This window comes from Mytilus edulis, chromosome 1 (assembly GCF_963676685.1).
Source record: "Mytilus edulis chromosome 1, xbMytEdul2.2, whole genome shotgun sequence".
Classification (NCBI taxonomy): Eukaryota; Metazoa; Mollusca; class Bivalvia; order Mytilida; family Mytilidae; genus Mytilus; species Mytilus edulis.
Window position 1 is genome coordinate 63,599,946 of NC_092344.1, and position 51,883 is coordinate 63,651,828.

The 51,883-nt window shown below is 32.7% G+C and overlaps 3 protein-coding genes and 1 long non-coding RNA gene across 7 annotated transcripts; 3 read left to right on the forward strand and 1 right to left on the reverse strand.

The window, feature by feature from the left end:
* Positions 1 to 7,274: 7,274 nt before the first annotated feature.
* On the reverse strand, positions 7,275 to 10,175 carry LOC139486675 (uncharacterized). Its single transcript, XR_011655625.1, has 3 exons — positions 9,993 to 10,175; positions 9,501 to 9,575; positions 7,275 to 7,354 (listed from the first exon to the last, which is right to left on the reverse strand). It is a non-coding gene; the product is annotated as an uncharacterized lncRNA (long non-coding RNA).
* A 2,546-nt stretch (positions 10,176 to 12,721) lies between these two features.
* Positions 12,722 to 22,956, forward strand: LOC139486682 (sperm acrosomal protein FSA-ACR.1-like). The gene is made up of 5 exons (XM_071271605.1): positions 12,722 to 12,834; positions 14,406 to 14,501; positions 15,575 to 15,711; positions 17,504 to 17,552; positions 20,098 to 22,956. Exons 3-5 carry the CDS (start codon positions 15,602 to 15,604, stop codon positions 21,283 to 21,285), a joined length of 1,347 nt encoding a protein of 448 aa, XP_071127706.1. The 5' UTR covers positions 12,722 to 12,834; positions 14,406 to 14,501; positions 15,575 to 15,601; the 3' UTR covers positions 21,286 to 22,956.
* Positions 22,957 to 23,792: 836 nt separating this feature from the next.
* On the forward strand, positions 23,793 to 28,487 carry LOC139486690 (uncharacterized). Of its 3 annotated transcripts, none has more exons than XM_071271612.1 (3): positions 23,793 to 23,919; positions 24,918 to 27,209; positions 27,962 to 28,487. In XM_071271612.1, exons 2-3 carry the CDS (start codon positions 25,118 to 25,120, stop codon positions 28,270 to 28,272), a joined length of 2,403 nt encoding a protein of 800 aa, XP_071127713.1. In that variant the 5' UTR covers positions 23,793 to 23,919; positions 24,918 to 25,117; the 3' UTR covers positions 28,273 to 28,487. The 3 variants fall into 3 exon arrangements, with proteins under 3 accessions (XP_071127713.1, XP_071127723.1, XP_071127718.1); XM_071271622.1 differs by having other exon boundaries at positions 25,066 to 27,209; XM_071271617.1 differs by having other exon boundaries at positions 23,869 to 24,005.
* An 18,021-nt stretch (positions 28,488 to 46,508) lies between these two features.
* On the forward strand, positions 46,509 to 49,989 carry LOC139486704 (toll-like receptor 2 type-2). 2 transcript variants are annotated; one of them, XR_011655626.1, is made up of 2 exons: positions 46,509 to 48,666; positions 49,549 to 49,884. XR_011655626.1 is itself a non-coding variant. In XM_071271631.1 (2 exons), exons 1-2 carry the CDS (start codon positions 48,225 to 48,227, stop codon positions 49,857 to 49,859), a joined length of 753 nt encoding a protein of 250 aa, XP_071127732.1. In that variant the 5' UTR covers positions 46,752 to 48,224; the 3' UTR covers positions 49,860 to 49,989. The 2 variants fall into 2 exon arrangements, 1 of the variants encoding a protein (XP_071127732.1); XM_071271631.1 differs by having other exon boundaries at positions 46,752 to 48,666; positions 49,549 to 49,989.
* Positions 49,990 to 51,883: the final 1,894 nt, after the last annotated feature.

The window sequence follows — 51,883 nt, forward strand, 5'->3', positions numbered from 1 at the left end:
ACTGTTAACAAAGAAAATGTACTTATCCAATACAAAAAATTGGAAAATGGTGAGAGCAAAAAATAATTTCCTAATTTTGTCTACTTTTGACCAGTTCAAACCAGCTCGACTAGTGAAGTGTACAAATTTTCAAATAAATATTATAATTATTCTATAGAATCTTTCCCCTTTTTTGCATACAATCACAATTTTTTAATCTTTTTAATATTTTGTTGTACCACAAAAACATGAAAAAAGTTTGAGTTAATTCTGTTTTTAACGTCTACTAAAATTACTTTTTTAAAAACGTAGTATACTAAATTTGAAGATCTGTCAAATGAATGTATTCATACATGTAATATTAGAAAGATAATTAAGAAACAAATTTACATCAAGAATAAATCACCAAATATGCATAAATTCCACAGTTTACTTATTGCCTAAAATCATGTTCGGCAATAGGATGAATAATCATCATCAAATTTCAGGAAATAAGCTTAATGCCTGAAAATTTCAGGTAATAACTTAATGCCTAGGCATGAGCTTATTGCCTAGGATTTAAGCTTATTGCCGCTAACATATATATTGTGTATTTTGATATGAAAGATTTTTTTAGTTTCTCCATACATTTATACATTACCCTTACGATACCAAAAAGAACTTTTAGTCGGATTCTTACCCTTACATCTTAGCAGATGGTTTGTAACGGTTGTAGGAAGATAAATACTGATACTGCTGACAAAAGACAACCGATCAATCAGTATTACAGCAGAACCTCTTAAATTTTATTCCTAGGTGATCGTCAACTTCGTAATTTATTTGACCTTTTCAACTTTTTGAATGAGGGTCACGGATGAGTCTTTAGACGAAATGCAAGTCTGTCATACACAATTTAATTCTGATATCTATGATGAGTTTATTATTCATTACAACATTTTTTATTATTTATATGAAGTTAGTTAAACGGTTTCATATTCTTCAAGCATATTAAATTTGACTTAAAGTTTTTTCTCATCCAATTTCAATTAAATATTTTAATTTCGGAATATGAACGTACAAATAAATGAGACAGGAGTTTATTTGCTTATAATATACTATGAGTCATTATTATTGACTATACCGTACTTTTGTGGTCTGACATATTATATTATAAACAAGTGTGGACACAGATGAGTGTGGATAGTATGTTTTGATGTTTGATAGTTACTTATGACAAAAGGGAGTTCTATGTTTTCCTATATGGTGTTATTAACGGCGTTGCACGATGACAACCAACCTGAGCATTAGGAGTATTGTTTATTCAATATTTAGTTTTTATGTTCAAGATGGGCATGGAAGAGACAGTAATTACATTAGTTACCAAATGATTATGATCGAATATGTTCCACATCTTCGATTTTTGATTCACTTTGTAGCTAGGAGAGCAACACATAATAGGTTCATTTTTTCATGTGTTTTTTTCTAATTGGGAGATGATATAGAGATTTGATAACATGAGGAGCCTGTAATTCAGTGGTTGTCGTTTGTTTGTGTGTTACATAGTCGCTTTTTGTATAATTTTTGGTACATAACTAAGGCCGTTGGTTTTCTCGTTTGAATTGTTTTATATTGTCATTTCGGGGCTTTTTATAGCTGATGATGGGGTATTGGCTTTGCTCATTGTTGATGGCCATAAGGTGACTTGTAGTTGTTAATTTCTGTGTCATTTTGGTCTCTTGTGGAGAATTGTCTCATTGGCAATCATACCACATCTTTTTTTATATGTATTTGCTTACTATTTGTATGGTTGTATTTATATTATTTTGTGGTGGATCATCAGTATCATTAGTAAAAAATTGTTAAAATGTTCCTCATATTAGAATACATTTATTGGTTTTTAGTAATGACAATGCCTGACATGATGTTTGGGGCTATATGATCTAGGAAGAGAACCTTTGTGCTGATTTTTTATCAATTCTTTGATAATATCCCCTCCAAATCTGGTCGAAGCAAAGAAAAATATTGACCAATATGACAATGATTTCACATAAAGAACCTTTGAGCATGCTTCAAAGACTCACAACTGCTCCAAAAGTAATATGATAGAATTTCAAGTATGTCAAGTGGATATTATCAACAGCTTAATTAGTCTTAATATGTTTAAATATTTAAAAAGTAATAGTATTCAAAAGGTTGTGCAAAATTATTCTCTTTTCATTTTTTTCTGTTATATATGGATACTAATATAAGTGATACATGTACCAATACAGTATGTGTTGTGGTATGAAAGTGCAGTAATTAACATTTACTGTATCAATGTTAATTCACACAAATTAAGAAATTATCCAATAAACAAATGAATGAAAAATGTTCAACATGTACAATAAAATATAGTTTTAGAAATCAGGTTAAATTGAAGTTCACATGAATACGGATTTAATGAGGTCGACTTAATCACTTGCAAGTGAATACTTCATTATCAATATTATTTAACATAATTTGACAAAATTGAACCATTTTGGCTGCTAAAAGCGAATTATTATTTCACTCTTTCAGTTTTATAATTGATTAAACAAAAACGAATCATACTTTAGATTTTTATACATCTCTTAGCTAGTGCCCCTTTAAACATACCCTTACTGAAAAAATCAGCCTCCTGCAAACATTTGCTGCAAGTCTGCTGCGAACTTGCAGCGAACACAGAGTCCGTGAACCACGCTGCAAATACGCTGCAGGTCTGCTGCAAACAATTTACCATGCAAATGAGTGTTTTCTGCAGACCTGCTGCAAACATTTATATGCAAATGAGTGTTTGCCGCAGACCTGCTGCAAACATATTTATGCAAATTAATCTTTCTCCTGCGTGTTTGCTGCAGACCTGCTGCAAACATGTATATGCAAATGAGTGTTTGCTGCAGACCTGCTGCAAACATATTTATGCAAATTAATCTTTCTCCTGCGTGTTTGCTGCAGACAGTCAGCAAACATTTTTATTCAGATCAATCTGTTATACAATTAACCAATGTGATGTTGTGTACACACCATTTTATCTATATTACACAACAAATTTTAAAAAAGTTATGTTACATCCATTCATAAAAAAATTCAATTACATTATCATTTGAAAAATTATCATAGCATAAGTTTATACCTTTCAACATGTTAAATAAGTTGGATTAATTCCAAGAACGTTCTCAAATGAATTACATGCATGAATTTGAAGTTAAAAAAAGATTTATTTGAAATTTACTTTACGCATATATATATATATATATATATATATACACAGCTAGTTAAATTAAAATTGTCACAAAATTCAACTAGACTTACATATTTTGTAAGTTATAATCTCTAAGCATATGAGGGAGTATTGTACATTGCATGGTTACATATTTGAAAATGTAATTTTAGCCTTCATGCAGATATCTGTGGAGGGAATGAATTTCATAAGTTTACATTCTACGATGAATTTGTACTTACAAATAATGTCTTAAAAAACTAATCTGTTAATTGCCAAACTATAATGAATCCCTGAACACTAATATATATCATGACATATGCAAACATCACCAACATTTTCAAATTTCAAATCTTTATCTTCCAGGAAGTTACCAATAGGCATGCTCAGTCGTTTTATGTAGTTTCTTGCAATGCTCTTGCAAACATATAAAATCGTCAAAGATTCCTGCAATCTAGCTGCGAACATCCCTTATATTCTTGTTTTTCCTGCAATCTTACTGCAAACATATTTGTTTCTGCAAACTTGCCGCAAGCTTGTAGCAAAAAGCTAGCTGCAAACCTTCTGCAAACATTATTCTAAGGGTTCCTGCAAGCTTTTTGTTTGCAGCAGACCTGCAGCAAGTTTGCAGCAAATCTGCTGCAAACATTTCAGTTCTGTAAGGGTACTTTAAGGACCATTTACACTCAGGACCAAGTCATCAGTAGGCAGTACAGATGTATTAAAACAACCTAGCACCATATTGCTAGTAGTGGGAGTAGTATTGTCAGGTAAATTTGGTCAATGAACAATCGAAATAGAATGCTTTTATCTCCCTATTACTTACATTGTACATAGAGGTGATACTTCTTTGACAAATCCTTGTACATGAGAGTTGTCTGTCAAATCTTTATTTCACAAAGAATGAATTGCATAACAATGAACTGAGCTCAAAGCAAAGTACTTTAATAATACACTTAGACAAAGAGCTAAATCCAGTGATATACTTTGTACTACAGGTCCTTCACGAACATCCATCGACCAAAACCATATCCCAATAACATGCCATACTACATGGTTGGATCAGAAGTCCTGAAAAAGACATGATTTTTTTTTATCATATTTTAAGTATATATGCACAGGTTAAAACTTTTTTGTGGTATAATCATTCAGTATCTAGCAACTATCAATTTGCTTCATGCACAAATTGATATAGGTTGAGTGCCCCTCTGTTGGAAATAAGAACACACCTCTACCTAATTTTAGTCAACTGATGAAAAAACATTCAAAACTATAAAATGTTATCTAAGACTTGTCAGTGTCTATTTACCATTGCCACTGAATCAGTGATATATCGTACACATAATTATAAACATGCAATACTAAAATTTTAAAGTACATATACAAATGTTCAAATGACAAAGCAATAATAGGCAACCATACAGCCTGCAAAAATGAGGGAAACTGTCCCAACATGAAAAGTATGCATTAATAAAATTGAGAAGAGTAATGGCCTGATTCATAATTCCACTAATAAACAGGTCGGGAACATCTACCCTTCAAATAAACCAGATGCTCCACAGGGTGCAGCTTGATACTACAGCAGATGTCGAACCCTGAACAGTTGGGGCAAGTATGGACACAACATTAAAGCCTGATACAGCTCTGAATTTGGATTGTGATCATATAGTCAAAACAGAATAGGTTTCCGACACAGAATGAATGTGGTCTAAGAACTTAAAACATTTAATTTTAAATTGGACTTTTACCTATTGTGGTCCTTTATCCAAAATCTTAATACATGGTTTGAGGCACTTGTCGCAGAAAAAAATTCCTATATAGACTATGGGGTCGCCCGTTTGATATTCTGGGGGGGGGGGCAGGAGGATTTGTTTTTGACAGGTTATTTATTTTTGTAATCTAAGAGGACAAATTATTCATTTTCTGCACTTCAGAAATAAGCAGTCAATATTCAAAGCAGAATTTAAATATATGAAGAATTAAACGTTCCCATTGACTCAAATGATGTCGACCCCTATAAACACAACATTCAATGGGACATAACTCAAGTATGATTAAATTGACACTTCTCAATTTCATACTTATTATGTAGTAATCAGTATGTATTGTGTAAAGGTCTCGTAACATTTAACATTTGCAGGTTTTGGATTTATAGTGGGAAATAACTCAATAATTATTATAAAGTGACACCAAAAAAATATCAACTTGATTTGTGTTTTATGATAAAATACATTGCGTATAAGTTTCAGGACATTTGGTTGTAGCAAAATTAGTTATGTGGAAGTCTTATGCAATAATCATAAATAGTTTCTGAGAAAGTTTAAAGCGAAAACCATATATTGATTTTGAGACACAGCTGGACATGTGAACCCCCCCACCCTCACCTGGGTTTTTTTCTTCCAAAAAACTAAATATTACTTAAATAAAATTTTGAATTAAAACCAAATAGTTTACAGATCTTAAGATTAATATAAGCAAAGAAGTGTGTAAAGTTTTAAGCAACAATCATAAATTATTTTTGAGATACAGTGCGACATGTAAAAAACTCTCCCCTCTTTTACAAAATACTCAATAACTCAAAAATAAAATTTTGAATCAATCAGCAAAAAGTACACAGATCTTTAGATGAATAAAACAAAGAAGTGTGTAAAGTTTATAGCAGTAATCATAAATCATTTTTAAAATACTAATAACTCAAAATTTGAATCATCACCAAAAAGTATACAGATCTTTAGGATAATATAACAAAGACATGTGTAAAGTTTGAAGCAAAAATCATAATTTGTTTTTGAGATATGGCCGACATGGAAAAAAACCTCCCCCTTTTTTACAAAATACCCAACAATTCAAAAATGAAATTTTGAATCATCACCAAAAAGTACACAGATATTGAGATTAATATAACTAAGAAGTGTTTAAAGTTTTAAGTCATAATCAAGAATGGTTTTTGAGATACAGTGTGATAAAGACACCCCCCCCCCCCCCTGTTTAGTTATAAAGTGCAGTAACTCAACAATTTTATTTTCACCAAAAACAGATCATTTGACCATCATAAGAAACAACTATATTAAATTTCATGGCATTTGGATAAGTCGTTCTCAAGTTATGGTGAGACATGTTTACGCCAGACAGCCGGACACCAGACATTTCTGTACCATAATATGTCCTGTCAAAATTTTGACGAGCGTATAAAAACAATCCATTGATGTACCTTTCCATTATGTTCATTATTATCTTGTGTTTAAATTTCACAGATTTCTATTTACTTATACTAAAGTAAATATGCGGAAACCAAGAAAAATGCTCATTTCGGCTTTTTTTTGTAGCCCCCAATTCCAAAACTATTGAGACTATAACCCCCAAGTTCTATCCCCACCTTCCTATGGTGGTATTCAACCTCCAAGTATAAAATTTTCAGAGATCCATTCACCAGAACTAAAGTTACTGCAGCAAACTAAATAAGTCTCAGTACGAAGACGCAGATAACATGATAGCATTATATACAACGCAAAGAAATTGTTCTGGTCATATAAAAAAATGTTAAGCGTCTTAATTTTCTTCCAGTCTTAGTACCGCCTACTTAACGTTTTTTTGGTACAATTTTCAATAAGCACTGTTAAAGTGTGTGAATAACGTATAAATGTTAAGTTTAATAAAAGACACAAAAACTGTATTGCTATCAATTCTAAAATGAGTTTTGAGGGTGGTGTGAAGAAGCAAGCTTATTATAATTATATATGCCAATCTCTTATTATATTATTTATTGGCAACCCTTATTACCCTCGTGACACAAGTTCTATTTATTTTTCACTTTTAAGAGGAAAATAAATGACTTAGGGTTAGCGCTAAAATTAGGGTAGGTCATCAGGTAACGGTAAACAAACATATACTATTTTTTTGCCTAAGACTAGTCATTTTGCCACTGAGTTTTGAGGGCAGTGTGAAGAAGAAAGCGTATGCCAATCTCTTATTATATTATGCAAGTGTATTTCAAAAATTTTGAGGAAAATACAGCAAGATTAGAGTTAGTTTAGCATGGGCTTAGTTTATTTATAAACATAATGTAAACTTACCTAAATTTTCACTATTAACTACTGAACAGGATCCGGAACACTAACAATACTATGGTACGAAAATACTTCTAATCTGCAACACCTACTAAGAGACCAAGAAATAAAGAGAAATCAAAAAGTGAAATAAATAAGTTTGATTGCACCTTGAGTGAATAATTCTACATATTCCCAAGAATTCATTTTTTATTGAATCTTGGATTTCTAAATACCTAAATTGACTGGCTGATTAAACATACACATGTATCAATGAACTTTAATAGATCAGGTTTTCAATGATCTTTCACTATTTTGGTTTCCCTCTTACACCTCAATTGATATCAATAACCCCAAATAAGAGGCCCACAAACCATAAACTGAATACAATTTCATTAAATATCTGGGAATCCACCCCCTTTATAAGTAACGTACCACTCAGAAATATTAATCTTAAATTTATGTAAATGAAAAGTAAGCTCCATAAATAAAATTCAACAATGTGGCTAAAAATTGACCATAGATAGACAAACAATTCACTTACATTCGCATTTGAACTATGTTTTTGTTAATACAAATTAAAAGTAAACGTCATTCAGACAGCTAAGCTAATTTGAGGCGCATTGCAATTCAAATTACAATTGATGGTAGGATGTAAACCTTTTCAAATGTGAATTAAACTAATTCAAATTAGTTAATGTCAATCCAATTCAAATTAGGTGTGAACTCTGTATTATTATCAGGTAGTTTTAAAACTGAAAGATACTTTTAAGGGAAGGGAAAGAAACGGTTGAAACCATGTGTGTTACAAACACTGTTTATTCAAGTCAGAATCCTGGATCTCAAAAGCACTTTCGTAATGTCAAATGAAAACATGAATATGATAGTAATATACAAAACTATTTATTACTAAGTAAACGACATTTATTTTAGTGAAAAATCTGCATTCCAGGTGTAAATTGAGGCAAATAATATCATTGAGTGCATTTTCTTGTCAAGTGACCAGCAGACATTGAAATCTACCTTTTGAATGAAAGGAGAACTCATTAGTTGAAAATGAATGATGTAAATCTAGATTCTAATAATAGCAAAAGGGAGCTCACATTCACAACAGTTAAAGCATTGCTGAGTTAGTGAACAGAGCATTTTTCTCATTAACTTAAATCCACCTATTGGAATGGATAAAACCCGAATTTTAAAACATAAGTTATAAAATATCTGATAAAAAGCAGTACTAAGCGTGCATGTTACGCTAGAAACATATTCAAAGAATACAGTTTTACAACTTCTTAATGTCATATCCAATATTTATCAAAACCTAAAGGGGAGATACATGTGTACATGCACCTTACTTCCTATTTTTTTCCGTGGATGTCAATACACCTAATCGCTATTTATTCCATACCGGATAAGTTCTAACATTACACAACTTTTTCATCCAGTTGAAGCTATCTGGGGGCCGTTGAAACAATTCACCATGCACAATACTTTTTAATGAAAACCCTTTTAACTTACCGTAAATACTTAAAACAAAATAATTTTTACTTCAATTTAATTTCGAAAAAAGTGGATCATACTATATCAAAGTTTCTTGATAATCGCTTTCTTAAGTTTTTCCTCCCTCAGCTCTCTACTGAAAAACCTCTATTTTCAGCCGCATGACCCAAACAGGAAGTTATACATGTGACTGGTTTTGCCAGATTGGACTAAATAGCAATAAGGTGTATTTTCTGGGATTGTTGAAAACTTGCATATTCATCACTATCTGATTTTATGGGTATAACAATCCAGACAGACAAATAGCAATAAGGTGACCTAAAGCCTCCTTCATATAAGTCAAAAACTTGGGAACTCATACTGAATGGTCAAATGTGTTCAATATGAAAATTGCAGTTAAGATGGTAAAATCACAAATCAGCCGTTAACGAAATGGACTGAAAGTATGACTTTTGCGCAAATTTAAAAGGGAAACAGAGGCGGATTTAGAGGGGGGCCCGGCCCCCCCTTTTTGGGAAAAAATTTGGCTGCTTATATAAGGAATCACTGAAGCGTGACTGGAGCGGGCCCCCTCTTAGGTCAGTCAGTGGGCCCCCACATATGAAAATTCCTGGATCCGTCACTGGGAAATGACGGGGAAGGGGCAAATTAACATTCAAGCAGAGCAAATGCTGTTTAAATTAGTATGCGGGTTTTAAATATAGAGTGAAAGTGGAGTCATCTTTTTAAACTTAAGTTAAATATAACTTATGTAGACTTACCTTCTAATTCAATAAAAAAAAACCACACACGACTCAGAACTATGTCTAATTCACTTGGACTACTAATATGCAAACCTAAAAACAAAAAGAAATATATCATAAAATAGTGATTGAAAAATTCACAACACTTTGAAAGGATAATCCAGACACGTGTTACACGGGGAGCATGTTTGTTTACAAATAATAATGTCACGTGATCGCGCACTGACCTCGCATGTTGCATCGCCCTTACAATTCACCAATACATAACCATTTTCATGCAAACATGCAACGTGAATGTGATTGGTTATCAAATAATACAAAAATAATGCATGAACCGTTAAAGAAAAAAATATTTCATCAAATAGATGGATTTTCACTTTCGACACGAATAGGTCGAGTTGACATTTCTGTCATCGGAGATAGTATTGAGATAAATGGGATAAAACGGACCGTCAAAAAGGTCTAGAGAAGCACACCAGTAGAACCTTAACATGAATAAGTAATACTTACAAAAAATTCTCTAATTAATAAACTATATGACTAAAATTTCACGAAAATAACAATAAATAATTTTGTTCTTCGTGATGAAACTGCTTAAATTGGCGCGAAAAAATATTCTTACTCCTACTGCTTCACGTAAAAAAAAATGTATAGAATTGAATTCGACTACAGTTCAGCATAAAAAAACGTGAATATGCAAAAGTCTGATAATACGTTAATGAAAAAGTGTGTATAAATTTTCGTAAACGAAGTTACCTGTATATTTCACCAAGAACTACATTTGAGCGCAAAGATCGTATGTGTGATTCGGCTTATGTAACAATCGTCAATCGGAACTACTCGGCTATTCACTTCGTGCAACCAGAAAGGCCGAGTAGTTCCGATTGGTAACAAAGTACAACATGATTAATGGAATTTTTTGCGTTGCTATTAAATCATTGAAACCACGTGATTGAGGCCATCTATTTTTATTGCGGGTTCCACATATCTAAATCGGAATTATAGAAAAAATGGAATTTTGTGAGCAGAATCAAAACAGAAATGATGAACACTGCAACATTTCCATCAAAATAAAAATAGGATGGAGGATCTGTGTATTCACATTATTTGTAAAACTCTCCTTCTTCCTGTGAAGCGTGTGCTTTACATCGAGGCTTATTATGCTAAGCATCGACGCCACAGTACTTCAACCAATCAGACAATGTTTATTTGGGGCATTCTATCTAATTTTACTCAGATTTTGGAATATTTTAATCGAAATTATAGAAAAATGGAACATTGTTAGTACATATAAAATAGAAAAAGATGAATACTTTTAGCTGGAGATAATTTGGATGGGGGTTCTGTGTATTCACATTATTTGCACAACTCTCCTTACTGATGCCATATTTTGGAATTTCCGTGACCTAAATGGTTCGCGAAAATTAATATTTTTATATATAGTATAGTAATCAGATTCGATGTCAATAAAATTCTTTAATACTAATGTCCGCTATATTAACATTTAAGGATGTTTGCCTGTCATGTTTTGGAGTTTTTGTCAGATTATCGAAATCCTCTGGTTTTATCCATTTAAATGACTTAAAAAAAATTCCCATGAACCCCCATATTTCTTTTTATAAATGTTTTCCATGTATAATTATAAGCCATTTGTAAAAGTCTTATAAAATTTTATTTATTTTTTAATAGTTTTTGAGAACTTTAACTGGTCAATGATAAAGCTATGAAAAATCAAGAGAGATATTTTTCCCGCCAAAATTTCAATGGCTTATATCTCAAAAACAAGCTCATTGACCCCTATATTTGTTTTGCTTTTTTGATTCTTCAATTAATCCCCTATCAATATATCAATATATACTAGTTTTATGGAAAGTTATTTATTATGAAACTGAGCAGCAAACAAATAAAAACGAATGAAAGCTTTTTATAACTTCTATAATAGTCAGAGGGGTTTCAACAACATTTAATTTAATGATAACTAACTGAGTCCTATGTAGACGAAACGCGCGTCTGGCGTATAAAATTATAATCCTGGTACTTTTGATAACTATTTACACCACTGGGTCGATGCCACTGCTGGTGGACGTTTCGTCCCCGAGGGTATCACCAGCCCAGTAGTCAGCACTTCGGTGTTGACATGAATATCAATTATATGGTCATTTTTATAAATTTTCTGTTTACAAAACTTTGAATTTTACGAAAAACTAAGGATTTTCTTACCCCAGGAGTAGATTACCTTAGCCGTATTTGGCACAATTTTTTTGGGATTTTGGGTCCTCAATGCTCTTCAACTTTGTATTTATTTGGCGTTTTAACTATTTTGATCTGAGCGTCACTGATGAGTCTTATGTAGACGAAACGCGCGTATGGCGTATAAAATTATAATCCTGGTACTTTTGATAACTATTACCGTTTTGTAACGTCAAAACGAAATGTGTACAGTTAGAGTAGGATACATGTACATGTGGCAATATAAGGGTCGAAAATAAATGAAAATGAAAATCTTTTGACAGTAAATTCGGTCGTGTTAAACTTTGCAATATTCACAAAAAACTAAATATGTGTTCGTAAATTTTTATATGATTGGATATAAATAATTTAATTTAACAAAAGTGAAGTTATTAGATGGATTTGAAGCGTATTTAAATTTATACTCAAATATTTGAGAACAAAAGATGTATAAACGCTTAACCCGTACCACGCCACTGAAATTGTTTCAAATGTACCTCTTTAAAATTCTGCATTTAATATACCTTTGACCTACTCAGTGAACCATGACGAACATACGTAATACACAAACTGATATTTTAACCATCACTCTAAAGCAGTAATTCATGTATGCTATGGTTGTTGCCCTTACATTTTATTTCTTCAAATAATACTTTTTAAGAATTTCAAATATAGTTATTTTTTAGGTTTGTTTTCTTAACATGTCCTATAGCGGTATATTCGTGGTACTCAACGTATTAGAAATAGTTGAAATGGCATGGAAGATTTTTGCGATTGAACAAAACGTTTGAAATGTCAAGTTTTGAAGTCATTGGTTTATCAATTACAGTACTGAAACACTTCAAATATTTACACGTTATCATATAATTAGTAATCTTAATTTGCTTGTTAATATCGGAAATAAATAAATAATCGCCAGGATATAATTAAATTTAACAAGGAAATGAATAAATTGTGAAAGGTTTCTATGCTATTAATAAACAAGCAAGAAATATGATTCTTGTTTAAAATTTTCACCTTAAAATTCTTTGTAGAAACAGGTCAAGTATATCAAATCTTCTATACTTCCTCTTTGTGATAAAACGGATTTATACAAAGTTAAATGTAAACAAATATATCATTGGTGAGTATTCTTTAGATTTTTATTAACATATTGACAAGAGGTTGGACTTTAGTGTACTTTAGAAGAAGAAAAAAGGGGGGATAAATGTAATGTGACAGTCACACATTATTAATTTGTCTTTAACTTGACACTGAAACCGTTTTGAGACCTAATTTCTTAATTGCAGAAATTTCTTTACGAAACACAAATAATATTAATGCAGGTATTCGCTTATCATTTTTATTTGACATACGATTTTAAAATAGTTCAATCGCTTAAGATAGCAACACCATTTGACAGTCAAAACCCACTGTACACTGGTTTGCCATTGTTTTGCTCAACAACATCAGGATCTGAAACAATTGGTCACCATATATTTAACAATCTAACAAAAATAATAAATTATTATAATCTTTACTCCTATTCCATCTATATGTAAATAATCCGTTTAAATCTGGATAAAGATACAAGATTCATAATCCTATTTCATTTTTACAGACGCGTTGGTTTATTAAAAATCGACATTAATACATCCTTTTCTCTGAAGTTAATAATTACAAAATATTGCAATTTTATCTTTCACATGGACCAAACGCGCGATTAAGGTAAAGATTATTTTTTTCATTATCAAAATTATTATTATTTATTCTATATTCTAGAAGTATTATCAACAGGTATAATATACAAGCAAATAACATCATTGGTAAAAGAGATAAATGTTTGGACTATGTTAAGGTTTAGATTGATTGGTGGCTTTCTTGTTTTCTGATGTGCAGCAGTCAATATTACATTCGCCATTTGTATATTATTCAAATTGTGTGGTAACCATATGTTTTCGGTAAAGGAAATATAGCAAAACATGGAATATCTACTCTTTGGCTTAAACTGAAACTGACCTTAAAAAATGCTATATACCTATATGGAGTTATTTTCTCTCCCTTCGGTCGGTTTTTCATTTGGTAAGTCCTGACATCCCTCAATGTGTTATACGATAAGAAAACCCTTACAATTTACATTATCGGTAACTGAATGCTTTTCATTGAGACTCGAAAATTGATATATAAAATCCTAATCCTAAAAGGAAAAAAATATATAAAACCAATACATGTATATTTGATGCATTCGAGTCGCTTTTCTGAATTCACATTCTCAAGGAATAAGGTAATTAAGTACGTTTAGAGGAGATTTTATTTCGGCTTTTCGTTCATGTATATAAAAATAAAATCCGTTTAATCGTTTTCGGGGGGGGGGGGGGGGGGGAGCTATGTGTTTTTATATCATGTACTTTACAAAAATCCATATGTCCCCTAGGCTTTTAATATAAGAGTGTAAATTCCGTTTTCAAGATAATGATCAAAATAGATTTTAACACATTTTTTAGATATGGATTAATTTACGCGTATCACTATCTAAAAGTTTTGTTAAATCTTGTGACCAGGAAATTGACGATGAAATAAAAATCTTTATCTATCTTTTGACATCTTAATAAAATAAAAAAAAATCATGTTTTTATCAGGTCAGAATACACTCGTTGTGATTATTTTTTTCGTACAATATAGTTAGTTCTTATTCTGTTGTTGATGATTTGCCAGGTTTTGGAATAACCTTGTTGTGAAATGACATATAAAGAAAGTTCCGAACTCCAAGATATAGACTGATATAAAATTCCCGAAAGAGTTCAAAAGAAGGTAAGGCGTATAAGATATTTAAACATGTTTTTGCTAATGTATTCAAAAGTATACCTTATCGGATTTTTTTTTATTACTGAACCATTAAAAAAATCAAAAAAAACCAATGATACATTCAATTTGATAAAAGCTGCCCTATACATTTTTCTTATTCAGTACATGTAGTATCGGTATTAGTCGACCCAAGACTCGGGGCTTTTATAGCCGACTATTAAGTTTGTTTTTTCTCTCACTGTTGAAGGATGTGTTGCTGTCTGTAAATGCTTACATCCACTTTTTTTTTTAACTTTAGTAGATAGTGGTCCCATGGTAATCGTGCCATATCTATATTTTTTATTCATATCAAAGTGAATATTTCGCTGATATAAATATCATGATTTACTTTAGTAAAACTAGTTAAACTGTTATATCGGTCGCTTTATACCATTGTATATCTCATATTTCTTATATAAAACTCAAGAACAAAGAATGCAGAAAACAACACGCTGTGCACTGTATAACTATATATACAACTCGTCTAAACATCAACCCAACAATGTTAGATCTGTAAATTTGCTTTCGTAAATTTTTGGTTCTTCCCTCGCCGGGATTCGAACCCATGCAACTGTGATATCGTGACACCAAATCGCCTGCACTGCAGCCGTCCCGCTAGACCACACGACATATAGAGTCTATAAGAATCTACCAACCAGTAAACTTAATAGGTATTGGATCATCAAAATTGACAATACTAAACAAACAGGAAATTATCGGTATTGTTACACAATTTGTTAGACTCATATATATATAAAACAGAATACAAATGAGAGCTGCCAGTCTTTTTACAAGCTAAAACAAGCATCTTAATACAAACTAAATTCATTTACTGCGAGGCTTATGTTTCCAATCGGTTTTGTTATACGAAATTTTTACGGTTGACATACATTTGTACTTGGGGTACCTGTTACGAATGGTTCCAACAACATTTTTCAAGTACCTTGTGTTATCTAAGTTATTTTGGAGAGAAAAAGTCTGCGACAAGTGCCTGTGTTTTTCTTCATATAAAAATCTAAATATGTGTTTTTATAACTTAGATTTAAATTAAAAAAAAAAAAACAAAGATGGTGGACAAAGCAACAACTATCACGCTTGCTGTTGTGATTCCATTGGTTGTTATTGTTCTTGTTGTCATCATAGTGTATGTGTCCAGAAAGTACATTAAATTTTACAGGTGAGTACACGTACACATTTACTTTTTTTTTATATCATCCGATCTTAGATAACTTTTTTTGAGAAGTGCAGTTTTTCCTCTCTTTTCAAAAATACATTGTAATAGTATATGATTTGATTCTATTAAAAAAATCACAATCACGACAAGTAGAGAGGCGAAGCTGACAGCCACTTACGGCGAATCAAGACAAGGCAAACTAAAACAGAATTGATCTTGACAGAACAAAACAACAATATCTCTCCTGATAACTCGAACTGAAAAGGGCAAGATATCCGAAGTAAAAAAAACTTATCATTCAAACCAAATTGACGTTGCCTGTTGATGTAGTTTTACATCGGTATCTGAAACCCCACTCTATTCGTTTGAGGGTGATGTGTTCGATCTTCGGTTGGGTAAAACCAAAATTTAAAGTATTGTATTTTCTACTATAGGAATAAAGTATTGAGAATAGAACCAATGATTTATTTTTCTTCCTACTCTGTTGAGTGTGATGCATCTTCGGCTGTGTAAACCCAAAATTTGAAAATATTCTATTTTCTGCAATGGATATAACGTATTGAATGAAGAACATATGATTTGTATTTTTTGTGAATTATTTCGTCGAGAGCAAGCACATTTAAATCAAAAGAAGAATAAAGGCCTAGTACATACCAATGCCTTATATCTTGATATCAAATACACATGCTATCGCCCTGAATATGAATGTAATATTTGTCACTGGAGACTGCGAAAACGCCGATTAATCGCTCAATCACAAAATGTAGTAGTCATGATTTTTTTATAATTCTTATGGTATAGTCCTATCTATTTTAAACAGTTATCCCCATATTAACTGATTTTTTTATCACGTAATCGCATTGGATTATATTTTGTGACATTACTTCAAATTAAAAATAAGATGAAATTTTATACGATCTCCTAGCTTAAAATCAGATCCCTGACTAGTTGAAATAAATCTTGTTAACGTTAGAACTAAAGATTTATCCATTCCGAAGTTAATATAAAAAAAGGATGATTGAGTGAATTAAAATTGTACAAACCTCATATTGAAAAAAGTAATTAATAGTATAAAGACGGAACGCAGAGGTAGATTTAGGGAAAACATTTTGGTTGCTTATATAGGGAATCACTGAAGCGTGACGAGATCGTCCCCCTCTTACGCAGCCAGTGGGCCCCCACTTATGAAAATTTCTGGATCCGCCACTGGAACGGTTACTTTTAAAAGCGACTGCATGGAAATAAAAAAAATCAGTTTGTCGGAATCTATATAGGGCAACGTAAGACTGAGATAGAAAACCTCAACAATGCACTTTCAACCATTGTGTTCATTGTATCTTTTTAACAAACCAATATAGCAGAGCCGTGGTGTAGTGGTTAGTGCATCGGATTTCAAGGTTCGATTCCCGTCTGGGATGAAAATTTCAGGAACTGAATTTTCGGCTCTCCCTTGACACCATTTGCGAGTGTGGTCTCGAGGAAACGATGATAGTCCGTCGGAAGGGGACGATAAATGACTGACCCGTGTTAAGAGAGAGCCATATATATTGCACGTTAAAGACACCCTTGTAGATTTCGAAAAAGAGCAGGCTAATGCCGCTACAAGGCAGCACTCGCTCCCGCAAAGTGGAAAGGGATTAATATAAGTTGCAAAAACTTGTTTCCCAATCCACTATAAATAAATATGTTTAAACTAACAAATCAATGCTTATCTATTGTATCTCCAATATACAGTACTACCGAATCGTTACTTTGTAAACTTGTTTGCGTTCAATATAATGTTTTACTTTTAAAGGTTTCGGAAGAAAAACAATTTCCAGGAAGTTAGTTTTAGAGATAATCCGGTAAGATTATGTTATTGATATGTATATGATATTTGATTATGAAAATGAAAAGAAATTGTTTCATATAAAGATTTCGATAAATCTGATTATGTAAGACGGACTAAGTCTCTCAAGTTTGAACTTGGTATATTTTGTGAAGATAGAATTTGCTTTATCAAATTAACTATTCATCATGTAATTGGGTTCAAACTAGCAGCTACATTTAACCTAAGTTTTAAACGTTATGTGTTGCTGAATGTTTTTGTTAGTTACATTTGTAAATACAAATGAAACAATGAAATCTGACGATGACTGGTTAGTGGAATGAAGGTCAAAGAACTTAGCTCTCGTGAAAAACAAATTCAATGTTCGGACAACATCACAATGCATGAACCTTATTTAAAAGAGTTATTGATTGCAAGGATTAAAACTATTTTCTTTTCGCATGATTGTAAACTTTCCATTTCTGTGTAGCCTAATTCAATCGTCCAGTGGCTTCTTTAACATATATCATGATGGTGCTTTTCTACGTTGATGCTTATATTCAAAGTCCATAGTAAGTGGTTTGATGTATATATATGTCCTAAGTCAGGAGCCTCTGGCCTTTGTTAGTCTTGTATTATTTTAATATTAATTTATTGTGTACAATTTGGAAATTAGTATGGCGTTCATTATCACTGAACTAGTATATATTTGTTTAGGGGCCAGCTGAAGGACGCCTCCGGGTGCGGGAATTTCTCTCTACATTGAAGACCTGTTGGTGACCTTCTGCTGTTGTTTTTTTTTTCTATGGTCGGGTTGTTGTCTCTTTGGCACATTCCCCATTTCCATTCTCAATTTTACCTTGCATAGCAAAACAAATGCCTCATCAATTTGCCAAATCAATCTGACTTTTATTATGTTTACGTTTGGCTACCGTTATGATTGTTGTTAAATAAAGAACTAGTAGAAAAATAAAAATGTGTGGTATGGTTTCAACTAAGTCAACCCTCCACCAGGGAAAAAAAATGACAAAGACACTTGGAACTCATAATCACCGTATGGCCTTCATCGTTGACCCAAAAAGCCATACTGTGAAGCAAGCTATTAAATGCCCCAAAGTGACAAATGTTTCACTATTCAAACGAGAAACTAACGGCCGGATTTATGTACAAAATAATAAACGGAGAAAATATATATCAAATAGTTATCAAAAGTACCATGAATATAATTTAGTACGCCAGACGCACGTTAACGACGACCACTGAATTACAGGTTCCTGATTTGGGATATGCAAATATAGAATGTGGAGGGGTATAACTCTTTTGATTATTATATTTCCTTTTAAAATTAAGTTAAAATAATCAGATTGATGAACGACACGTACATATGTACCGATGATTGTTGATACATGATATACATGTTGTGATCTAGTTTTTATATTGCAACAATTAAATGAACAGATTTTGAACTAACTAAAAACTAATTATCATACGTTTCACTCACTCTTTCAATCACCTGGTAGACTACAATATGCATGAAATATTTGCCACTGGACATCATTTAACCAGTAACTAATTAATCAATATAAACCTGGTAAAATAAATTGAAGATGAACTTCTATAATTGACCAGATTGATATTTTTACGAATACATTTCTGTATGTCCAGTGGCAAATATTACAGTTATATTTGCAGTGCAAATTACGGCGATTATTTTGAAATGATATAATGAAATTAAAAAGTAGTTTAAGAAATACAACACAGAATACAGAAATGTTTAATTACATTTTCATCTAACATTAAACACTATTTTCTTTGTCAGAAAAAAATTTAATGGACGTCACCATGCAGGGTGTTTAGATATTTTCTCAATTTTTTCACCAATATCAGATTATACCAGATTTTATGTTCACAAAACGTTTTTTAGTGAAGTTTTAGCATGTAGTCATTAGAATTTTATAGAGATAACTTTAACCAAAAACAGTGTGCTTGTTTTATCCTATTATGATAAATAGTTTAGACAATGCTCAAAACTTTTACAAAACTCTGGACAATTATCACCTGTACAACATTACAATTTGTACACACCATATAAATGTACATGCATAGCGAAAGAAAGACAACTGCATCTACAATGTAGAAATTAAACTTAATCATAAAAATGACAGACACAAAATAAAATTTTAAAATGAGCACCACGAAATCCAACCAAAACGGGGGAGGGGGTGTCAACAATATGGGAATTTCTGCAGTAACAACTAGTTAAAGCTATAAATATCCTATAGTCAACAGCTGACAAGTTTTCTATTTAGCTTCTTAAACGAAGCTTTGGAAATTAGCAAGTCTAGATATAACGGAAACCATCACAAAAGGCATGTGATTGCATGTCAGTCATTAATGCCGGATGGGAGACATCCAGTTATGACTATATTTCAATACTAGTACCCAAAACCCATTAGTAGAATTAGACACGGAATACATTTTTATTTTATATAAATAAAACTTGCAACACTTTTGCAAATGTTTAACACGCATCTTTATTCAGAATATCTAGATTAAATGATGAATTTCCATTTTATTTATAGGTAATGACTGGAAAACTACCTGATACACCAAGAAATTCTGCGATAGTCGATGTTGAGTTAGGCAACCATAATGACGGGTACGTAACCTCAAGCATGGAGGATGATGAAAACGAGACCTCTTTTACATGCAACATCCAACCAAAAACCCAATCAGCGGGGATGCACATTGAACGTGTTGTTTACGACTCCATAACTAATAACCAAGAGGAACATTGTGGAAAAACTGTTAACGCAAGTGAAAATGTTGAAATAAACGTAAACGATAGAACAGTCGAACAAGAATTAATTGCCGATAAATCTTGCGGCAAACTAGTGACCGCGGAAGTAATCAAAGATGAAAAAGCTATTTCCGATGAAAAGAAAGACCAAGAATTTACTTCTAAGCAGCACACTGTTGACGACGAAGTGTCTTGTCAACAAGTTGATGCTAAACAAACTGTTAACGATGACATCTGTGATGAACAAGATAATGTTAAAATAAGTGTAAGCGATGAAGACTTAGTGTCTTGCGAAAACGTAAATACTGAAATACCTGTTAACGATGATGTATCTGGTAAACAAGTTAATTCTAAACAATCTGTTAACGATGATACGTCTGGCCAACAAGTTAATGCCACAATAACTGTTAACACTGATATGTCTGGTCAAGAAGGTAATTCTAAACAACCTGTTAACGATGATATGTCTAGTCAACAAGTTGATTCTAAACAAACCGTTAAAGATGCTACGTCTGGTCAACAAGCTGATTCTAAACAAACCGTTAAAGATGCTACGTCTGGTCAACAGTTTAATTCTACACAAACTGTTAACGATGAAGTGTCTGCTAAACAAGTTGATTCTAAACAAACTGTTGACGACAACGACATGTCTTTTCAACAAGCTAAGTTAGATCAGACTACTACCAATGAAGCCACCGAGAAAACTATTAACATTGAACACACGGTTACGGAGTCGAACAATATTTTGCTTAAAAAGTCAGAAATTGATCATGAACAAATCACTAATAATGACAATTCTACGCGATTTCATGATCTCAAGATGGACAAAACAATCGTGAAAGCCTCAGGAAATCAAGATTATGAAATAAACGATGATCAATTATCAGCGTCAGCGTCAGAAGACGATGCAGTTGTGGATTCCCCAAAATCCTATATTGACGATAAAGATATGCATGACATTCCTTTGTAGCTAAATGTTACATACTGCTTCTTGATTTTATTAAAAAAATATAATTTTTGAACTTGTTTCAAATTAAATAATTTCATGGCTCCATTAATCGTTTAATCTAGTTGAGGCGCCACACGTGCCTGAATGACAATCATCCTGCAATCTGAAAATGTTATATTTTTCTCTATAAATGTGACGTTTTTCTATAATTTAGAATTATATGCCGTGCCTTCTAAAAGATAAGTCAGTATACATTCAGGTGGTCAAACCCATATTTACATGATAAGCTTACCCTTAGCTAGCTCATTGTTGATAAATAATTGTTTTAATTATGTAAAAATGGTCGTTCATAGAGTACTGAAATTGACATAAAATCATATATTACACTATCATTTAATATTATTATAGTAAATGGTGAAGAGGACCCTGATCTGTCCTCAGTTCTAATGACTGTTTAATACACAAACGTCGGACCCCTATGTATTTACTTGTAATGGTGTTGATGGATTGAGTATAAAAATCACATTTTCTACATCAGACACATTTGTGTGATCCCCCCTCCCCCTTCATCTGTTTAATGAGCGGAAGCCCCCCTCATCTGTTTAATGAACTGAAACGTTTGATTCAAATTATCCAAATACAAAATATAACAAATGTTTGTTTTTTTTCATTTTGTACGTCATATGTAAGGCAATTAATTTAGGAATGACTGTAATATTTTTTCTGTCTATGAAGAAATAACATGAACAATTTGGTGCACACTGAATAACGCGCGTATAGCGGGTTATTTAACAGTGTGCACCACATTTTTTATGTTATTTCGAATAGACAGAAAAAATATTACAGTCATTTCTTATAATTTAATTCTAAATTCCATTTTAAACCGTACAAAACCATGAAAAAACGTTGATGACGTCACGGTCACATGACTAAATGATGTCTATGGGCTCATAACAAAATTACGTCAGCCAATCAGAAGACGCGTTACATCCAAAATTAAATTATTTGATAATAAATGTACCTTTATGAAATTCAATTTTCTTTTTTCGTTAACATTCTATCAGTCAAGTTATTCATGTTATTCTTTCCCTCGTATGATTTTTAAACTGTTCATTTGTACATTTTCATTTGTTTTTGTTTTGTTTTTTATTTTTGTTGAAGTTGTTGTAATAATCTCATGTTGTCTCTTGTGGGCCCATGGCAATGTAAGTTCTATTCTTTAAAACAGAGAATGCAAATGGGGAATATGTCAATGAAACAGCAACCGACAAAAGAGCCGAAAACAGCCCAAGGCCACCAATGGGTCTTCAACACAGCGAGAAAAACACGCACCCAGCAGCGGACTTCAACTAACCATTATGTACAATTGTGCACTAGTACATATGTACAGTAAAAATGGATGTCACACTAGACTCCAAAACTTATAAATAAACTAAAATAGAAAAAAAAACATACTGGACTGCCAAAGGCAAGCGGCTCCTGATTTTAAACAGGCACAAAAATGCGGCGGGGTAAAACTGTATTTGAGTTCTCAAGCCTCCCATTTATCTCAAGACTCATAAAAAGGAGAAAAAGCTTTATATTATTGACTTTGTACATGTTGTGTTTATTTTTTCGTGTTTGTCGAATTTCTCTTTCTTGTTTGATTTACCTACGTCCTTAATTTTAAATAAATGTCTAAAATTTGTTATACATATTTTTTCTGTTTATTTTATTTATTTGTACGTACTCATTTTTTTTGTTTTTCTTAGCGGAAGAGTGTAATAGTCAGGGTAGGGGGAAACTCTCTCACTTTCAAAATGAGGGGCGGGGTGAGGGGGGGGGCAAACATATATTGTTGCACTTGTGGAGGGGAATATACATACAGGGGAATAGGAGTCGAGAAAACGTACCCGTTCCAAACACTTACATTACTGAGGGGATAAAATCTCCCCCCCCCCCCCCCGAGCACATTTTTGTGGATTTTTTTTTTATTATTGAAATTAAATGGCTATAACAGAGGACATTAACTTACTTCTAAACAACTACACTAGTCTTTTTGTCAATTGCCACTTTAAGAAATCTCCCCCTTTTCACTCTAGTCCTACGTCATCATTATGCATTTTATTTTATGTTATCTACAATAATTTGACTCGCACATACATGACATAGCTTGACGATTTGAATTGATCTTGAAAGCTCTAGTGTTAACGCAAATCATTAAAATCTATATCCAACCATTGCAGTCTACATGCAAAATATATTCCTTTTTAATTAAAAAATATTACAAGTCAAATATAAAAATGAACTAACAAAAGAAACGAGCTGGTACAGCCAGTCGTTTTGGTTGTTCTGTACTTGAAATCAGGTCAAGGTCCTCGACTATCGCCTCGGACATTGACCTGACCACTCGTGTACAAAAACTATACGGCAGTGGTTGTATGTATTAATCATTCTTTGTATCATAATAAAATAATAAAATTGGGGGGATCAAACATCCACGTAAACATGACAGTTGTGGTGTTTTTTTTAAAACGTTTTCAGAAAATGGCTTTGACCTACATTTTATGTGTATTACACAAATGTACATCGATCTCTTTATTGATTTATCTACATGCATTACGCGTTTGTAGTAATCATAGTTTAAATATGGATATGAAAATTGTTATCGTAAAGGTAAGAGTACATGCACATTTTTAACTATTGATTTACCCATGTTTACAGAATAACAATGCCATGTAAACAATTCATAAATACGACACGTACGTACTATGTTTATTACTTCTATGTACCCTCTCCAGGAAGGGAATAAGAGGCACTCGAATCTTTTTGGAAGAAATAAGCCGATACATTTACGTACACGCCTTTTTCTTTTGTTGTAAAAATATGTCCCCTGCATATATACTTATTTATGATAAAAATAAGACGATGAGGTATGATTTCCAATTAGACAGCTCTCCACAAGAGTTCAAATGACATAGCAATTAGTAAACACTGTTTTGCTAAGAATGACATTTACTATCTTTAAGAAATCTTCTTATCAGTTTATTTAGAAGTTTCGAATAGTAAAATATAATCAACAACCGTTTTATATATAATCAAAATTGCTGTCCCCTATCATATTGTATTGATAAGCTCGAAGTATAGTGACCCATACCAGAGGCGCATCCTTCCACTCAGTTTACTCAGAAATTGCCCAAACCGCACCACCCCTTTTTTTGTCAATATTTTTTTTTTAGATAGGATCAAAAACACGATTTCTATCAAGTTTCTATTTTATTTACCCGTGGACTTTATTGCGGAAGCTCGTGTCATTTTGGAAATGAAGGTTGATTTAAGATTGACCCAAGCTTGCTGTTATCCAATCAAAATAACGTACTATAATGAATCATGCATGATCATGTTATGTAAATATTAACAAAAAAATGCATATTTAAACTTTTAAGTATTGTCTTGTTGTATATTACAACCTTGACATGCAAAAATTACCCATAGACAGACCTCCCTACGACTGGTCATTCGTTTGATGCGAACCCTCGGTGTATTGTATGACAAGAAAAACCTTCAAATATGAGTTATCTGTAACGTAATTGTATGCATTATATTGTTTTGATGATTTATAACAGAAGCAGGTAAAATAATACGTGCCATCATTGTTATTTTGTCTTTTATAGATAACTGTTGCATTAGAAATCACGCAAAAAACCCTGTAATTTAAACAATAGTCTATGCTGGGACAAGCATTGTTTTGATAACCGGAAGCATAGTATATCTACATAGTCATATTTCATTCACTGTCACAGTTACTGATATTTTTTGCAGATAAAACACAGATTATTAAATACTTAATATTTTACAACATGACAAAGTGAAGATGTCGGACCATGTTGCCGTTCTACCAGGTCTGTGGAAACTGAACCTGAATATTACATTTGAAAATGATATAAAGTTAACTGCTGATGCCGTAGAAGGATTAAAGAAACGTATAACATACGAAAACGTAATAGTTCATAATGTTCTGGAAAATATGATCGCCATCTTGAAAAGCAAGTCATCTCGTGGAAAGATCGAATCAAGAAAATGCCTTGAAAATATACTGAGTCGCGATCCTAGAAACTTGAATGCATTAGCTGATATAGAATATCTTAGTCGTACTCAACACCGTACTTCAGAAGCCGATCAGTATAAGACAAGACTCGAAAAAGTTTTGCAAGGTCACACTATTAATGATGTTCGAACAAAATCAATATGTGTAATGGAACAAGGATATGCAATCCTGTATGAAGAATCTGCAAACATTGAACACATTTCCAAAAACAGACTTTCCGAAAGCTATAGAATGTTATTGTCTGAGCATAAAAAGGGAACAGGCCGAAGGAAAGATTATCTACAACGATGTGTTTATCACAATAAACAGGCACTGAGCAATTTGCAGTTGGCAATCGAATGTAAAGGCCAAAATGAAATGCTCGCTAGAAAAATTACAGCCTTAGAGAAATTTGAGGAGGCAAACAATATATTTGATTTGATTAATGAGAATATCATTTGGTCGTTTTACAAAGGCGTAGCACTCACTAGAAAATACGACTTCGTTGAAAGTTTAAGTCACGAAGATGGGAAAGATAGATCGGAAGAAATAAAAGATGTCACTTTAAAGGCAATTGATATATTTTGGAAAATAATTACAAATAAATGTACAACTAACCAAAGTCTTGTTGTATATCAAGCAAGGTCATTAGCCCTAATTGGACATATTCTCATTCGTCGTAAACATTATGTTCAAACATCTGAGGAAAAATATACTTTCACCAGCGATAAACTTTTTCAAGTTTTTATCAATAACCCAATTGAGCCGTTTGAGAGAGCACATAAAATGATACAAAGTGACACGCTAATTCTAAATCGTTATGGAAGGGCATTATGGAATTTATCAGAACATCGAGTCGGAAACGATAAGATAGATTTTCTTTATCAGGCTGAACGTTTATTATCAAATTCCATTAGAGAGAGTTCTCTTAACTGGTTTGGTTATACTACTAGAATGTTAGTCAGAAAAGACATTGGAAAGTTTTATTATGATGGAAACGATAAACCAAGAGCAAAATCTTATTTTAAACTTGCAGTCGAAGATGGTTATCAGTGCTTCATTTCTAAAGGATCCCCCAAAGCAATATGTCAACTTGTCGAAATTTGTCAGTTCTTAGGAAAATTTCCAGACATTAGGAAGTACGGATTCAAATATGTTAAAGAAAACGAAAAAAGCTACTTACTCGATGCTTTAGATTACCTAAACTTTGGACTCCAACAAGGCGGCCCAACTGACTACTTTCTCGCATATCATATGGGAATTATATTATTTGACTTAGATGAGATAAGGTCTGCCGTTGACTGGATGAAGCGTGCTGTGTCTTTATCTAATACAAAATCGAATATGGCGCTACAGCTTGCATGTCAGTATATGATAACAAGATATATAAACGAGGTGGATGAAAAACCCAATGTAGTTTATCTCTTGAAAGAGTTCGTGTTTACAATGATGAAAGGGAAAGAAAAATATGGAAAGATCGAAGATGTTTATACATTTCTTTTCAAACGAGAGAAAAAGGCTTTTATGAGAGTAATTGCTGACATTTTCAGGGTACCATACATATTAGACGGCCCCAGGGTAAAGTTGATCACAGAGTGCATCCAAACTCTGTTGACGAATGACGTAAGGAATTCACAAATATTCCATGCATACATTAGAGCAGTACCAGAATTGAAACTCATGGATGACATTGAGCCACAGTTGAAAGAAAGGACTCAATCGAATTCAGTACCTATTGATCCAGAAAACAATAATTCAGCAGAAGGATTCGTCTACGATTTTTTCGTATCTCATAGTCATAAAGATGCTGACTGGGTCTTGAGTCGTCTTGTAGCTGATTTAGAATCTGCATTCACAGATGACGATGTGGTTCTTCGGGGTAAGACATGTTAAGAGATACAGTTAACATAAAATGTGTAGAAAGAAATTAGTTCAATAGATATGGGGTCATAATCCTTTCATTTGAGCATGTGGATTAATTGTTGATAACATAACACTTTATAAACGGGATGCATTCCCATTGTTATTTGAAATTGACCTGCATCAGAAACGCTTTATAATCCAATAATTGAAACAAAAATCTTGAATACGTAAGTATATGTTTGCTTAAAACGGCCATACAGGGAATAGGACCAAAACCCACATAAGATAAAATGTACTAGAGGGATTTAAAATCTTAAGTCCTTAATAGTTTATGAGCGGATAATGTATGAAAGGTCTGTTAGAAATAACGACAAATGAGCTAAGGGTCCAAAGTCGACTCTTTTATAGAAAATCAAAAAAGAATTAAAAAAAATACCGAACTCTAAGGCAAAATTCAAAAAGAAGGAAGTACAATGTACATGAAAACCAACAAAACCAAACGTTATGAATCAAACTAACAGGTGAAAACAACTGCCATATTTCTGACATGGTACAGGCGTTTTCTGAAAAGGATGGGTTAAGATTTGAGACAAAGAATAAAACATGGTTTAATACAAATTCTAGGTTCTAAAATATACCATAGCTATAACAAGCGCTTACAAGTCACACTTATGAAAATGTAATTGTTTATTGCATGTTGGACTATATTCATAATTACTCTGATTCTCCCACTATAAGATTAAACTACATATATTTTTTTTCTTTTAGGATGTATAGCAGATCGAGATTTTGAACCTGGTAAATTCATTTTCGAAAATATTGAAAACTCTTTCAGGAAAAGTTCAAAGATCTTATTGGTTATAACCAATAATTTTGTTAGCAGCTATTGGTGTCAGTTTGAAACGAATCAAGCATTACTTGAGTCAATGGAATCTAGAAAAGATTGCATCATTCCACTTTATCTGGAGGAGTGTGATATTCCTGATAAACTAAAACATATAACATACGCTGATTTTACTAATGATGATGACTATATTTTTGAAATTATGAAACTGAAAAGAGCCCTTCTGCCTGAATGATCATTAGGTTATACTTTAATTTATTGTTTTTCTCAGATCTTAGCAATTGTAAAAAGCAAATGTTGAACATAATTATGTTTATAAATAATTTGTCTAATTTGTGTGCACACATTGTTTATGCAATGAAAGAAGTATACCAATATGTTTGCAAATCATAAGCTGTATTCATGTCATTTAATGTTCCAAATCAAGAAATAAAGAAATAGTTACAGAAATATTTAGAAAGAAACATAAAGACAATTGTCATAACTACAATCCCGTCCCTTTTTCCCCGAATGTGACCTACCGAATTAGACTCATCACCGGTTGTATTCTTACATGAGCAGCATGACGGGTGCCACATATGGAGCAGGATCTGCTCACCCTTCCGGAGCACATGAGAACAACCGTAGTAATTGGTGGGGTTCGTGTAGCTCAATCTTCAGCAAAGTTCGTTTTTTGAGATTACAATAATGCGAAGTAGTGTGATGATCAATATGACAACTATCCACCAAAGATCAAAGGACGTGGATAAGCAGTTATATGTCACTGTACGGAGTTTAAAATGATTGAAACCCTTTCCATGAAGTAAGCTATAGGAAAGCATGCCAAACTTTGAACAAATTAAGAATAATATATTCTAAATCTATAAACGTAAAACAAATAAGAAAAACAGCTACCAACCAACAACCTCTCAATAACAGGCTCTCACATGACTTTGAAATGGGACGAGTTTAACATTTTTATGAGCGCTCTACCTCCCCTTACCTGGGACAGTGGTTTTATAGCACAACATTCGCATAACATGTACACCAGTACATTTGTTAGGAATTTGACTCATTGGACCGACATGAAGACAAAAAAAAACCAGTTTAGAAACAAGTTTTTATCAGGTTTTTTTTTCTAAATATTGATTTTATACAAAATTAGCATTCACAGCATTTATACATATACTCGTCACTGTTATGAAAAAAATATGTTCATTTCACTATGCGGATATTTCCGATGTAAGCGTATGTGAAGGATTACAGTTCACCCATATTACACGTGAGGAAAGGTTGATGGTGACGAGGCCTTACACCCACTTGCACCGGAAACTACCGATAGTGAAATAGTGTTTTGATATATAATCATGTTTGTTTGTATCGTAAGATAATAGTTTAGTCTTTGTGGACACAATATGTAATGACTATTTGGTTTAAATATCTACCAAAACGTATCGTATATGGATACAAAGTAACATATGTCATTGTAAATTTCAAATTCCATAGTATTTACTATGTATTCTTTGATTTTAGAAAAGGAAGGCAATGTTTATTAACCTAAACTGATCGACTATTTATTCATTTCTTATTCTTAAACAAAAAAGGAAGCTAAAAACACAAAAAATATTCTCATGGTCAATAAAGGGACATAATCAAAATATATATTGTTTTTCATATGTCATTGTATTTGTTTGTTTTTTTTTCGTTTTCGTTTTTACTAGTTGTAGTTTTTATTTGTAAGATTTATTAATTCCTTAGTACATTGAATCATTTCGAATTCATTGTAGAATTATGTAAAATATATTCTCGTTGTTATCAAAAAACATTACTACTACTTTTGTAAAATGAAGTTTGTTTTTTTCTCCGAATGTTTGTTGGCGAATCGCACGAAAAAAAAACATGGTATTTTTTTTTTTTTTTATATAAATTTTTTTTTTAGTTTTGTTGTTTATTTATTGAAAATATGTCTACAGTTTCAATTCATTGCTTGATAAAAACATTAAATCTAGTTATTTGGTTTTTGTTGGAGGGAACGGAACTAAGTACGCATCTTATAAATCTTTATCATTTTTGAAATGATTGAGGTCACTTCATAATTTTCACTAATTGCTGAAAAGGTTATTAAAATATAAATATATGAGTTCAACGGAGTTTTTACTGTTGCAGACAAGTGAAAATTGGTTATCTCTCTTTATACAGTGATTTCGGAATTTTAAATAGTGTCGAATAGTGTCAGCAAATTGCACCATGCATAACAACGTGGTATGATACATTTGAACGAATAAGAATAATAAGGAAATGTATTGATATAATCAATATTAACGCTACATTAATAAACCACAAAGAATATGGGGTATTATCCATGAAAAAAAGCAGTACATGGTGATTTTAAAAGCATACAAATTTAGTATTCACTTTGCTAATACAAATATCGGTGAAAAAAAGTTGCATAGGAACAATCAGTAATTTGTTGACAGTCCATGCGAAAACGCTCGTGAGTAAAAAATGCATTTTCGCATTAGCGGAGGGGTGTAATAGTCGGGGTAGGGGGAAACTGTCTCACTTTCAAAATGAGGGACGGGGGGGGGGGGGACATATTTTGTTGCACTTGTGGAGGGGAATATACATACAGGGGAATGGGAGTCGAGAAAACGTACCCGCTCCAAACACTTACAAGACTGAGGGGATAAAATTTCCCCCTGAGCACATTTTTGTGGATATTTTTTTTATTATTGAAATTATAAAATGGCTACCACAGAGGACATTAACTTACTTCTAAACTACTACACTAGTCTTTTTGTCAATTGCCACTTTAAGAAATTTCCCCTTTTCACTCTAATCCTACGTCATCATTATGCATTTTATTTTATGTAATCAACAATAATTTGACTCGCACATACATGACATAGCTTGACGATTGGAATTGAACTTGAAAGCTGTAGTGTTAACACAAATCATTAAAATCTATATCCAACCATTGCAGTCTACATGCAAAATGTATTCCTTTTTTTAAATAATTTGCTTTTGATCGGTTATTTATTTTTGTAAACTAAGAGGACAAATTTTACATTTTCTGCACTATTGAAGCAAGATTTTTCATTTTCATTAAAGCAAGGGACTGATTATTCATTTTCAAACTATATTTATGATATTCGAAAACATAATTTTTTTAAATGATTTGTTTATTATAAATAATACATGTATAGTCAAGTCCTTGTGTACCATTTAATCAGAATTAATCATCATCCTCTGCAGAAATTTATCTTTTATATTCCAAACTGTACATGTATTGCATAACTATTTACTATTAAAGTTTGGTTGTAACTAGCTTCTTTAAAGGTATTGGCAAACATATTTCGACGAGCGGAGCGAGGCAAAAATATTTTGAAGGGTTTTAGAGCCACTGAAGGCCCAAGAAGCTATTGAACAAATGATGCAAAATCATGCTCTTTTAATAGGTGTTTCCAAGACTTTTTCTTAACTTGAAAAAGCAAGTTTTGTTTTAATAATTTTAACTTTAAAAGTTTCTAGTTTCGAGCGTTTGCTCTTTTCCTACATAAGGCATTTGCCGGCACTCGCCGTGAACACAAATTGATATGGAGACAAGCGTTTTGTCTTTTCCTACATTAGGCATTTGCCTCAATGTAGTTATGGCCCTGTTAAAAATAAAAGTGAGGTGAGGTTTCCTGAGACAATATACCTCAAGTTAAATGAAACCAATTTTCAGACAGTTCAAGTATATTTAAATAATTTCTATACTTTAATTATTAAAAAAATTAGGAAGTGTTTCCCGATTTCTTTTTGGGGAAAAGATGAATTTATGTAGAATCTGGTGCCATCTCATACTTCGATTAGACCTGCTAAGTTATTTATTTTAAATACATTGCAAGTCAGGTAATTTATTTTCAAACTACCACAGAACAAACCATTTATTTTTGTGATTATCAAGGCTGAGTTATTTATTTTCAAAATCCTGCTGCACCCCCCCCCCCCCCCCCCCAGAATATCAAATATTCGTCCCCTAATTATGGTACACACGGTCAACTCTTTTACAACCCTATCATATTACTAAAAAGCAATTCAATATTTATAATGACATTTTTTTTAGATAGGGTCATAAAAACACGATTTCTATCAAGTTTCTATTTTATTTACCCGTGGACTTTATTGCGGAAGCTCGTGTCATTTTGGAAATGAAGGTTGATTTCAGAATGACCCAAGCTTGCTGTTATCCAATCAAAATAACGTACTATAATGAAACATGCATGATCATGTTATGTAAATATTAACAAAAAATGCATATTTAAACTTTTAAGTATTGTCTTGTTGTATATTACAACCTTGACATGCCAAAACTACTCATAGACAGACCTCCCTACGACTAGTCATTCGTTTGATGCTAACCCTCGGTGTATAGACAACTTTCGAGTTCGATGCATTTCCGTCAAACACTCTGGTTTTAGTGAACATCATTCGTGCGTTTAGGTGCATCGTCACTTCCGTTCCAATGTAGAGCGAGTGGATGGAAAATTATAATACTATACTGCACGATTTATTCGGCAAACTAAATTCTCATAATTGACAATCAGCACTGTTTTCATTAGGTAATTGTGATTAAGTACATGTACTTACAAAACAAATAAATATTTTTAGTTTATCCTGCACAATGACGATAGCTAAGACGCTTGATGAACGTTAATAGTGCAGGGATTCAGGCGACCTCCTCTATATGGTAAAGACGTCACAAAGGCGCGCCTAATTGACGAGTTTTTTTTCCGGTGACGGATGAACTCGAAAGTGGTCTATTGTATGACAAGAAAAACCTTCAAATATGAGTTATCTGTAACCTAATTGTATGCATTATATTGTTTTGATGATATATAACAGAAGCAGGTAAAAATATAAATCAATTGCTTTTAAAAAGCAATTGTGAACGGTCTTTCACCCCCTTAAAAAGATGATTGATTGATGTGTGTGTGTGTGTGTGTGTGTTTGTTTGTTTGTTTGTTTGTTTGTTTGTTTGTTTGTTTGTTTGTGTAAGGGGTCTATAGTATTGTGTTACCGGAGAAGTTTCATGTTTAGTTTGGAAAGTGTTTCTTTTATTTTAGGTACAGCGCGCGCGACATCACGTGACACGGGTTTATAATAACGAAAACTTAGTCTTTTTATTTCTTTTTAGGTGGGGACGTTGAACAGACAACATGTATAGAGACGGAATGCACACAATGTAATTTCTTTTGTCATTGTAGGAAATTGACATTTTGATCACAGGTCACGGGCAGTGCATGTTTTGGATTTAATCGATCCGGTGTAACTTTAAAACACATTTAATGATTATTTTCTGATAATGTACATTTTTCAGCACCTGTTTGTAACACAGATTAGTATTTCAATCTCGGAGCGGACATTTTATTGTAGGTTTTTACTGAGATTTACGGACCTAGCAAGCGATTTTTACGATATTGCCATTTCTTTTCTCTAGGAAAAGTCTTGAGAGATATCTGCACCAAGTTTTTTTATGAACCTTTATTACATGTATGCCCTGCTGACTGCAAATTTTGAGGTCGATTGGACTTTTTCAGAGTACATGTGGATTTTTTTTCAGAAGAGACGTAAGAACAATATTAAATTTCAATTTTTCTTGAATAATTGAGAGTTTGTTCCTTCACTATACTGTCATAAATAAACAGTCATACATATTGATTGATTGATTGATTGATTGATTGATTGATTGATTGATTGATTGATTGATTGATTGGTTGGTTGGTTGGTTGGTTGGTTGGTTAAACACGTTGGATAGGGTCAATTGAAACAGCGAAAAAGAAACAGAAGGTCTTGGACCCTATATTAAACACATGAAACGGAAACATGATTGATTGATTGATTGATCATGATCATGATCATGATCATGATTATGATTGATTGATTGATTGATTGATTGATTGATGGATTGATTAGTTGGTTGGTTGGTTGGTTAAACACGTTGGATAGGGTCAATTGAAACAGCGAAAAAGAAGCAAAGAAGATCTTGAACCCTATATTAAACACATGAGACGGAAACATGATTGATTGATCATGATTGATTGTTTGATCATGATTGGTTGATTGATCATGATTGATTGATTGATTGATTGATTGATTGGTTGATTGATTGATTGATTGGTTGGTTGGTTGGTTGGCAGGCAGGCTTTATATAAACCATCAATAGGGATTATGTCCCTTACACAATGGTAAAACCAATGCAGTCGAAATGTAACAAAGTTGCCCCTTGAGGTACCAAACATTTTTCACTATGAAAATTTTCTGTATCTATAACCATTCAAAAGTTATAGGGAAATCAAAGACCAATAAAAATCTAAAATACGACCTTGACCTTTGACCTTGACCTAATTTTCGTTTTTTTGGACCAAGGATCTCAAATCAAAAGACCCGAGGTCTCTATCACTTATGGTTTTCCAGTTTAAAATACATTTCAAAATTTCAAAAACAAAAGGGGAATTAACTCTCATATGGAATCTCTATAAGGCTTCGGTCAAAAAAAAACAGAACGTCCTGAGGATGTAACGCGCCATTTGGAAAAATAAATTTGTCGGTTTCTTAAACGGTTGTGAAGATTAAGCGATAACAAAAAAAACAGTGTTCGGGGAGATAACTCTTATATGGGAAAGTATTGGGTTTCGCGGTGTCAGTTTCAAAAGCGCATAAACTGTTCGATATCATATTTCATTTATCTAAGCGACATCTTGCGAAACAAAAAAACAGCGAAGGAAAAAAATGTTGGCGGAAGAAAAAAAATAATAATTAAAAACCAATTGTTCAAAGAACAATTGAAGGTCTTTCAACTAATAAAGATATATTTTGATATGAAAATATTAAAATTCAGTTGAAAATGTCAGTTCCCATGGCTTTATGATGTATAAATATGAATTTAAAGCAAAGGTCAAAATCTAGAACGTCCAATTAACCTTTGACCTTGACCTCAATTTCAAGGTCATAGACTAAACATCTCGAATCAAAAGACACTAGTTCCTTAATATGTATGATTCATGAGTAATATCACTTTACGCATAATTCTAAATATAAGAGGGGCGAAAACTCCCATTTATTGTCTACGCACCCTTGCAAACAAAATTTATAAGTTACGACATGTCGCAACTAACAATTTAGTAAAAATAATTTGTTGATATCTTATAAGGTTAATGAAAATAAGTGAAAATAAGCCAAAATCGAAATTTAGAATTTGACCTTGACCTTTGACCTTGACCTAATTTTCATTTTTTTGGACCAAGGATCTTAAATCAAACGCCCCTTGGTCTCTATCACTTATGGTTTACCAGTTAGAAATGCATATCACCTATATCATATATAAAAGGGGGGATAACTCTCATATGGAGTCTCCGGATAGCTTCGGTCAAAATTAATCAAATCATCCTGAGGATGTAACGAGCAATTTGATAAAATAAATTTGTCGGTTTCTTATACGGTTGCGAAGCCTTAGAGATAACAAGAAAAACAGTGTTCGGGGAGATAACTCTTACAAGGTAAAGTTTTTTGTTACGCGGTGTCAGTTTGAGAAGCGTATTAACTGTTCGATATCATATACCATATATCTAAGCGACATCTTGGGAAACAAAAAAACAGTGAAGGAAAAAAAAGTTGGCGGAAGAAAAAAAAAATAATAATAATTAAAAACCAATTGTTCAGAGAACAATTGAAGGTCTTTCAACCAATAAGGATCTATTTAGATATAAAAATATTAAGATTCAGTTGAAAATGTCAGTTCCTATGGCTTTATGATGTATAAATATGAATTTTGAGCAAAGGTCAAAATCTAGAACGTCCAATTAACCTATGACCTTGACCTCAATTTCAAGGTCATAAACCAAGGACCCCAAATCAAAAGACCCTAGGTCTGTAATATGTATAGTTCATGAGTTATATCACTTTACCCATAATTCTAAATATAAGAGGGGCGAAAACTCCCATTTATTGTCTACGCACCCTTCCAATCAAAATTGATAAGTTACGACATGTCGCAACTAACAATTTAGTAAAAATAATTTGTCGAAATCTTATAAATTTAATGATGTAAGTGAAAATAAGCCAAAATCAAAATTTAAAATTTGACCTTGACCTTTGACCTTGAACTAATTTTCATTTTTTTGGACCAAGGATCTTAAATCAAAAGACCCTAGGTCTCTATCACTTATGGGTTACCAGTTAGAAATGCAAATCACTTATATCATATATAAAAGGGGGGATAACTCTCATATGGAGTCTCCGGATAGCTTCGGTTCAAATGAAACAAAACATCCTGAGGATATAACGAGCAATTTGGAAAAATAAATTTGTCGGTTTCTTATACGGTTGCGAAGCCTTAGAGATAACAAGAAAAACAGTGTTCGGGGAGATAACTCTTACAAGGTAAAGTTTTTTGTTACGCGGTGTCAGTTTCAGAAGCGTATTAACTGTTCGATATCATATACCATATATCTTAGCGACATCTTGCGAAACAAAAAAACAGTGAAGGAACAAAAAGTTGGCGGAAGAAAAAAAAAAATAATAATAATAATAATCAGAACAAAAACAATAGGTCTTTCACCTGAAAGGTTGAAAGACCTAATAATAATAATAATAATAATTAAAGTTCAATTCTTCTTGAATAATTGATAGGTCTTTCCTTCCATTTTCTTTTAATTATACTGTCATAAATAAAAATATCATATATATTGATTGATTAATTTATTGATTAGTTGGTTGGTTGGTTGGTTGGATGATTGGTTTATTAATTAAACACTTGATATAGGGTCTCTTGAAACAAGCGAAAAAAAAGAGACCTTGGATTCCGTATTAAACATATGAAACGGAAACATGCATTGATTGATTGGTTGGCTGGTTAAACACGTTGGTTGGTTAGTTAAACACGTTGGTTAAACATGTTGGTTAAACACGTTGGTTGGATAGGCTCAATTAAAACAAGCGAAAAAAAACCTTGGATCCCGTATGAAACACATGAAACGTTGGTTGGTTAGTTAAACACGTTGGTTAAACATGCTGGTTAAACACGTTGGTTGAATACGTTGGTTAAACACGTTGGTTGGATAGGCTCAATTAAAACAAGCGAAAAAAAAACCTTGGATCCCGTATGAAACACATGAAACGTGACATGCATTGATTGATTGGTGGGTTGGTTGGTTAAACACGTTGGTTGGTTAGTTAAACACGTTGGTTAAACATGTTGGTTAAACACGTTGGTTGGATAGGCTCAATTAAAACAAGCGAAAAAAAACCTTGGATCCCGTATGAAACACATGAAACGTGACATGCATTGATTGATTGGTTGGTTGGTTAAACACGTTGGTTGGTTAGTTAAACACGTTGGTTAAACACGTTGGTTAAACACGTTGGTTAGATAGGCTCAATGAAAACAAGCGGGAAAAAAACCTTGGATCCCGTATGAAACACATGAAACGTGAAATGCATTGATTGATTGGTTGGTTGGTTAAACACGTTGGTTGGTTAGTTAAACACGTTGGTTAAACATGTTGGTTAAACACGTTGGTTAAACACGTTGGTTAAACACGTTGGTTGGATAGGCTCAATGAAAACAAGCGGGAAAAAAACCTTGGATCCCGTATGAAACACATGAAACGTGACATGCATTGATTGATTGGTTGGTTGGTTAAACACGTTGGTTGGTTAGTTGAACACGTTGGTTGGTTAGTTAAACACGTTGGTTAAACATGTTGGTTAAACACGTTGGTTAAACACGTTGGTTAAACACGTTGGTTGGATAGGCTCAATTAAAACAAGCGAAAAAAAAAACCTTGGATCCCGTATAAAACACATGAAACGTGACATGCATTGATTGATTGGTTGGTTGGTTAAACACGTTGGTTGGTTAGTTAAACACGTTGGTTAAACATGTTGGTTAAACACGTTGTTTAAACACGTTGGTTAAACACGTTGGTTGGATAGGCTCAATTAAAACAAGCGAAAAAAAAACCTTGGATCCCGTATGAAACACATGAAACGTGACATGCATTGATTGATTGGTTGGTTGGTTAAACACGTTGGTTGGTTAGTTAAACACGTTGGTTTAACACGTTGGTTAAACAAGTTGGTTAAACACGTTGGTTGGATAGGCTGAATTAAAACAAGCGGAAAAAAAACCTTGGATCCCGTATGAAACACATGAAACGGAAACATGCATTGATTGATTGGTTAGTTAAACACGTTGGTTGGTTAGTTAAACACGTTGGTTAAACATGTTGGTTTAACACGTTGGTGAAACACGTTGGTTAAACACGTTGGTTAAACACGTTGGTTGGATAGGCTGAATTAAAACAAGCGAAAAAAAACAACATTGGATCCCGTATGAAACACATGAAACAGAAACATGCATTGATTGATTGGTTGGTTGGTTGGTTTGTTGGTAAAACACGTTGGAAAAACATGTTGGTTAAACACGTTGGTTAAACACGTTGGTTAAACACGTTGGAAAGTGTCAATTAAAACAAGCGAAAAAAAGAGACCTTGGATCCCGTATTAAACACATGAAACGGAAACTTGCTTTGATTGATTGATTGATTGATTGATTGATTGATTGATTGATTGATTGATTGATTGATTGATTAATTGATTGATTGATTGATTGATTGATTGATTGATTGATTGATTGAATGATTGATTGATTGATTGATTGGTTGGAATTCAAACACACATAAAACTGTTTAAATAGTGCCAAAAAACACATAATTTGATGACCTTGACCTTTGACCTTGTGACCTTCGTCAAGGTCATTGCTCCACAAGGTCATTGCAAAAGACCGTTTGGGTCAAGGACCTTTTGTTAAAGAGTTTTGCCTAAAAATGGCTTTTTAAAAACCATCAATGGGAGTTATGTCCCTTACATGATGGTAAAATCAGTATAGTCATAATGTAAAAAAGTTGCCCCTTGAAGTACCAATCATTTTCAACTGCTTAATTTTTCTGTATCTATAACCGTTCAATAGTTATAGGGAAATGAAAAACTTTTGAAAATCTAAAATATGACCTTGACCTTTGACCTTGACCTATATTTTCTAGTTTTGGTCCAATGAACTCAAATCTGAAGACCCGCAGTCTTTATGACTTACGGTTCATGAGATTTATATGCATATCGAAAATTTAAATATTCAAGGGGAAATAACTCCTATAAAAGGTCACTGGATCGCTTCGGTTAAAGTTATTTGAAGTTGTAACTTTTGGCAAGGAACATTTAAAAAAAAACCATTTGCCGCTAAGTCTTATAGTTTATGAGGAGTAGTGATAACAGTGTTTTTTGTAATTGGGGAGATAACTCCTATAAAGTAAACAGTAAACCTTGGTTATTCTAATACAAGATAGATATTATACCCCTGATACATGATACTAAAGATCATTTGGATATGTTGCGTACTTTTCTTGATTTTTGACTTTGAAAACGGACGAGGAAAAAGAATAATAATAATAATTAAAGTTCAATTCTTCTTGAATAATTGATAGGTCTTTCCTTCCATTTTCTTTTAATTATACTGTCATAAATAAATATATCATATATATCGATTGATTAATTTATTGATTAGTTGGTTGGTTGGTTGGTTGGATGATTGGTTTATTAATTAAACACTTGATATAGGGTCTCTTGAAACAAGCGAAAAAAAAAGAGATCTTGGATTCCGTATTAAACACATGAAACGGAAACATGCATTGATTGATTGGTTGGCTGGTTAAACACGTTGGTTGGTTAGTTAAATACGTTTGTTAAACATGTTGGTTAAACACGTTGGTTAAACATGTTGGTAAAACACGTTGGTTGGATAGGCTCAATTAAAACAAGCGAAAAAAAACCTTGGATCCCGTATGAAACACATGAAACGTGACATGCATTGATTGTTTGGTTGGTTGGTTGTGTTAAACACGTTGGTTGGTTAGTTAAACACGTTGGTTAAACATGCTGGTTAAACACGTTGGTTGAATACGTTGGTTAAACACGTTGGTTGGATAGGCTCAATTAAAACAAGCGAAAAAAAAACCTTGGATCCCGTATGAAACAAATGAAACGTGACATGCATTGATTGATTGGTGGGTTGGTTAAACACGTTGGTTGGTTAGTTAAACACGTTGGTTAAACATGTTGGTTAAACACGTTGGTTGGATAGGCTCAATTAAAACAAGCGAAAAAAAACCTTGGATCCCGTATGAAACACATGAAACGTGACATGCATTGATTGATTGGTTGGTTGGTTAAACACGTTGGTTGGTTAGTTAAACAAGTTGATTGGTTAGTTAAACACGTTGGTTAAACACGTCGGTTAAACACGTTGGTTAAACACGTTGGTTGGATAGGCTCAATGAAAACAAGCGGGAAAAAATCCTTGGATCCCGTATGAAACACATGAAACGTGACATGCATTGATTGATTGGTTGGTTGGTTAAACACGTTGGTTGGTTAGTTAAACACGTTGGTTAAACATGTTGGTTAAACACGTTGGTTAAACACGTTGGTTGGATAGGCTCAATTAAAACAAGCGAAAAAAAAACCTTGGATCCCGTATGAAACACATGAAACGTGACATGCATTGATTGATTGGTTGGTTGGTTAAACACGTTGGTTGGTTAGTTAAACACGTTGGTTAAACATGTTAGTGAAACTCGTTGGTTAAACACGTTGATTGATTAAACACGTTGGAAAAGGTCAATTAAAACAAGCAAAAAAAAAAACCTTGGATCCCGTATGAAACACATGAAACGTGACATGCATTGATTGATTGGTGGGTTGGTTAAACACGTTGGTTGGTTAGTTAAACACGTTGGTTAAACACGTTGTTTAAACACGTTGTTTAAACACGTTGGTTAAACACGTTGGTTGGATAGGCTCAATTAAAACAAGCGAAAAAAAACCTTGGATCCCGTATGAAACACATGAAACGGAAACATGCATTGATTGATTGGTTAGTTAAACACGTTGGTTGGTTAGTTAAACACGTTGGTTAAACACGTTGGTTTAACACGTTGGTTAAACACGTTGGTTAAACACGTTGGTTAAACACGTTGGTTGGATAGGCTGAATTAAAACAAGCGAAAAAAAACAACATTGGATCCCGTATGAAACACATGAAACAGAAACATGCATTGATTGATTGGTTGGTTGGTTGGTTGGTTAGTTAGTTAAACACGTTGGTAAAACATGTTGGTAAAACACGTTGGTTAAACACGTTGGTTAAACACGTTGGAAAGTGTCAATTAAAACAAGCGAAAAAAAGAGACCTTGGATCCCGTATTAAACACATGAAACGGAAACTTGCTTTGATTGATTGATTGATTGATTGATTGATTGATTGATTGATTGATTGATTGATTGATTGATTAATTGATTGATTGATTGATTGGTTGGTTGGAATTCAAACACACATAAAACTGTTTAAATAGTGCCAAAAAACACATAATTTGATGACCTTGACCTTTGACCTTGTGACCTTCGTCAAGGTCATTGCTCCACAAGGTCAATGCAAAAGACCGTATGGGTCAAGGACCTTTTGTTAATGAGTTTTGCCTAAAAATGGCTTTTTAAAAACCATCAATGGGAGTTATGTCCCTTACATGATGGTAAAATCAGTATAGTCATAATGTAAAAAAGTTGCCCCTTGAAGTACCGATCATTTTCAACTGCTTAATTTTTCTGTATCTATAACCGTTCAATAGTTATAGGGAAATGAAAAACTTTTGAAAATCTAAAATATGACCTTGACCTTTGACCTTGACCTATATTTTCTAGTTTTGGTCCAATGAACTCAAATCTGAAGACCCGCAGTCTTTATGACTTACGGTTCATGAGATTTATATGCATATCGTAAATTTAAATATTCAAGGGGAAATAACTCCTATAAAAGGTCACTGGATCGCTTCGGTTAAAGTTATTTGAAGTTGTAACTTTTGGCAAGGAACATTTTAAAAAAAACCATTTGCCGCTAAGTCTTATAGTTTATGAGGAGTAGTGATAACAGTGTTTTTTGTAATTGGGGAGATAACTCCTATAAGGTAAACAGTAAACCTTGGTTATTCTAATACAAGATAGATATTATACCTCCGATACATGATACCAAAGATCATTTGGATATGTTGCGTACTTTTCTTGATTTTGGACTTTGAAAACGGACGAGGAAAAAGAATAATAATAATAATAATAAACAAACGAAATACAGTAAGGTCTTTCCATTTAAGAAAGGAAAGACCTTAATAATAAACAAACGAAATACAGTAAGGTCTTTCCATTTAAGAAAGGAAAGACCTTAATAATCAGAACAAATACAATAGGTCTTTCAACTGAAAGGTTGAAAGACCTAATAATAATCAGAACAAAAACAATAGGTCTTTCATCCGAAAGGTTGAAAGACCTAATAATACGTGCGATCATTGTTATTTTGTCTTTTATAGATAACTGTTGCATTAGAAATCATGCAAAAACCCCTGTAATTTTAACAATATTCTACGCCGGGACAAGTATTGTTTTGACCAACCGAAAGCCTAGTATATCTACATATTCATATTTCAATCACTGTCACAGTTACTGATTTTTTTACACATAAACACTGATTATTAAATACTTAATATTTTACAACATGACAAAGTGAAGATGTCGGACCGTGTTGTCGTTCTACAAGGTCTGTGGAAACTGAACCTGAATATTGCATTTGAAAATGATATAAAGTTAACTGCTGATGCCGTAGAAGGATTAAAGAAACGTATAACCGACGAAAACATAATTGTTCATAATGTTCTGGAAAATATGATCGCCATGAACCCATGAACATTGACTTAAAAAGGATCATATTACACTATTGTTTAAACACCGTGAATATAAATATTTGGTGGCTCCAAAAATAATTTCCTGTTAGTGTATTTAGGCCATTTATTTTAATTTGTAAATTTCAGATTTTTGAATGCTGGAGCTTTTAATAGCTCGCTATAAGGTTTAGGTATTATTCTTTGTTAAAGGTCCGACGGTGACCAAAAGTTGCATGTTTTCATCTTCCTCCTGTGGTCTCTTGTGGATGGTTGTCTCATTTGCAACTATACAATACATGTTGGATTGCTTATCTTGAATTCTTTTTTCTTTATCTTGAATTCTAATTAAGAGATATGTTATAAATTCAACGAAAAAAGTAAAACAACCCAAATACTGAACTCCGAGTAAAAGTAAAAAAGGAAAGTCCTGAATTGACTTGGAACAGGAATTGTCTGATGTAGTAAATGGTGGATGAAATTTGGTTTTAAAGCTAGCTTCATTTGATGAAATGTATTCCTCCTTTTATTGTTTTGACTTTATTTTCTCTGCAAAATTTCCTTACCAAATCAATGTCTCATATATCCGCCCAGTTTTCTTTCCAGGTCTAAACCTGTATTTCTAATTGAAACGTTATTGATTGACCTGAAAATACTTTAATATTCAGTTAACAATCCTAATAGATTGGATTTCGTTCGTACTAACATGATAAGTAGGACATTTCAATAGATAAAATTGTATCTTATCTGATCTTATCTTATTTAAAAAAATATCATCCGTGTACATGATCGACATATTTTCTAAAAATATCGGTACAGATGCATCGAGAAGTTACTATCAAAAGATAAATACTACACACGACCTCCTTTCAAAATATATCATTGTATTATATAATATCTGTAGCTTATTTGTTTGTTCGCTTTGATCTATTTATAGGAGTAAGTGTTGATATAACAGATAATGAAAGGTTAGCGTACAAGTATTAATTTCCAATTTGATAATTAAACAATAATTATGTTTGATTGAGTGGTAGAACTCGGGTACCAGAGGCGGATTTAGGGGAGGCATGGGATCCGGTCCATTCTGGAGCTTCCTAGATAATAAATGTAGTTGGTTTGTCAGTGGCTCCCCTTTTCATAAAACGGACCCGGATTCAGTGGCGGATCCAGATGGGGATTGCAGTGGTTGGAACCCCCTTTTTCAAACAAGCAATGTATTTGAATGGGAACATATTTCTTGAACCCCCAAGTTTTCCTGGGTCGGGAACCTCCTTTTCAAAATGGCTGGATTCGCCCCTGGCATATGTTTGAATATATAATGTTACTGACGGATGTATAAAATATACCCACTTCTTTACATCAGTAAGGGACCGTGCAACACTTATCAGGCAGCTGGAAGGACCGGTGCTTAACGCATTTGGACAAACACATTTTTTTCTTCTTTATGTGGAAAAGGGATTCCACTTTTTTCAGCTTTGGTGACCAAAGTACATGAAGATTTATTCAAACTATTGCTGTCAAACAAAAATTGTGTCAACTAAATGTCCAATCAAGAAACCTTTGTACAATTTATAACACAGTTTATGTAATAACAAAAAAACAATTAAAACGTTTATTCAATTGTTATCTTTAAAAGTCGTTTGTTTGATAACAAATATTAATTGAAAAATAAATGTTGCTCACATATGATAATTCTTGACATATCTGCTCTATATTGTTCGACTCAAATCATCATCTTTAATATACATTATATTATCATGGAAAAACATCACATCATGATCTGAATTAGAGTAAATATTTCAGACCACAAACAGAGGGCGTAGAATTTCTATGCCAGCTAGAATTATAGACTATTTAGCTAGTTAAGGTTGTACTTAGGTCAGGCTTTGGTATTTTTCCTATGATACAATATTTTGCCACCATATCACCCACTTTTTTTTATAACAAAAGAATTTTTGAAAAGTTTATGACTTCAAAAAGTGATAAAAGTCATTTGACAAAGTTAGAGCAGATTCCAGATTTCTTTTCTTACGATTTGAATCCCCAAATCATGAAATGCTAAATATAATGTAAAAGTCCCAGAACGTTTTTCTATCCATTTTTAAAACTTCAAATATCTCGAAACGGAGTTTCATAGCCTATCAATATTTCAAGGACTTATGTTGCTAAAACTAATGCTGTTGTGATTTATAGTATCAATTTCATTGATCATGTACATACATATACTTAAACAACAATATTCGAAAACAGTTTTACTTAATACTGCCGGAAAACAAACATCACTAAAGACATTCTATCACAATTAATGCTAGATTAATTCAGATACAGTTTATAGGACACATAATTTTGTCTGCATGCAAGTCATAGAACATTGAGTTTTTGCAGCTCAAATTAGTATGGGACCTTCAGAATAACTTTTTGGGGGGTCATAACCAGAATTTACACAAGTCCCAACCGCCTGATAAATATTTCACGGTCCCTAAATAAAAAAAAAATGCTCCTAGAATTGATCGCCATAATTTTTGAACAGACGTTTTCAGAAAACAACTATCAATAAAATATAACAACTGACCTCCATATAAAATGTATCTGTTTATTTAGAATGTATATATATATATATATATATAGACTATCAACTATTCATACAATTCAGTGTAGATATGTTTGATAATAAAGGTAAGTGTGCCAGCAATAGTTAACAATTCAATTTCATAATTTAACCCAATTTATAATTACATTACATTATTTATGTATTTATTATAATGTATGTCTAACATGTCTAATTGATGTATAGTTCATAAATTCATAATTTCCTTTATCAATTAAAGACAACTGGTGAGGATAATTTGATTTGATTTGTAATTATTGAAAATTATTGCTCGGTTATTGTAGTTCAAATATTTTACGCAAAAGTTATTTTCTTTTTACTTGATCGTTTTTTCAGTTGTAATGAAGTTCTTAATATATCTATATTTAAACAAGTCTTGGCATTCTTTCAAAACGGCGGGATACAAAAGCTATATCAAAATGTTCTAGTATTTAGTTGTTTCATGGGTCCAATATATTACTTCAGGTTGTTCTTATTCTTTGCTGTATTACCACTTTCAAATGTCAATGGAGAGTCACTGTATACTAGTATACATGAATTGCCCATGTTGCATTGTTAATCTCGTTTTTCAAATTGCATTTGTGTATGTGCCGACTCCTAGTCATTATAACCATAGTTCAGGGATTGTCTATGTAGTCAAAATTATGCTGTTGGGTGAAAAACTTCTGGAGTCGGTATCACAAAAAAACTAAGATTGGTTGTTAGTCATGCACAATTTTATTTGTGAAATCGACTCCAGAACATTTTTCTAGTGTATAAATTTGGTCTTACAAATATAAGCTTGATTCCGTAGTTTCTACCTTTGAAAGTTTTCACGGGAGGTCTTTTATAGCTGACCATACGGTATGAGTGTTGAAATTGTTGAAAGCCAGTCGGTGTTCTTAAGTTGTTTACATCTCTCACATTTGTTTTGATGTGATAGTTTTCTCATTAGTAAAGACATCACATCTTCGTATTCTATTTAATATTTTCTATGTTCAATAAATATTTGTAAAGGCTATTGTATCCTCAATCTATAAACTTAAAATAACTTAAGATTAGTATTTTTCCTTTTACAGGTAAACAAAGTTAGGTTTTGTAAACTAAAAAAATCTTCATATTTGATAGTATACATATTATAACCTATCAAATTAAAGATGGCGGATTATGTGCCCATTGAACCAGGACTCGCCAACTTGAACTTGAATATCGCATTTGAAAACGATATGCAATTAATCGCAGATTCTGAGGAAGACTTGAACAAACGTCTAACTGAGGAACACACCATAGTTCATAATGTTTTAAAAAACATGATCGCCATATTGAAAAGCAATTCATCTCGTGGAAAGATCGAATCAAGAGAATATCTAGAAAATATCCTAAGGCGCGATCCTAGAAACCTAAATGCATTAGCAGATATAGAGCAACTCAGTCGTTCTTTCCATAGAACTACAGAAGCGGATCAGTATAAATCAAGACTAGAAAATATTTTGCAAGGCCAAACTGCTGAGGATCTTCGAACAAAATCAATTTGCTTGATGGAACAAGGATATGCAATTTTGAATGATGAATCTGCAAATATCGAACACATTTCTAAAAATAGACTTTCTGAAAGCTATAGGATGTTATTATCAGAGCATAAAAAGGGGACAGGGCGAAGGAAAAATTATCTACAACGATGTGTTTATCACAATAAACAAGCATTGAGCAATTTGCAATTGGCCATTGAATGTAAACGCCAAAGTCAATTGCTCATTAGAAAAATAACAGCTCTTGAGAAATTTGAGCAGGCCAAAGGCTTGTACGATGTTACAATTGAGAACATTGTTTGGACTTTTTACATAGGAGTAGCACTCAATAGAAAATACGATTCGATTAAGGATTTATATTACGAAGATGGCATAGACAGACTTCAAGAAAAGAAAGACGTCACGCTTAGAGCGACGGAAATATTTTGGAAAATAAGTACATATAAAGGTAAAACAAACACAAATTTTATTATATATCGAGCAAGGTCATATGCACTTATTGGGCACATTCTCATCCGACGAAAAAACTATTTTCTGACTTCTGATGAAAAACATACTTTTATCAGAGATCAGCTTTTTCGAGTGTTTATGAACAATCCTATTTCAGCATTCGAGAGAGCACAAGTAATGAATAGAAGTGACACATTTATTCTCAATCGTTATGGAAGAGCCTTATGGAATTTATCAGAACAGCGTAACGCACTAAAAGATAAAAAAGATTGTCTCAACAAAGCCGAATGTTTGTTAACACGTTCTATTGATCAAAGTTCCTTAAACTGGTTTGGTTATAGCACCAGAATGTCTGTCAGAAGAGACTTGGGACAAATATATTTTAGAAATAATAAAGCAAGAGCAAAACACTTTTTCGAACTTGCAGTCCAAGATAGTTATCAATGTTTTATTTCGAGAGGAACAACAAAACTAATATGCCAACTTGTCGAAATTTGTCAATTTTTAGCAAAGTTTCCAGACATACGAGAAAATGGATTTAGACACGTCAAAGAATCTCAAAAAAGTTATTTACTGAATGCTTTAGATTACCTAAACTTTGGGCTCCACCAAGGCGGTCCAACTAACTACTTTATCGCCTATCATATGGGAACGGTGTTATATGACTTAAATGAGATAAAAACTGCTGTTGACTGGATGAAGAGAGAGCTGTGTCTTTATCAACTACTAAATCAAAAAAAGCTCTAAAGCATACATGTCAATATATGATAAGAAGATACATCAACGAGGTAAATGAAAAAAAAATGCAGTTTATCTTTTAAAAGAGTTCGTGTTTACAATGATGAAAGGGAAAGAGAAATACAAAGAGATCCAAGATGTATATACATTTATTTTCAAACACGAGAAAGATACTTTTATGAGGGTTATTGCTGACATTTTCAAGATACCACATACATTAGACGGCCCTAGGGTCAAGTTGATTACAGAGTGCGTACGAACTTGCACTACACTGTCGATGAATGACAAAGCGAATTTAGACATTTTTAATGGATACATAAGAACAGTCCCAGACCTGAAACTTATGGAAGACATTGAACCAAAGTTAGACGAAATATCTCAATCAAATTCAGTTCCAATCGGGCCAGAAAACAATAGTCCATCAGAAGGATTTGTATACGACTTCTTTGTCTCGCATAGTCATAAGGATGCTGAATGGGTCTTGAGCCGACTTGTAGCTGATTTAGAATCAGCTTTTACAGAGAACGATGTAGTCCTAAGGGGTAAGCACATTGTAAAAGTACATTGAACGTAATGATAGATATTATATATGAGGTATTGAAACTTTGATTTGAGATTAGAAATCATAAAAAAAAAACACTCAATAATTATAAAGTTGACTCCATAAGTCCTTCACTGGCTATGCTTAGGCTATGCTAGGCTATAACTTCTCTTGAACTGAATTTTAATGTGCGTATTGTTATGCGTTTACTTTTCTACATTGGCTAGAGGTATAGGGGGAGGGTTGAGATCTCACAAACATGTTTAACCCCGCCGCATTTTTGCGCCTGTCCCAAGTCAGAAGCCTCTGGCCTTTGTTAGTCTTGTATTATTTTAATTTTAGTTTCTTGTGTACAATTTGGAAATTAGTAGGGCGTTCATTATCACTGAACTAGTATATATTTGTTTAGGGGCCAGCTGAAGGACGCCTCCGGGTGCGGGAATTTCTCTCTACATTGAAGACCTGTTGGTGACCTTCTGCTGTTGTTTTTTTCTATGGTCGGGTTGTTGTCTCTTTTGCACATTCCCCATTTCCATTCTCAATTTTATTAAATTGATTTTGAAAGCTACAGATGTATAAATACTTAAAAATATCAGGTTATAATTTATGAGATTAAAAAGAAATAGAAAATCCACATCACACCAGATATACAGTTAGTACGGTATCGAGCCATTAATTAGATTTGAAATAAGAGAAAAACAAATGCAACAATATTCGATGTTTAATACAAAGCTTCATACATGTATCAATACATTTTGACAAACAGTGACGAGACACACATATCAAAGGAAACTTGTTCCCTTTAACATTGATTGTATTACATATCAGTTGTATTGTCCATCAATAAGATATTAAAAAATGCTACATGATTTTTTTCTTTAAGGTTGTATAGCAGATAGAGATTTTGAACCTGGAAAATTCATCTTCAAAAATATTGAAAATTCTCTCAGAAAAAGTTCAAAGTTCTTATTGGTTATGACCAATCATTTTGTTAGCAGCTACTGGTGTCAGTTTGAGACCAACCAAGCGCTACTTGAGTCAATAGAATCAAGAAAAGATTGTATAATTCCAATTTATCTTGAAGAGTGTAATATTCCTGATAAACTGAGACACATAACATACGCTGATTTTACTAGTGATGATGACTATATTTTTGAAATTATGAAACTTAAAAGAGCTCTTCTGCCTGAATGATTATTAGGTAAAACTTTAATTTATTCATGTATCAATCTTATGGATGTGTAAAACTATTATGAAACAAAAATGTTCAGTTCATGTGTGCAAACAGTAATTATAAAACGAAATGCAAACAAACCTGTAGTGAACGCCTTAACATTATTTAAATAATAAAAACATGATTTACGAGATACAGACATTAGAAAATGAAAACAACATGTTAAAAATTCCATTCGCCTGACGCGCTTTTTTTTTAAATTTCATCATCAGGAACTATGAAAGCCAGATATAAGAAAGCCAATGATGTATAAGAACACAAACATTAGGAAAGTTATGTGACCATAAAAGAACCTTAAAAATATCCAAATCTATCTAATGCCAATTTTGCTTGAGGGAGTAAAACCCTTAGTTTTTCTTTAATTTCAAAATCTATAGACGGGACCGACATGATTATCTACTGAGTTGGTGTTACCCTCTGGGAATGATAGTCCATCAGAAGAGGTATCAACCCATTGCTGTAAATATGAAAACAACACGTTATTAATTTCGTGTATCCTTGTTTTAAGATTGAATCGATGTTAGAACCGAGGGAAAAAATAGGCCAATATTGTTTTTAGTTTACAATATAATTGTTTTGTCTTTGCTTTTCTCTGTACAAATTTTACTGATATACTTGCCTATAGCTACTAATTTGGCAATCATAATATATTGTCTCGAGATACAGTCTCAGGTCAACGGAACACGTATTGCTTTTGATATAAGGTAGAAGTCAAGATTGGGCTTTCAATGATATATATTGGATCCACACAACTGCCAATTAAGATAAGACGTAATTTGATTATGAATAAAAAGCTGTTTGCATTAAACGGCTTTTCAATGCTATTCAATGGTTTATTGAAGCCTTACCAATTCACCCTGGAACACATCAATCGTATTATAAAAAATTGATATATCGTCATATAATGTTGTTTATTTTGTGAGACATTTTTTTTTATATTTATCTGAATTTTCATATCATGTTTGTTTCCTTTTAAGATATACGTTTTAATCTTTTTTTTTTAAATATTCAACATTTGTATGCAAAATAACAGAAATACGGTCATTTGGCAATTTTGATGTACGTCCTATCTTGCATTATCATGTTTCAAAGACTAGTTACAAATGTTGCTCTTTCATTTGGAGATAGCAAATATCAAGCTATAGATAACATAAAATTTACCAACCTGGCATAACCATCTTCAAATGATTCAAACAAACCAAACATGAAAATTATATTTTATGAGAAACCCTGTTATAATGTATCAAATAAATGTGTATTATATCTACTTCGTTTTTTACAAACACCGCACATCAATTGATCCTTTTTGTCGCATTTTTGTTACATCCTTTTGGTATCTTCCTCTCATACTCTCTAACAAAATATGTCATCATGATCCAAAGTCAGAAATTGTCAATCCATACTTCAACTTCAGTAAACATTAATACAGTTTTTTTTAGTTGCACCGTTTATCAATAAGGGCAACAGTAGTATATGTTATCATCTCATAAACCGTTTTGCTTTCTTCGTTTACAATTTTACCTTACTAAACATGTGAATTTTATAGTGTATCTAACGAGAATAAGATTGTCTTCACATAACGTATTTGTTGAAACAGGACGATATCACGGTGTTAATAGATCTGAAAGAAAATGCACTCTCTGTACTTTAAATACAATAGAAGACGAGTTTCATTTCATTTTACAGTGTGACTGTTATAATGCAATTAGAAAACAGTATATTAAGCCATATTATATAAGCGTCCATCGTCATTTAAGCTTTTACAGTTGTTGAGCACAGAAAATGTAAAAGACATATGTAACCTTTGTAAATTTCTTTTTCATGCATTTAAACGTAGAACAGACATGTTATAACTAATACTTAATATAGATTATTATTCTTCTCGGATGTATTCATTTATCAGTTATGTATGTTTTATGTATTTATTTATGATATATTGTATTTGCATATATATTATATTTGTACTGATGAGCATCATTTGCTC

What these genes read in the sequence shown, in the direction of transcription:
- LOC139486682 (XM_071271605.1), top strand. Translation starts at nt 15,602, where the DNA reads ATGGTGGACAAAGCAACAACTATCACGCTTGCTGTTGTGATTCCATTG. An exon ending in AAGTACATTAAATTTTACAG is followed by an intron (nt 15,712 to 17,503) that starts GTGAGTACACGT and finishes TTACTTTTAAAG; the next exon opens with GTTTCGGAAGAAAAACAATT. An exon ending in TTAGTTTTAGAGATAATCCG is followed by an intron (nt 17,553 to 20,097) that starts GTAAGATTATGT and finishes TTTTATTTATAG; the next exon opens with GTAATGACTGGAAAACTACC.
- LOC139486690 (XM_071271612.1), top strand. Translation starts at nt 25,118, where the DNA reads ATGTCGGACCATGTTGCCGTTCTACCAGGTCTGTGGAAACTGAACCTG. An exon ending in TGACGATGTGGTTCTTCGGG is followed by an intron (nt 27,210 to 27,961) that starts GTAAGACATGTT and finishes TTTTTCTTTTAG; the next exon opens with GATGTATAGCAGATCGAGAT.
- LOC139486704 (XM_071271631.1), top strand. Translation starts at nt 48,225, where the DNA reads ATGATGAAAGGGAAAGAGAAATACAAAGAGATCCAAGATGTATATACA. An exon ending in GAACGATGTAGTCCTAAGGG is followed by an intron (nt 48,667 to 49,548) that starts GTAAGCACATTG and finishes TTTTTCTTTAAG; the next exon opens with GTTGTATAGCAGATAGAGAT.